This window comes from Haliotis rufescens, unplaced genomic scaffold (assembly GCF_023055435.1).
Source record: "Haliotis rufescens isolate VD_foot unplaced genomic scaffold, xgHalRufe1.0.p SCAF_24, whole genome shotgun sequence".
Taxonomy (NCBI): Eukaryota; Metazoa; Mollusca; class Gastropoda; order Lepetellida; family Haliotidae; genus Haliotis; species Haliotis rufescens.
In genome coordinates, this window is record NW_025963935.1 from 10,368,246 (window position 1) to 10,440,334 (window position 72,089).

Here is a 72,089-nt window from a genome sequence, read left to right on the forward strand (position 1 = left end):
CCGTTGGTTGCAGAAGAAGCTCCAGAGATCGACCTTCTGCCATTTGTAAGATGAACGCCACCTTAGATGAATTTCAAGATTGGGATATTAGGAATATGTAAAGATCAATTAAAATAGAAACTGGAAATACACTTCATCCATAATGCACACCTACGTTTGTGAAAAGAGCTATATCTTGCCATAATTTTTAGCAATCCAGTGATTTTAATGTTAACTTGTGTTTTTGGCAGAGTTGTGTTTAAAATGAAACATTAACACGGTCAGTATAGATATCATGTGTGCCCATTAAGCACATATTGTTTTTACTGATCCAACCAGTGCATATGATATCTTCAGTGAAAGTAGTTTATCAGTGTTGTGCTCCAACCGAGTAGAGTCGTTCAAAGAGTCCTGCGGACTATTTTGTCTTGAAACCTGGAATAGTCGTGAAGATGGCCCTTCTGTTTCTGCTGCTCATTCACACATGCCTCCCCCGTGGACATTGGGCAGACGAGGAAGTAGTGTATGGAATTGGAATCAAGCTTTGTAACCTAAAATGTCTCCAAAGAGGCTCATGCAAAAGTTTTTCATATGACATTGACAGACTGGCGTGCCATCTGTCTCATGAGGATGTAAAGAATGGGAAAATGAAAGAGGGGTCAGTTATTTACCCAAAGATGAAAAACCAAGTAAGTCTATTTTTCAAGTTTTACCCCTGGTCATATTAAAAAGACAAATGTTAGAGTGTCCTCATATTAGGAATTTCAGGGCACAGAGAGCAAACGCATAACCCAAATGTGGAGGCATGTACAAGTTGTCCTTGTTGTGAAAGTAGTAAATGCTTTGATCAAGTTGTTTGATCAAGGTTACACCATTTAAGGCCCCAGTAAAACTTTCAAAAATTTATGGATTACATGTGAAGGACATTACCACGTTTGACTCATCAGTGACAAAAATTGTGTTCTACGCAATTCCCTATTTTGACTTGTACCATATGTCCCCGTGTTGTTTCATGTGAACATTTGACTAGCCTTTGCATGTGTTTGTGCCGAGTGCCATCGATGGAGCAGGATACACTAACCTTTTCGCTAATTTCTGGTATTATTACTATTTGATAGCGATTCATAAACACATGTTCATTTATGCAGATATTTCAGTTGGATATGCAAAGGGTTTTGTCACTTGATAATTTACATTCATGTTTGTTATCGTAAAGACGTTCTTTAAAATATAGACTGTCCCCTGTCATCAAACCAATCGCATTAGATCATTTTAATGTATCATCTAGTAAGGACTTGATAATGATCATGACTTCATTTAATAACAATCTGGAGACTCGTCTAAGCCAAAACATGTAAACACTGTACATTACACGTGTGTGAGTAAAAGGACTGTTTCCAATTGTCTGTTACCATATTTCTAAAAAATACCCCTAAAGAAAAGTACCTCACATACAAGTACGACTACATACAATTATTCAAACTACTTACAAGTGCCCGTATATTCAAGTACCTACACACGAGTACCCCTACATACAAGTCCCCGTACATACACGTGCGCCTACACACGAGAACCCCTACATACAAATAACCGTACATACAAGTGCCCTACACACGAGTACCCCTACATACAAGTACCCGTACATACATGTGCCCTACACACGAGTACCCCTACATACAAATACCCGTACATACAAGTGCCCTACACACGAGTACCCCTACATACAAATACCCGTACATACAAGTGCCCTACACACGAGTACCCCTACATACATGTACCCATACATACATGTGCCCCTTCATACCAGTACCCGTACATACATGTGCCCCTACATACAAGTACCCGTACATACATGTGCCCCTACATACAAGTACCCGTACATACACGTGCCTCTACATACATGTACCCGTACATACATGTGCCCCTACATACAAGTACCCGTACATACATGTGCCCCTACATACATGTACCCATACATACATGTGCCCCTACATACAAGTACCTCTACATACAAGTACCCGTACATACACGTACCCCTACATACATGTACCCCTACATACATGTGCCCATACATACATCTACCCGTACATACACGTGCCCCTACATACAAGTACTTGTACATACACGTGCCCCTACATACATCTACCAGTACATACATGTGCCCCTACATACAAGTACCCATACATACATGTGCCCCTGCATACATAAACCCGTACATACACGTGCCCCTACATACAAGAACCCGTACATACACGTGCCCCTACATTCCTGTACCCGTACATACACGTGTCCCTACATACAAGTACCCCTACATACAAGTACCCCTACATACACGTGCCCCTACATACAAGTACCCGTACATACACGTGCCCCTACATTCCTGTACCCGTACATACATGTGCCCCTACATACAAGTACCCGTACATACATGTGACCCTACATACAAGTACCCATACATACATGTGCCCCTACATACAAGTACCCGTACATACACGTGCCCCTGCATACATCTACCCGTACATACACGTGCCCCTACATACAAGTACTTGTACATACACGTGCCCCTACATACATCTACCCGTACATACACGTGCCCCTACATACAAGTACCCATACATACATGTGCCCCTGCATACATAAACCCGTACATACACGTGCCCGTACATACAAGAACCCGTACATACACGTGCCCCTACATTCCTGTACCCGTACATACACGTGCCCCTACATACAAGTGCCCGTACATACATGTGCCCCTACATACAAGTACCCGTACATACACGTGCCCCTACATACAAGTACCCATACATACATGTGCCCCTACATACATGTACCCATACATACATGTGCCCCTACATACAAGTAACCGTACATACACATGCCCCTACATACAAGTAACCGTACATACACGTGCCCCTACATACATCTACCCGTACATACACGTGCCCCTACATACATCTACCCGTACATACACGTGCCCCTACATACATGTATCCGTTCATACATGTGCCTCTACATACAAGTACCCGTACATGCATGTGCCACCACATACATGAACCCGTACATACATGTGCCCCTACATACAAGTACCCGTACATACATGTGCCCCTACATACAAGTACCCGTACATACATGTGCCCCTACATACAAGTACCCGTACATACACGTGCGCCTACACACGAGAACCCCTACATACAAATACCCGTACATACAAGTGCCCTACACACGAGTACCCCTACATACAAGTACCCGTACATACACGTGCCCCTACATACATGTACCCGTACATACAAGTACCCGTACATACAAGTACCCGTACATACAAGTACCCGTACATACAATTACCCGTACACACGAGTACCCCTACAAACAAGTATCCGTACATACATGTGCCCCTACATACAAGTACCCGTACATACATGTGCCCCTACATACATGTACCCATACATACATGTGCCCCTACATACAAGTACCTCTACATACAAGTACCCGTACATACACGTACCCCTACATACAAGTACCCATAGATACATGTGCCCCTACATACATGTACCCGTACATACACGTGTCCCTACATACAAGTACCCGTACATACACGTGTCCCTACATACAAGTACCCATACATACATGTGCCCCTACATACATGTACCCATACATACACGTGCCCCTACATACATGTACCCATACATACATGTGCCCCTTCGTACAAGTGCCCGTACATACATGTGCCCCTATACAAGTGCCCGTACATACAAGTGCCCCTACATACAAGTGCCCGTACATACATGTGCCCCTACATACAAGTACCCGTACATACACGTGCCCCTACATACATGTACCTGTACATACATGTGCCCCTACATACAAGTGCCCGTACATACACGTGCCCCTACATACATGTACCCGTACATACATGTGCCCCTACATACAAGTGCCCGTACATACACGTGCCCCTACATACATGTACCCGTACATACATGTGCCCCTACATACAAGTGCCCGTACATACACGTGCCCCTACATACAAGTACCCATACATACATGTGCCCCTACATACATGTACCCATACATACATGTGCCCCTACATACAAGTAACCCTACATACATGTGCCTCTACATACATCATCTGGTACATACACGTGCCCCTACATACATGTACCCATACATACATGTGCCCCTACATACATGTACCCGTTCATACATGTGCCTCTACATACATGTACTCGTACAAACATCTACCCGTACATTCATGTACTAGTAAAAACATGTGCCACCACATACATGAACCCGTACATACATGTGCCCCTAAATACAAGTACCCGTACATACATGTGCCCCTACATACAAGTACCCGTACATACATGTGCCCCTACATACAAGTACCCGTACATACACGTGCCCCTACATACAAGTACCTGTACATACATGTGCCCCTACATACAAGTACCCGTACATACATGTGCCCCTTCATTCAAGTACCCGTACATACATGTGCCCCTACATACAAGTACCCTACATACACGTGCCCCTACATACATGTTCCCGTATATACGCGTGCCCCTACATACAAGTACTTGTACATACACGTGACCCTACATACATCTACCCGTACATACACGTGCCCCTACATACATGTACCCATACATACATGTGCCCCTACATACAAGTAACCGTACATACACGTGCCCCTACATACATCTACCCGTACATACACGTGCCCCTACATACATGTATCCGTTCATACATGTGCCTCTACATACAAGTACCCATACATACATGTGCCCCTACATACAAGTACCCGTACATACACGTGCCCCTACATACAAGTGCCCTACACACGAGTACCCCTACATACAAGTACCCGTACATACATGTGCCCCTACATACAAGTACCCATACATACATGTGCCCCTGCATACATGTACCCGTACATACACGTGCCCCTTCATTCAAGTACCCGTACATACATGTGCCCCTACATACAAGTACCCTACATACACGTGCCCCTACATACAAGTACCCGTACATACACGTGCCCCTACATACAAGTACCCGTACATACATGTGCCCCTACATACAAGTACCCGTACATACACGTGCCCCTACATACGTGTACCCGTACATACATGTGCCCCTACATACAAGTACCCGTACATACACGCACCCCTACATACAAGTACCCGTACATACACCTGCCCCTACATACAAGTATCCGTACATACATGTGCCCCTACATACAAGTACCCCTACATACACATGCCCCTACATACAAGTACCCCTACATACACTGTACATTACACGTGTGTGAGTAAAAGAACTGTTTCCAATTGGCAGTTGCCATATGTATAAAACATACCCCTAAGTAAAAGTACCGCTACATACAATTACCTAAACATACAACTACCCCTACTTACAGGTTCCTGTATATTCAAGTACCTACATACAAGTACCCCTACATACAAGTACCCCTATTTACACATACAACTTCATTCAAGTACACTACTGCCTGGAGGTTCATTCTCCTTATGTACTCTTCAATTATTGGAGGACATAAAGAATGTCTGTCTGTCATACAAGTACCTCTACTTACACGTATACCTACATTCAAGTATCCCTACATACAAGTACCTCAACTTACACATACAACTACATTCAAGTACCCCTTCATACAAGTACACTTTTGCCTAGAAGTTCATTCCCCCCCTTAAACGCATGGGCAACGCGTTACGCACCCGTGCGCCACGCGTGTGATACCTGTGTGCAACGCGTTGAACACGGGCGTGCACCTCGTTCGCCACTCGTGTGCAACGCGCGACACACTCATTACAGGGGGAACAAACGTTTGACCACAGGAGGACCCGTGTTTAGCTGAACTTGGAGGAAGTAACAAGGAGATATTTTTTTATTTCCTGACTAAAAATGTTAATACACATATTATTATATGTACTTGCTGATGTCTCATATTTAGATGTGATATGAGTACTATTGTGGCTTCTACATTATGTTTTGCGACGGTGTTAAGAGAATACATGATCCTGTTAAATGTAATTGTGGTGTCTTTGTCTCAGCTCCATAGCCACGGCGCTGGGAAAGGGCGGCATTTAATTAATGAGAATAGGGTATATCATGGAGGATACACTTTGGGGAGAGGGTTCTACTATTTTCCGTACCACGGGAAGAGACCTGTAGACGTGAGCGCGGGGTTGTGTATCAGATGGCCGTTGCATAATGGCCGCCAGGAGAGGTAAACATGGAGTGTTTTTTTCACGGGCTTGTTGAATAAAATCTCAGTGCTACTGTCAATATATCTTCTACTTACGATTTGCAATATATATTGTTTCAACGTACATTGATGGTTTACTGGTCGTATCTTTTAGAGTATTTGTCTATTGTGTTGAGCTTACAAGCAATAATTGTATTTTGTGGTGACATGTCAAATTAAAACATGAAGTAAGTACGATAGTAAATAATTATATATATTTAAATCACATTAAAATACAATGATACATATGTAACCCTTAAGCCTGTGTTCCACACTCAGAGCCAAGAGGAAAATGATAAAACAAAGGGAAGAAACTTGTCCTTACTTATATGCAGATCATCGGAATGTGACTTCATATAGAGAATGTCACCAGAGTGTCTTTTGATATCAAATATATCAACACGAGTTGATAATTTGGAAAACTCCGAGGCTTGCCGATGATTTTTCCAACTTTTATCAACGAGTGTTGATATATGTGATTTCAAAAGACACGAGGGTGAGATTTTATTTATCATCCAACATCATTCTTCCAACTTTTTCAGTTTGTAGGCATTAATATGTAGTGTCTTAAGTGTAAAAAGTACTGCTAGCAGCTTCGGTAGCAGAGCCATTAGAGATGTCATTTGATTGTGACGCCACAGTAACCAATGACGTCACAATGGTCTGCAAAGCATTGTGATGCAATTTCATTGCAGCAATATCTACAGTGTAGATATCGATTGATCTCACCAAAGCAGTATCTCCTGTGAGAACCAGATTTGGATGATAAATAGAGATTACTACACGAGTGTCTATCAGATACCATTGATCTTCCAACGAGTTGTTTCAAAACGTATCTAACGAGCGAAAGCGAGTTAGATATGCTTTCTTACAACGAGTTGTAAGATCAATGGTATCTGACAGGCACGAGTACAGTAATCAGTTTCTTACACACGCTAAAATCGCACCTTTTTAGCATCGAACCGATGAATTTTGTCTATTCTCATGATTGCAGTAGCGCATTAATACATAACAACTCTGTCATAAGTGACGTCATCCTATGTGCTGCTTACTACTCATAAATAATGTGACCCTACACAAAAAGGTTTCCGTCATATATGTGGATTATCAAGGCGATGATGAAAATGCAAACTAGACAAAAACCAAGAACACACTGTGTGCCAAGTTGAAAGTTTACACCTCAAAGAAATTACCAAATATGTACAACAATGTTTACTTCCGTATGACATCAAAACCGGTGACCGACTTTTACAAAATGGGGTGTTCACTGACAACAGTACGCGTGATTTCGTGAGGAGGTTTTCGTTGATTGAGGGATCGTATACACATAAATGTGGCACGTAAGTAATCAGAAACATTCTGACAATCTGCGTACTGTTTTTTGTTTACCATGTTTTCCAATGTAACAAAGAACATTAGTCAGAATGTAGACAACTACCGTCATCGTTGTGCGTGATTTAGCGTCAGTCATGGCGTCACACAGGACGGAAACTTTTACGGTTTCTGTTGAATTTACCACATCATTGTAATGTATATATGTGTAATTCCATAGTTAGTGCAACGATACTCTTCCCATGAATATTCTCAAACGGGTGTTCGAGCGAATGCATGCAACAAGTAGTCGAAAGTACCTCTAAAAATGCTACACAGTGTAAAATCTGAATTTTGCTTTGTTTACATTTCAGCAAGTACAGTTTTCCGAGCACAGTTTTCGTTTCCATACCTAATTTATTTCGCATGATAATTTGCATTGGTGACAAAGACAATTTATCCATTGTTTCGAAAATGTATGAGGAATTGAGGGATGCATGTATAGCAGCTGAGTTTGAAATATACCTCATCGAATAGGCTTCTCATAACCGGCATTTTGTAAACACAATCCAATATGGCGGATCGTACGCTTCGGCGTTCGTGTATGCATATTTTCCAAACCATTCTAAACGATTCTAGGCTTATCAGCGACGTTTCAGAATTATCATTAGTGATGTGATACCCGTGATCACTAATAGGCTATGTTTCTACCTTAATTATTCGAGTAAATATCCGATATTTAGATTTCTAAACACACAGTAAATATTTATATAACGCCTTGAATTGTGATTTGGCGAGTTTTGCAATGTACCTAACTTTAAGTCTCTTTCAGTAATTTTGAATTGCCTAAAATGACAGTAAATGATAAACAGAAGGGGGAATTCAAAACTGTTGAGATTCTGTGTGTTGTATTTTGAATTGTATTCGATTTCGAAGTGAGGGTTTGAAGAGAAGGGACATATGTGTCGCTATGGCATCCAGGGGGTTTACACTCTGAAAAAATTATTATTATTATTATTAATTACATGGTCTTGCTGTTCAATACAGACGTAGGTGAACATTCGACTGAAGCATGAGCTACTTATGAATAACTTACACTCAGGAAAGTAGTCCGTCATCATCTGACCCCAGGTCATCACCATAGAGTAGCCAATCGCGGGCCTGGAATTTGATCTCACACATATGTTTGATACCAGTTATCTCAAATGGGTTATTCACCCACAGGTGTGTAAGAAATAGTAATTATGTGATAATAAATTCTGTTATTGATATCTAGAAACCGATTTGCTAAATTTGTGATATAAATTCATTCTTTGGTGTCCATAAATGAATAATTGATATCACATAATGAATAAATAGTAATTATTTGATAACAAATTCGGTTATTGATATCTAAAAACCGATTTGTTATATTAATAAACATTTCATGATAAAAGTCAAATCAAGTTTGTGATATAAATTCATTCCTTGGTATCCATAAATTAATTATTGATAGCACATAATGAATAAATGGTAAAAAGGCAAATAGAGATAGTTAGTAACAAAAATATACGATATACAAAGAATATTTGCACAACTATCACACAACCACACTGACACCGCATCAACCCCCGCGGTAAACTGGACACAGTTATGTGCACACTGATTACATAACCCCTACCGACAGGGTGGGGATGGTGGTTCAAATGAAACTTACAACCCTGTTTGTTGTCTAATAAATGCTGGGCGGCGCCTTTGATCTTGCCTCTAACCATGCATGTAGGAGTAAACGATGATCAGGATGGCCTGGAAATAACCAAGAATCTTTTTTGTTGCATATCAAGGTACTAATTCATCGGTCACGGGGTTTTGTTATGTATGTGTGCCCAGTGTATCAACAATTAACTAGAAAGGTTCATATCTACAAAAATGTGTATGCGTCAGTATGGTTTATCAACACATGCATAACACTTATTCACGCTTGGTGTGGCAGACTGAAAATAGAACATTATGATAGCGTCAGCAGGGATAATAGAAGTCATAAGACACAACTTTATTTGCTTTTCTGGCCATGGACCGTGGCATATGAAGATGATACATACATGTTTAAGCTACTAGATTATTTACGACAATACAGTTCAAATATTGTGTTCAATATGTTATGATAGAAAACGTTGATATATTTTTAACAAACTAATTTTGTACTATTCAACAAGCTGTGACTTTAAAGACATTTTCGCTTATTGTAATAACTTCAAGGTAAAACATCATATCTATCTCTGAAATCCACGAGCATAGTTGCTGCCAAACATTAGATCATAAGGGCGGCCATTTTTGGAGTGTAGAGCATAGCTCAATTTGATTAAAGTTTTATTTACAATTTGATTAACTATAATAATATGAATATTAAAATTTATTGCCCAGTTAACAAGTTATCAGTGAGATAGAATATAAATACTGGGAACGCTGAACAACTTCATTGTAAATAGACAAATGCACCTGTGAATGGCCAAGGTTTTAAATACCGAGTGAAACAAAGACGAGGTGCCAGCCTACACTGGAAATGCTGTATGCTGCATGCCCAGCCACCATCAACACCTCTAGTGATCTTTTCGCGACCCCAAGCCTTGCGCATAACCATTGTAAAGACCTGATTGAGTTACCTCCTTCCATCAACGTGAAAGGATTACCCACAGAGAAAGAAAGGATTAAAATCCTAAAGATATCCTATCCACATGGTATAAGCACTCACAACCAGTTTCCTCTAATAGTAAACTATCACCTTTGGTATCCCCAAAAATACTCACCATGGTCATTGGGCAAATGTAAAAATCACAAACCCTAACGAGATTCTGTCTACATGGTCACACCCAGTGATTGTGAAGATCTCAAATTCTATCAACAGTGAGACAATATGTTAATATTCGTTTCAAATATCTTCTTAGAGTAAGTGATAAATGTCCCATACATTCAAGTACCTACAGCCAAGTGCCCATACATGCACCTACCTGCATATACTTGTACTCCTTAAAACATGTACTCCTCCATACAAGTACCTCTACAAACAAGTACCGCTACATTCAAGTACCCGTACATACACATATCCACATATACATGTACTCCTACATACAAGTACCTCTACAAACAAGTACCGCTACATTCAAGTACCCGTACATACACATATCCACATATACATGTACTCCTACATACAAGTACCTCTACAAACAAGTTCCCCTACAACCAAGTACAGCTTCATTCAAGTACCACTACATACAAGTACGGCAACATTCAAGTACCCTTACAAACACATATCCACATATACATGTACTACTACATAAAAATACCTCTACATACAAGTACCTCTACATACAAGTACCTCTACATACAAGTACCCTATCAAACATGTACAGTCAGGAATTGGTTAATGAGCATAACGAGTTATGGTGGTAAACCTGTTCTTCACAAACATTGTCTTCCTTAACATCACACACTTAAAGAAAGGAACATTGCACTAGTGGAGTGGTTCTAGGATGTTTTGTTTTAGTTTTCAGCAGGTGCGTGCTCCTTTGCGAACTGTACTTCAAACACTCGCTGTGTGGAGAGACGTCGAGGTGGTGCAGTCTGTGTTGAGGGTAAGACTCCTTTAATGACCAAGACATGACAAGACAAGACCTCATGTTATATTTGCAGTGTGAAACATTCACTCGATCACTATTACATGTAATATATAGGATGAGGGTGTCGGTGTGGATGTCGATGAGAGTGAGGCTGTAGATAAGGGTGAGGGTGCCGATGAGGGTGTCCATGAGGGTGTCCATGAGGGTGAGGGTGAGGCTGCACGAGGGTGAGAGTGCAGATGTGGGTGTAGACGAGAGTGAGGGTGCAGATGAGGGTGAGCGTGTAGATATGTTTGAATGTGTAGATGAGTGTGGGGGTGTAGATGAGTGTGTGGGTGTAGACGAGGGTGAGGGTAAGGGTGTAGACGTGGGTGAGGAAGAGAGTGAGTTAATATTTAACGTCACATCGGCAATATTGCAGCCATGTCTTGACGAGATAAAATTTGTCTTCAACAATATATATGTAAACTGTATAAAATTCGGTCGACGAAGGACAGTAAAACAACTAGATTATCACAGATATATGTCTAAAACTAGTACAAAATCATAAAATATGACAATTCATAACATTACAATAGATACATTGGGTTAGATATCACCAGCAATTAAAGTGAGGTCACCATACTGAGGACCATTGGGACTTAACCTTTGCTACCTGCATGGACCCCAGCAGGATTTACACCATCCCTTTAGTCACTGGCGACCATTGACAGAGTTTAGCTGGAGATTTAAAACCAACAAATATAATACGATGAAAACACTGGCAGATATAAAATTACTTTGATTTATGTGGGCTTACATGTCCTATCAGGGGACAATAATTAAATTTCACGCTACTTCGAGGATAAAGCCACTAACAGTCTCAGTTAATGATCATATACTACTAATTTTTAAATTTATATCTTTGTACATCAAAATTTATTAAGTAATTCTATTTCCTTTAAAAAACCTATGATAAAATGAGCATGTATTTGATTAAAAGATACTTTATAGATGACACTTTAAAATATTTATCCCTTGAGATGGAAAAATGTAGACGTGGGTGAGGGGATAGATGAGGGTAAGGAGGTAGAAGAGGGTGAGGGTGTAGATTAGGGTGACTGTGTAGATGAGGGTGACGGTATAGATGAGTATAGTATTGATGATATAATCATTTTCAACATGATCTAAGTCTGGGGCTTCATTTAAGGTCCCTTGCAGCATTTATAATTTCTTTAATTGTTATACTCTCATTTAATAAAATGGCAATCTCACACGTGTTATCTGTTAAAGTTATGGCTTAGTTATAAGGTAGTGTGTTAAAGATGTTTTTATTGATAAACTTCCAGGTTTTCTCTTGGTGAATGTTTAAGATTTTCCCGAAGTATCTTATTTAATTCATATACTGATGTATATATGTTTTCCACACTTTTTTATTGGATTAAGAATCTTGCTGATATATAGCCTCATTTAGTATACTATTATATTTCGATGATTGTGTTAATTTCTGTTCGTGTCGGATATCTATCTTGATTCTTTTTGCTTACATCATTTTGGCTTTTGACATTCTTTGATATTATGAGCAATTTGTTTCAACACCCATGTGACTACAGATGATATCCTAGCTATTAATTCAATTCAAACAACTTTGATATTTATTGTGTGGGTCATATAACATCATCAAATCTGGACTAACATCCCATAACAAGGATATAACGTTGATTTGATGTCAAGAAGTTTGTTAATACCCACATAAACAATGTGTTTAGCTCCTTATTACGGAAGCCTTTAGTGGCACTTGCTTTTTCTTTTGTTTCTTGAAATGTCAAGATACCAGCTTGAAATTTCAAGTTTATTATCTGAAAATGTCACCTTATATGTATGTATCTTGAAATTGGAAGATCTTAAGTTGAAATGTGAAGATAATAAGTTAAATCTTAAAATTTCAGCTTATCAAATTTCAAGAAACTACATACACTTAGTATGTATCTTGAAATTTCAATCAACTTAGTAACTTGAAATTTCAAAATAATAAGTTGAACTTTCAAGATAAAATCGCAAAATTTCAACTTATTATATTGAAATTTCAAGATAATTATCTTGTAATTCAGCTAAGGACATCTATGTATCTTTACTTTTCAAGTTTGTGTCTTGCCATTTCAAGAAAAAAAACATAAAAACAAGTTGCCCTTAAGAGCATCTGTAGTTATTGCTGTATTGTGACACAGATCTGTTGTGTGATGCCTTTGATCCAGCTTTAGGTATTATTAATGATGTCAACATTCCTGGCTATTACAGATAATAAATATAAACCTTTTGACACTTTTTTTCATTTTGGATTCGTGGGTCAAAGTTTTATTTAAATATGGACTTCTGACATGCTGCGAGTGGCGATGTCAGACCATCATATTTGACCCTTGATGTTAACTCGTCTATTCTATCAAATTTCACTTTTCATCAGAAGCCACTACCACCACTATATCGACACCAACTACCACAACTCCCACATCTACGAATAGAACGTTATCTTAAAATTTCAAATTATAAATATGTATCTTGAAATTTCAGCTTAGTAATTTGAAATTGATCACAGTATCTTAACATTTCAAAATATTAAGTTGAAATTTCAAGATAAAACATTACAATTTCAAGATAATTATCTTGTAATTTCAGCTCAGTATACATCTTCAATTTTCAAGTTAGTATCTAGAAATTTCAAGAAAAAAATATAAAAACAAGTGGCCCTAAAGAGGCGAGTGGCGATGTTAGACCATCATATGTTACACTCTTGATGTTACCTCGTCTGTTCACTTTTCCATCAGAAGCCACTACCACTACTATGACAACTCCAACTACCACAGCTGCCACATCTACGACTACGACTACAACGTGTTCTGCCACAACAAAGCAGTCAAAGGGTAGGTGGAACTTGACAAGCCTCGTGTTTGCCACTGTCATTATGTCGGTTTCTATTACTGTAATAATTTTACAAAGTGCTAACTATACACATCCAACAAAAATAGCAACTGAAAGCCATGATAGTAATTTAATATGTTCTGTGTCACATTCTGGAAGCTGTGTAAATAACAGTAAACTTGCTCAAACAGTATGTGTTATTGGGACAAAGTTTAATATATAGATTTACTTCTGCTATGATGCGATGTGCCAGATCATAATATTCTACCACTGTTATACATTTTAACTTTCGATTTTTTTTTACCATGTTCAGTGGTAAGCTGCACTTTATTTTATTTACATTTTAACAATCAATTTTCACATATTTCCTAAACATTTACTCAAGTTTGCTAACTATATCAAATATATAGAGAATCTCACCGGAGTGTCTTTTGGTATCAAATATATCAACAAATGTTGATATATTTGATATCAAAAGACACTCGGGTGAGATTTTATTTACCACCCAATATCATTCTTCTAACCTTTTCAGTCTTTAGAAAGTAATAAGCAGTCTCTTAAAAGTAAAAGGTACTGCTAACAACTTCAGTAGCAGAGCCATTAGTTATGTCATTTGATTGTGACGTCATGGTAACCAAGCGATATCTTTTGTAGGAGCCAGTTCTGGATGATAAATGTTTATGACATCCAGTGATCACCGTTATTAGTCTACTCTTGCAGTTCCACACACCTACGTCGGGTGTTACCGAGATCAAGTGATCCGTTTACTTCCACATAACCTGAACATGGACCGTAGATACATGACAATTGAAGCCTGCAAACTACGCTGCTACAGACGACACCACACCTATTTCGGAATCGAGGTAGACAAAGATACAATTGAAAAGATTAAAATATTCACCAATTCACGTACCATTAATCGTGTATTACATTATTGTTACATTTTTCAAATCAGTTGAAATAGCGATTATCACTTATTAATTTTGAAATCAAGCAGGTTTACTTCCCAGGCTCAATGCAATAGTTGACCAAGGCAATGAGTATTACACCAGCAAATGTACCTAGCAAGATACCGAGACGAGCATGTGAAAGCTTTTTTATACCTCAAATTAAAGTTTATTCGCTGAAAAAAAACTATTTCTATTTATCATCTATTTTCAACTAAGAAACATCCATGTGGTCCTACAATACTATAACATGAGAAATTGAAAATGTCCACATATTCAATATTGAACAGTTCGAATGGTAACCGATTCAATATAATGTCAATTTAAGGCAAGATCCTGGTTAGCTACGTTATGGAACATGGTTACCAGTGGCAAGCACAGTATGTATCAGTACAGATACACATGGTATTAAGGAAAGGATGTTTTATCTATTCAGTAGTAACGATGCAAACACTATTGAGGAATATACATAATTAACAGTAGCCTCATCACTACGCTATCTCTAAGAATATTTGTTTGCCACAGTTCCAACTTTGTCATGTGTGGATACCAAATGGACAGGATGGAAGGCTGTAATGACTTAGTAGATTTCTTTTCATGGACCAGTACATCAGACCAGTAGATCAGATTAGTACATCAGAGAAGTACATCTGACCAGTACATCAGATCAGTAGATCAGATTAGTACATCAGAGAAGTACATCTGACCAGTACATCAGATCAGTAGATCAGATTAGTACATCAAAGAAGTACATCTGACCAGTACATCAGATCAGTAGATCAGATTAATACATCAGAGAAGTACATCTGACCAGTACATCAGATCAGTAGATCAGATTAGTACATCAGAGAAGTACATCTGACCAGTACATATGGCCACTACGTCAGACCATTGCGTAATAACAGTACATCAGAAAATGCCGGATAGTAACCACGAGATATTCAGATTTCTGCTTTTGGCAACCTGCAGAATTATAACATGAGTTTTTTTCTGACTTGGACGAGCACCACACTTCCAGTGTGTCTATTCCTCCTTCAGTTAACATCAGGTTATCGAGGCGTTGGTGTTGGTTCCTCAAAATGAGCACTGGGATACAGTAATGCACATGCTGCTATTGATTACAGGATGGACAAGAATGCTACTGTGGTGATCTCATCATATATTGGTACAGCAAAGAACCTGACTCTGAATGCCGCAGGCCATGTTCTGGTGACAAATCTAAATTCACGATGTGTGGAGGACACTGGAGGATATCCATCTTTAAGATAGGCTAGTGGAAAACGGAGTTATCTTTGTTGCCTGATATCGCTGAGGTGCCATTGAGGTTTTTTTGTGTCTAATATTGTTTCGATTGAATTCCATAAATTCCATTATCACCTCAGGTTTCTGAATATAAATTGTGAACTGCCCCAACCTTCCTGTGTTACTGTCACGTAAGCACCAGCGTTCATTATTTCCGACTATACTCTCATACATGTACATATGTCAGAAAACAATGTCTTGATGTAAGTCGCGATTGACGATACGTCACTAGGTAAGGATGCTGTGTTATAACATAATTATATCTTGTGTGGCGATGCAACTGTGACAGCTGGACAACAAAATTCACGGAGCTCGATGGGTTTGATGGATGTGTACGTCACAATAGCCTGCTGTGTATAGGTGTCATTGTTCAGTCTGACATGTAAACGTCTGCTGTTAGATTTGCCTGTTGATATACTGTAGATAATGATAACTTTATGAATAAATTGACTGCGCTGATATCTAGTTTTGAAATATATCATAGAAACGCTAAAATTATAGAAAATGTTGGAACAATATTCGAAGTATTTTGCACTAGAACGTATTGACAGAAAGGAGAATTTCCTGTGGATACATGTCCTACACTCCGCCAGAGTGCGAGTATAAATCTTGTGTCACACCAGCAACTATTCACCTGTATTGGTCTCTATAATCACAGCTGGTGCTATCATAATTTTTCCGTTCCAATCCTCCCACCAGGCTGAATAAGCAGTATACCCGTGTTGATAGCCGCACTGACGCAAATAAAGGGACTTTGATCTCTGACAATTATCCGGGGCGGGATGCTGCCTATGCTCTTTGATATAGGCAAATACGTAGCATGTAAAAATATTTATTTAAAATAAAACTTTCTCGATGATGGTAGATACACTTGGCACGTAAACGTAAAACAAACTTGTGACAGAGTCACTGGTGCCATGATATGCAACAAGAAAGAATATTGTTTAATTCCACACGATCCCGATAATCACTTTCCTCTACATACGAACAGGTAATATCTTTGGAATGCTTAAGGGGGCGGTCGGGTAGCCTAGTGGTTAAAGCGTTCGCTCGTCACGCCGAAGACCCGGGTTCGATTCCCGACATGGGTACAATGTGTGAAGCCCATTTCTGGTGTCCCCCGCCGTGATATTGCTGGAATATTGCTAAAAGCGGCGTAAAACCATACTCACTCACTCACTGGAATGCTTAATCATTTTTTTTAAAAATACAACGCTACTACTGGCTGTTACATTCCTTAACCAGTTGAGGGTTCTTTTTGTTGAAATATGTAGCAGACATAACATTAAAAGTCTAATACTGTCAACTGTAACACAGTATTGGCAGTGGAACTGGAACATGATATGGCCAGGAGACATCTGTTGTGTGTATAATGAGGGGTGCGCCCTAAAGTGTTTGTCGTAGAATGTGAAAAGGTGTCCTTGCTTAATCTTCTCGAAAATACATCCCTGTGTATTGAATGTGCAATGTGTGACTGTAATCAGGGGGTTATACGAACGCTCGCTAAACATCCTTCAGAAAATCTATAGAATTCATGCAGCCGATAACAGGAGTGACAGGTTTGCTGGTAGGACATGGCCAGTCTTGTCAACAACTACTGATCGACAAAACGTCATCAACATTATCGTCACAACATCATCATCATTATCGCCAAAACATCATCATCATTATCGTCAAAACATCATCATTATCGTCAAAACATCTTCATCATTATCGTCAAAACATCATCATCTACAATAATGAATGCAGTTAAAGCATGAACTGCACGTGCACCGCATGACACTCCACCACAATTCCCTGTTCAGAGGAAATCAATTCCTCCAGTTGTTCACGGAATGCCTACAATCGACAATTGTGAAAGGTTTGTTCAGCAGCAGGCATCAATATTGACACCAAATGTAAATTGAAAGTTTTATTACACCATAAAAACCATTCGTGTGTCATTCACTGATTGGATTGGGCTATCTACTCATTGTTCAGTGGAACATAAGTGATATCAGTTGACACATTAACTCTGTCGTGTTGAAGAAGTGAAGTAAAACATTGTACTTCTCGTCAATATAACATTTGCCCAAACAGGCAGTTAAAAATAAGACACATAAACCTAAATATTTCATACGCCTCAAGAGACTGATAGCAATTGTGATTTGAACGACTTCATAAGTGTTCAAACAGTTATACGAAATGTTTAATCACAATTATATTGGATCCTTCAGGCAAAAGTAAGTCTCCATTTCAAAATGGGTAAGTAAACAAGAATAACTGCAGTACCATCTTTAATAATTGACTGCCACCTTGGATGTAATTTTATGGCAGGTGTCACAAAAATACAACAGCACAATCGGGTGATCCTGGTGATCCAGGGTAGAACATTAAAATATTCTGATAAATACCCTGGATCCATTCGCCATTCGTGTCGGAAGTGACGTCACAGTCTCCGTTACTCACACATTGTATCACTGATATCGGATAGAATGCGTCTCACTCACGAGGGTTATTTTTAGCGTCATGCATGACGCCAAATAGGTAATGGTAATGTATCGTAACAGAGTGGAGATGTAATACAGGGGCTAAGTGTAGGAGTGTACTGACACATAAACATTTGAACAATCTTATCCCGAACCTCTTCCATTCAAGAAATGGTACAAGTGTCATCAGATTTGAAGGTGTTTATTCTGTAGAATCCTGATGAGGTAGAACTACATTGTGTATACATAGAGACGGGTTATAACAGGGGCCACTTAGAAGTACACTGTGTAAACACAGATACACGTGAAAACAGGGATGAGTTAAAACAACATTGTGTATACATAGAGACGGGTTATAACACGGGCCACTTAGAAGTACACTGTGTAAACACAGATACGCGTGAAAACAGGGATGAGTTAAAACAACATTGTGTATACATAGAGACGGGTTATAACACGGGCCAGTTAGAAGTGCACTGTGTGTAAACATATACACGTGGAAACAGGGATGAGTTAGAACGGCATTGTGTATACACAGAGGTTCACGTTCAAAAGGCATCAGTTTGAACTACATTGTGTATATGTAGAGATTCGTTATAACAGTGTCGAGCTAGAACTACAATATGTATACACAGAGACGGGTTATAACAGGTGCAAGTTAGAACTACAATGTGTCTACACAGAGACGGGTTATAAAAGGGGCCACTTAGAACTACAATGTGTAAACACAGATACGCACGAAAACAGGGATGAGTTAGAACAACATTGTGTATACATAGAGACAGGTTATAACAGGGGCCATTTAGAAGTACACTGTGTAAACACAGATAGACGTAAAAACAGGGATGAGTTAGAACTACATTGTGTATCCATAGAGACGGGGTTTAACAGTCGCCAGTTAGAACTACATTGTGTATACACAGAGACGGTTTATAAAAAGGTCCACTTAGAACTACACTGTGCAAACACAGATGCACGTAAATACAAGGATGAGTTAGAATAACATTCTGTATGCATATTAACGGGTTATAACAGGGTCCAGTTAGAAATACAATGTGCATACACAGAGACGGGATATAACAGGGGCCAGTTAGAATTAAATTGTGGATACACAGGGACGGGTTATAAAAGGGGCCACTGAGAACTACACTGTGTAAACACAGATACAAGTGAAAACAGAGATGAGTTAGATCAGCATTGTGTATAGATAGGGACGGGTTATAACAGGAGCCACTTAGAACTACACTGTGTAAACTGTTAGAACAACATTGTGTGTACCTAGAGACGTGTTATAACAGGGGCCACTTAGAAGTGTACTGTGTATAATCATGTACACGTGAAAACAGGGATGAGTTAGAACTACACTGTGTAAACACAGATACAGGTTATAACGGGGGCCAGTTCGAACTACAATTCATATACACAGAGACGGGTTATAACAGGGATAAGTTAGAACTACATTGTGTATACATAGATACATGTTAAAACAGGGATCAGTTAGAACAACACTGTGTAAACACAGATGTACGTGAAAACAGGGAACAGTTGGAGCAACATTGTGTATACATAGAGACGGGTTATAACAGGGGCCAGTTAGAAGTACACGGTGTATACACAGATACACGTTAAAACAGGGATCAGTTAGAACTACATTGTGTATACAGAGAGACTGGTTTTAACCGGGGTCAGTTAGAAATAAAATGTGCAAACACAAAGACAGGTTATAACATGGCCCAGTTAGAACTACACTGTGTATACACAGAGACGGGTTATAACAGGGCCCACTTAGAACTACACTGTGTATACACAGAGACGGGTTATAACAGGGCCCACTTAGAACTACAATGTGCATACACAGAGACGGGTTATAACAGGGGCCAGTTAGAATTAAATTGTGTATACACAGGGACGGGTTATAAAAGGGGCCACTTAGAACTACACTGTGTAAACACAGATACAAGTGAAAACAGAGATGAGTTAGAACAACATTGTGTATAGATAGGGACGGGTTTTAACAGGAGCCACTTAGAACTACACTGTGTATAAACAGATAGACGTGAAAACAGAAATGAGTTAGAACTACATTGTGTATACACAGAGACAGGTTATAACAGGGGCCACTTTGAACTACACTGTGTAAACACAGGTACACGAGAATACAGGGATGAGTAAGAACAACATTGTGTATACATAGAGACGGGTTATAACAGGGGCCAGTTAGAAGTAGACTGTGTATGCACATATACACGTGAAAACAGAGATGAGGTAGAACTGCATCGTGTATACACAGAGACGGGTTATTACAGGAGCCACTTGGAACTACACTGTGTAAACACAGATACACGTGAAAACAGGGATAAGTTAGAACAGCATTGTGTATATATAGAGACGGGTTATAACAGGGGTCAGTTCGAACTACATTGTGTATACATAGATACATGTTAAAACAGGGATCAGTTAGAACTAAACTGTGTAAACACAGATATACGTGAAAACAGGGAACAGTTGGAGCAACATTGTGTATACACAGAGACGGGTTATAACAGGCGCAAGTTAGAACTACAATGTGTCTACACAGAGACGGGTTATAACAGGCGCAAGTTAAAACTACAATGTGTAAACACGAATACGCACGAAAACAGGGATGAGTTAGAACAACATTGTGTATACACAGAGACAGGTTATTACAGGAGCCACTTTGAACTACACTGTGTAAACACAGATACACGTGAAAACAGGGATGAGTTAGAACAGGATTGTGTATATATAGAGACGGGTTATAACAGGGGCTAGTTAGAATTACATTGTGTATACACAGGGACGGGTTATAACAGGGGCCAGTTAGAACTACACCGTGTAAACACAGTTACACGTGAAAACAGCGATGAGTTAGAACAACATTGTGTAGAGTGCACTAAACCGTGATGCACAGTTTTCGGTGGATACACTTTACATTGTTATTACGTGAACTGAATGTGTAGTGCCAGTGTCTCTAATAATAACAAGGAGAGCTACACTACCTGGTCGTCGACTTTTGCTGTGTTCTCCGGTTAAGCTGCAAGTATAATGAACTTCACCAACTATCGACACAAGAAACATATTTCTCACAACAATTGACATAGTTTATTAACAGTTTGCAATCCTTGAATTTGGTGGCTTGAGATTCTACAGCAATATGTGTTCCTTTCAACAGTATAATTTCCAAGAAGTCATGTTCCTCATAAAGCTAAAGCAAAACATTGCATACCATCCTGTTGCTGTTGGTGGAGTTTATCTTCCAGTTCCTCTATCTGTAACATTGATGTCACATAAAAATAAAGAAATTGTCCTTATAACATTTTATTACAGAATGGTGTATTCAGTATATTATATTTTGGTAAAGGTTAAATGTTCGATGACTATACATTAAGTCTCATGACAGTGTTCAAACAGTAAACAGTTAAATAGAATGGTTACAGTAAACTGAGTTTCTAGACATACTTTGACCTGCAACTCAGGATCGATATGAAGCTTCTACTCACCCGTAATTTCCTATCTGCAAAAACACACAAATATCATATAAATGATGATGACATAAAAATCATAATGGCAATCCTATTTGGTGTATATACTGAACCAAATTAAAAACTTCACAATCCTAAAATTTTAACATTTTGACCAGTTATCATTGTGGGCCCTTATTGTGTATTTAAACAGTAATGCCCACGTATTGTCTTCAGGTAACACCCGTTTTTGTGCAGGTGAATCGATCAAAATCATGTGCACAGCACTATAGTGGCAAAAGTGGTTTTTCACGTGTAACTGGTCACGTGGCCATAATACCGCACGTGTTTTCAGCCATACTTAATTGTTAGCAGTCATTAACAAAAAAAGAGAAACACAAGAAAACAAAAGTCTTTACGCCATTTGTCATGCCACGCCTTTCAAATGTGCAACGTGAACGTGCCATCGGCATGTTGCAGCCCTGAAGTCTCTCACCACTATCCTCTACCGCCAGAGACACAAGACCTTGCCCCGCCTCCCTGACAGCAGACCCCGGATCCAGCTGGAGGAGAAGTACTCCCAGACTGAGGGAGGCGACCAGTTCCTACACCGTGTTAGTGACGACATCCTCATCTTCACTACAGACAAGAACATTGAACATTTGTGTACTGCAGACATTGTATTTTGTGATGGTACATTTTATGCCTGTCCCAAGTTGTTTGATCAGATTTATTGTTTACATGCTGAGGTGTTTGGCCATATGTTTCCATTAGTTTACTGTTTGTTGTCCAATCGAACAAAAGAGTGTTATGTCAACATGTTTCAGTACCTATGCGATTTTGCTAGTAGAGGAGGTCTAGAGTTTGCCCCACTTACAATTCAGTTGGACTTTGAACGTGCAGCTCACAATGCCGTGACTGATGTATTTCCTGGGACATTAGTTAGAGGGTGTTTCTCATTTCACCCAATGTATCTGGAGGAGGGTGCAGAAAGAAGGTCTGGTGATGGACTATAACGAAGATGAGGAGGTGAAGAAACTGGTGAGAAGAGCTGCTGCCCTCCCTCTAGGTCCTCGTGACAAGGTGGATGATGTGTGGCTTGATGCCATTGCTGACTCTCCTGCTGGCCCTAAAGTGACTGCCTTCATGGACTATGTGACAACCAGTTGGGTTCAAGGAGGGGCCTTACAGCTAGAGATTTGGAACCATTTCGAAAACCAAGGCCACCGTACCAACAATCACCTGGAAGGGTGGCACAACAAGATAAAGAGACTTGTCAAGAAGTGCCACCAGAACATCTACGAGGTAGTGAAGCTAATTTAGCGAGAGCAGTCACTCAAAGAGGTTGCAGTCCTGAGACTCTCTCACCAGTGGTCAGAACCTTCACGAACGAAGAAGTACAAGGCAATCGATGCACGTATTGCGTCCCTCAAGATCCAGCTCCTGAACCAACACCTGAGTGAGATGGAATATGCTGACCACGTGGGCGACCTCCTTCATCTGCAGTAATGACATTAAATCCATTATCATATTTATATGCTATTCATATTCATCAATGTAAAGTTTTGATGAATATATTATCCTTGTTGAATAAAAAATGAGAAAACAAGACTTGTTTTGTTATATACGGTAACCTGTTAGAATCACAAAGCATTTTTTGACAGCATAGCCACGAGAGCCACATTATACAATCACGCAACCATAACCATTGCCGCAAGAGCCACATCAATTTGGGCTATCTATTTTCGAAATGTGGCTTTGCCGGCCTGTAACCGTGACGTCACATGCAGAGGTCCGTCAGATTTTCTTACGTCACCTCCGTAACCGATTATTGACGGCTACATCGACCAGAAATGAACTGTTTAGGGGTAGATTGAGTGCGCAAACTGTTCGAAACCGTCTGAGAACTGCTCACCTTCAAGCACGACGGCCATACTGCGGGCCTATTCTGACTCAATTACACAGACGTCAACGTCAATTGTGGGCCCAGCGACACTTACGATGGACTCAGAGGAACTGGAATCAAGTCGCCTTCAGTGATGAATCCCGATTTAATCTTCGATTTGCTGATGGTAGGGCGAGGGTGTGGAGGCGCCGTCATGAACGTTACGCCCAGTGTTATGTACAGGAAGTTGACAGATTTCGAGGCGGAAGTGTCATGGTGTGGGGTGCTTTCTGTGGCAATGCACGTTCCAGGCTTCTTGTCATCCGTGGCAACCTCAACGCTGCTGCTTATCGCGACCAGGTACTGGCACCAGAACTTCTGTCTTTTATGGCAGCACATGGACCCGGTTTGATCTTCCAACACGACAATGCCAGACCCCACACAGCAATTTTGACAAGGAATTTCCCTCAGAATGCGGGAGTCAATGCATGGACTGGCCGTCAAGGTCTCCCGACCTCAATCCCATCGAACACGCCTGATACTCTTGGCAAAAGTCTGCGCACTCTCCAGAACCAACCACAGAATTTGCAAGATCTTGGCACCATTTTGCAGCAACAATGGCCTCGTCTTCCCAAACATGTGTTCACAAGCATCCCAAGGTCCATGCGGAGGCGTTGTGTGGCAGTTGTCAACGCACATGGTGGCCATACATGCTACAGAACTTGTGTGCCATCAGTCTCGTGCTTGGGACTTATGATTTAAACTGTTGATGTTATTACCGAATACCGTAGGTGCTTGGAACAAATTATGGTTACCACCGTTAATTAAAATCCTTCTTTGGACATTAATGATTAAAAATGACCTTCTCTGATACATTTGTCCGTTGTATATCATATATGGGATTACTTTTAAAAATGTGAAGCTTTTAATTTGACTCAGTATATAGCATGCAGTTCAGTTACAGAAAATACAGAATATACTGAGGCCCACCTCTTTCACCCATGTCCTGAATGCTGTGCAGCTGTTGGGTGTGCAGGTCGAACTGGTTTCTGCTGAAGTGTCCCTTTTAGGAGTCCTGCACCAACAGCTACCATACAGGTCATTGTCGTCTCTGCCCACAATGACGCCCATGATATTACGAGGGTCACCTTGACCACGATCGACAAGCGGGATCGACATCTTGGATCTCTGGTGTGATTCTGGTGTTATTGTGTTTTAATCTTAACCGGTAATCGTCCTTTGACTTTCTAAGTAATCAACAAGGATCACACCCCTTTGCATCCCAGTGATCACCATCTTCCCGAGGCCAGGGAGTTAACTGACTATGAAAGTCCTGTTTCCACTCTTGCCGAACAAGGTTGGTATTATCGAGTTACATTTTGGCTGGACTAACGAGTCTATGCATAGTCGAATCAAAATCGCGCACCGAAATCGAAATCCGGTTTGTAAAATGTCGTGCAGATTTCTGTCGATTGCAGGATTTGCAAAGCATGTTGTCGTTGTCAACAGATATTTTCCAAGTCTTTTCATGTTTTTAATCAAGGTGCTCACGTGATTTGATGCACTTCGCTATGTAAGACCCGTTTTATTATTTATATAGATCTTGATTATCAATCAGAACGTTTTGACTGGGCGGCACCATTTTGTTTGAAGCAAACGCAAGTGATACGAGAGGTTGAATCTGATTGGTCAATAGGAGAGGCTTAGAAGGGACATAACTCGTAATAACCACTGGTGGCGCTACGGTCAAGCCCAGGAATTCCAGCCTAGTTCGGCAAGGGTGGAAACTGGACTTTTATAGTCAGTTAACTCTCTTGCCTCTGGAAGATGAGTGATAGACCCATGTTTCATCACCCATTACTCATTTCTTTTGAATTTGAAGAAATCCTCCTCAATTAGCTCTAAATTTTCAGGGGCGGTCGGGTAGCCTAGTGGTTAAAGCGTTCGCTCGTCACGCCGAAGACCCGGGTTCGAATCCCGACACGGGTGCAATGTGTAAAGCCCATTTCTGGTGTCCCCCACCTTGATATTGCTTGAATATTGCTAAAAGCGGCGTAAAACCAAACTCACTCACTCTCTCTCTCTCTTACTTTCTCTCTCACTCTCTCTCTCACTCACTCTTTCTCTCTCACTCACTCTGTCACTCTCTATCTTACTCACTCTCTCTCACTCTCTCTCTCTCTCTCACTCACTCTCTCTCTCTTTCTCTCTTACTCTATCACTCTCTCGCTAATGTTTATTGATTCCTTTGTTTTGTGCCCCAACTTTGTTGCTTAAGGTGGAGAAATGGCTTTTTGTTATTGGAAAACAGGTCACTGCGTGGGATAAGCATAGGAGATGATGGTTTCTCAAGAGATTGTTTAGCTTCAACATCGGTTGTTATGCTGCATTATTTTGAAACATGGCTGGGCAATCCAAAGATCATTATGTAGTTCAAACATCTCTGGAATCAACGCATCACTCACGGACATACTACCGAATGGCTGGATAAACTAAACACACGCATAGAGCAACATTTTCTCATAATCCAAACAAAACAAGGTCTTACAATGAATCCATATAATTCAAACTTTTTCAAAATTAAAGTACAATATAATACCATAAAGTACGTTTATAACGAACACGCTTATAACGAACTGACGGATATAACGAACTGATTTTTTGGTCCCGACTATTTGCTATTGTTATACTGTATATATGCTTATAACGAACTACGGTTATAACGAACAAAAGTTAGTGGTCCCTTTGAGTTCGTTATAACCGTAGTTTACTGTATGTGGAATAAATTTTGACCCAATACTGGAAATTGTTTCTTCTATTTACAAACATTTCTCCGAGACTCAAATACATTCAAATTGCAACGATAAATTACCATTGATCCTAAACGTTAAATAAATAAAGAGAAACAATATTAATGAATTCATATGCTTGTCGATGCTAAATGAAATAGATGCAGATGTTGGTTTACATTTCAATAAATTCCCATATTTGGGTTAAAATTTAACGTCGCACCGGCATTATTCCAGCAATTCAGCGACTACGAGAGTGAGCAAAGATGTTATTGGATATGCTGACTAAATATAACATAGCGAGAGCATTGATGTAGAATTTCGGGTATTCACACGTAGATGTATCTTTGTTTGTTTGTTTGTTTGTTTGTTGTTTAACGCCGCACTCAACAATATTGAGTAAATAATCGAGTCTGGACCAGACAATACAGTGATCGACATCATGAACATCGATCCATGTAATTTAGATATGATGACGTGCATCAACCAAGGCAAAGAGCCTGACCACCCGATCCCTTTGTCGCCTTTTCCACAATCACAGTCTTCTCTAACGACAAGCATAGTCTTCTCTAACAACAAGCATAGTCTTCTCTAACAACAAGCATAGTCTTCTCTAACGACAAGCACAGTCTTCTCTAACAACAAGCACAGTCTTCTCTAACGACAAGCACAGTCTTCTCTAACGACAAGCATAGTCTTCTGTTACGACAAGCACAGTCTTCTCTTACGACAAGCATAGTCTTCTCTAACAACAAGCATAGTCTTCTCTAACAACAAGCATAGTCTTCTCTAACGACAAGCACAGTCTTCTCTAACGACAAGCACAGTCTTCTCTAACAACAAGCACAGTCTTCTCTAACGACAAGCACAGTCTTCTCTAACGACAAGCATAGTCTTCTGTTACGACAAGCACAGTCTTCTCTTACGACAAGCATAGTCTTCTCTAACGACAAGCACAGTCTTCTCTAACGACAAGCATAGTCTTCTGTTACGACAAGCATAGTCTTCTCTAACGACAAGCATAGTCTTCTCTGACGACAAGCATAGTCTTCTGTTATGACAAGCATAGTCTTCTGTTACGACAAGCATAGTCTTCTCTAACGACAAGCACAGTCTTCTCTAACGACAAGCATAGTCTTCTGTTACGACAAGCATAGTCTTCTCAAACGACAAGCACAGTCTTCTCTAACGACAAGCATAGTCTTCTGTTACGACAAGCACAGTCTTCTCTTACGACAAGCATAGTCTTCTCTAACGACAAGCACAGTCTTCTGTAACGACAAGCATAGTCTTCTGTTACGACAAGCATAGTCTTCTCTAACGACAAGCATAGTCTTCTCTAACGACAAGCATAGTCTTCTGTTACGACAAGCATAGTCTTCTCTAACGACAAGCACAGTCTTCTCTAACGACAAGCATAGTCTTCTGTTACGACAAGCGTAGTCTTCTCTAACGACAAGCATAGTCTTCTCTTACGACAAGCATAGTCTTCTCTAACGACAAGCATAGTCTTCTCTTATTACAAGCATAGTTGGTTGGTTGGTTGGTTTGTTGTTTAACGCCGCACTCAGCAATATTCCAGCTATATGACGGCGGTCTGTAAATAATCGAGTCTGTAACAGACAATCCAGTGATTGATATCATGAGCATCGATCCACGCAATTGGGATCGATTACATGCATCAACCAAGTCAGCGAGCCTGACTACCGACCCCGTTAGTGGCCTCTTACGACAAGCATAGTCACCTTTTACGGCAAGCATGGGTTGCTGAAGACCTATTCTACCCCGGAATCTTCACGGGTCAACGAAGATGTAAATAGTCCGAGCATAAAGGATAAACGATACTGATTCAGAGATATGAGCGTGAGCATGACAAAGCATTATGGAGTGGCATCCAGGGGTACGAGCGGGCATCATTTTTGCAGGAGGGGAGCGCAGTACTTGTGTGTGAAGGTTGTGCAGAAAGGTGAAATTGGATTTAACGGCGCGTCCAAGATTATTGCACTTATATAGCGACGTGTGTGTGTGTGTGTGTGTGTGTGTGTGTGTCAGCTTGTACTAGACCGGACTGATGCCGATTTATAGTGCTAGCTCACTGAGATACCCCACTCCGAGCCGACCAGCCCTTGTCGAACGCCAGACAGGATAACAACAAGTACCATCTTGTAACGTCTTTTGGTAAACGCGGCCGGGATCGAACCCCGGACCTTCCGCTCTCCGAGTTGATGCTCTACCACTAGACCACGGAGGCGGTCGCAGAATTTAGGGCAATTTAGATGTGCATTATGTGATGCAGTGTATGTGTGCAGCATTGGACGCACCATGGGAAGGTAATATTGTGCACAGTGACGAGGTGAAAGACGTGCAGGGTCATAATACTACTTGGATTTCATAATAATAATAAGGTCATTCATGTTGCGCAGTTTCCACACACACAGAGGCATGGCCAAAGCGCACAAAAAAATCGCAGGACAGGCGATAGCGTTTCGCTATTAAAGTTCTTATCTGATTCTAACTGAAAAGCGCTGGTAGAGATAGCAGGATTGGCGCTGATTTCAGTGTGAGAGGGAGTGAATTCCACAAAGAAGCAACAACTACGCTGAAAGATCTAGAGCCGAATTTAATAATGACATGGATTTGAAACAAATAGAAATGTCGTCTGTAAAATAGAAAGAGTTTGTATTGTTCTAATACATTACCACCAAACGGTGTCGCCGTTTCATTTACAGTTTCTTGGAGGGGGACAAAGAACTAGTTCCATTGGCATTTTAATCATTCAGAAACCCCGATTCACTCGCAGTTTGCATTTAAACATTTGAATTTTAGATGGAAATTGGTAACATATATATTTAAAAAATCATCACATTTGGAGTGAGTGAGTGAATTGTGTGTTACGCCGCTTTTAACAGTATTCCAGTTATATCACCGCGTGTCAGCTAAATGTGGGAGGAAAGCCCGAAGAGATGCAGGTCTCAGACGTTTACCACTTCGGTGAAACCCACGAGCACGGGTATGGTGCTGACAAACCTAGAAACATAAGCGGGGCGAACCGGGATTCGAACATACAACTCTGCACAACGAATTGCGGCGCTTCAGGCGACCGGGCCATCCGTGCCCCTATATGTTGAGAGAAGTGGAATATGTGTTCTTGTACAGCACAGCAGCACAACGATACAGCACAACATAACACAACACAGCACATCTTCCAGAGACAAGAGCGTCCACTAGCCTTTACGATTACCTATGTTTTTGTGTCAGAGATGAAATCGCGAATGTTTTCGTTATCTGATCGACTAGGTCGTCGCCTATATTAGTCGCCATCTTTGTGAAGCTATACGAGATAAGAACAGCGATCTGATTGGATATCGCGTTTTCATGACAAGGGGCACAACTCGTGATCTACGCGAGGTGGCGCAGGGTCGAACCAAGAAATGTGGCCTTGGTGTGGCAAGGGTAGAAACTAGGCTTTGATATAATCTAGCGGACACGCTTGTCCCGAGAAGAGTGAGTGAGTGAGTATGGTTTTACGCCGCTTTTAGCAATATTCCAGCAATAACACGGCGGGGGACACCAGAAATGGGCTTCACACATTGTACCCATGTCGGGAATCGAACCCGGGTCTTCGGCGTGACGAGCGAACGTTTAAACCACTAGGCTACCCGACCGCCCCTGTCCCGAGAAGATGCGTCACAGTGTGTTGGCTTCATGTGAGAGAAAAGTGTGTGCGCGCCAGATATGCCTTGCGTGCGTGTGCATTTCAAAAGAATACCTAATTCCACATCCGTGCCAGACAAGGCTACATTGAATAATAAGAAAAAAAATAATGCATGTCACAACAAAAAAGCGAACCTGGCTCGATAGTATGGGCTGTTTACCCCCTGACTGGCTTGACTGAGACAACATGTGTTTTACTAACAAATGAAACGCCTTTTCTCAACCAATATTTGAAGTAGTAATTAACATCAATATTATTTATGCTTTTAGATCATTAGATGTTCATGTGTGCTGAAGATGTTTTAAGACAAACACATTATCAATTCGCTAATGAAATCTAGGGGAAGAGAGCCCCATTGAAGTACAGAAATATTTGTCAAGTCGTGTTTTGTCTGTGTTGCATAGTTACAGTATTGCTTGTTTGGGCCACACCAGGGCGTTCTCTTTACAATGAGAGGCGACTAGTGAGTGAGTGAGTGAGTTGGGTTTAACGCCACTTTTAACAGTATTCCAGTTATATCACCGCGTATCAGCTTAATGTGGGAGGAAAGCCCGAAGTGATGCAGGTCTCAGACGTTGACCACTTCGGTGAAACCAACGAGCACGGGTATGATGCTGACAAACCTAGAAACATAATCGGGGCGAACCGGGATTTGAACTCACAATCATAGGTTTCTGGTGTGCCCAAGGGACGCAACTCTGCACAGCGAATCGCGGCGCCCTAGAGGCGACTAAGGGATCGGGTGGTCGGGCTCGCTGTCATGCCATCGTATCCCAATTGCCTGGATCGATGCTCTTGTCTTACCAACAAACCAATATTTGAAGAGGTTGTTAACAACAATACTATGTATGCTTTTAGATCATTAGTTAGATGTTCATTAGTGCTGAAGATGTTTTACACAAATACCTTATCAAATCGCTACTGACACCTCGGGGAAGAGAGCCTGACTGAAGCAAACGCGTGTGTGATAACTAGGCTTTGATGTGGGCTAGTGGACACGCTTGCCTCGGGAAGATAAACACTACACAGCCACTTCAACGTCCGTATCCTTGCATCAGGTGATGACTATTTCACACAGGTACCCGTACGGATTTCTGCAGAATCGGCTTCTTATTTCCCCTCTGTACAGAAAGCCACAGGCGCTGTAGCCTATGAAGAACTTGTTAGGGCTCTTAGCCCCGTCACGGATGTGGGTTGAACCGTCAGTCCAGGCATGGTAGGTTTTGTTCTCCACAAGCAGGCCGATCCACGGTCCTGTGAAATACATGTTGATTGCAATATTTTTGTTTGTTTGTTTGTTTGTTTGCCGCACTCAGCAATATTCCAGCTATATGACGGCAGTCTGTAAATAATCGAATCTGGACCAGACAATCCAGTGATTGATATCATGAGCATCGATCCACGCAATTAAGATTGATGACATGCATCAACCAAGTCAGCGAGCTTGACCAAACAAAATCTATTAGTATTCATAACCAACATCTTCATATTACATACTGTACAAATACGATCACTTATTATCTTCCTGTTTCAGATGGGGCGGTCGGGTAGCCTAGTGGTTAAAGCGTTCGCTCGTCACGCCGAAGACCCGGGTTCGATTCCCGACATGGGTACAATGTGTGAAGCCCATTTCTGGTGTCCCCCGCCGAGATATTGCTGGAATATTGCTAAAAGCGGCGTAACACCATACTCACTCACTCACTCACTCCTGTTTCAGATAGAAGGCGGTGCGGGATGTCCAGAAGAGTAACTTAAGTGTGAAAGAGAAGAAAATATTTAATAAATATGCGTCAAGCTTATTGTCGATATTATTATTCTATATATGGAACTTGAACTACCTGATTTCAAAGCTTGAGTGACAGGATAACGTTTAAAGAGGACCTCATTCTAAAATCTCACGAATACTGTCAATGCCGTTAAATGGGGATACAGCTGATTAACATTTAGTCTATGAAATCTTGAATTACACAATATATTTCTCGCCTCTAAAATTAAACAAATAATTTTCCTGATGTTATAGGGCTAGATGGAGCTGGCTAGACTTGCTTTTGTATACATAACTAGAACGGTAAATCTCACGAATACTGTGAATGCCGTTAAATGGGGATATAGTTGATTAACATTTAGTCTATGATATGAAATCTTATCTTACACAAAACTATCAACAAATAATTTCCCTGATGCTATAGAGCTGACTACAGCTGGCAGGACTTGCTTTTGTATACATACATGGTTTTTTTCCCATAAAATATATATATTCCACAGCCATGGTGCAGAACTAGGGAAACATTCTCATAATTCCCTTTAGCATCTTCACGGCTGACATGCACCCAGTTCGTGTAGCATGGTCATAGATACCGCCTCCGTGGTCTAGCGCGGCCGCGTCATACCAAAAGACGTTAAAAGATGGCACTTGTTGTTGCCCTGTCTGGCGCCCGGCATTAAGGGGCTAAAACAAGGACTGCTCGGCTCGGAGTCAGTATACTGTGTCTGAGTGGGGTATTCATGTTAAACTGCGGCATGGTATCTCAGTGGGCTAGCACTATAAATCGGCATCAGTCCGGACTAGTACAAGCAGCTACACACACACACACACACACACGTGCATGCACGTCGCTATACAAGTGCAATACTCGTATAACCCAATTTCACAACACCGCATGGTCACAGGAGCCTGCGGTAACCGCATCTCTGTGCTGTTCCCTATAAACGATTTAATTTTGCCTTGTCGCTGCACAGAGCTTCGGTCTGTTCCATGAAGTTTTCCCTAACTGCACTAACAATAATTTCCATGGATCGTAATCCCACAACTCTGCCGTTCCATGAAGTTTTCCCTAACTGCACTAACAATAATTTCCATGGATCGTAATCCCACAACTCTGCCGTTCCATGAAGTTTTCCCTAACTGTTCTAACAATAATTTCCATGGATCGTAATCCCACAACTACGCCGTTCCATGAAGTTTTCCCTAACTGTTCTAAAAATAATTTCCATGGATCGTAATCCCACAACTACGCCGTTCCATGAAGTTTTCCCCAACTGCACTAACAATAATTTCCATGGATCGTAATCCCACAACTCTGCCGTTCCATGAAGTTTTCCCTAACTGTTCTAACAATAATTTCTATGGATCGTAATCCCACAACTACGCCGTTCCATGAAGTTTTCCCTAACTGCACTAACAATAATTTCCATGGATCGTAATCCCACAACTACGCCGTTCCATGAAGTTTTCCCTAACTGTTCTAACAATAATTTCCATGGATCGTAATCCCACAACTACGCCGTTCCATGAAGTTTTCCCTAACTGTACTAACAATAATTTCCATGGATCGTAATCCCACAACTCTGCCGTTCCATGAAGTTTTCCCTAACTGTACTAACAATAATTTCCATGGATCGTAATCCCACAACTACGCCGTTCAATGAAGTTTTCCCTAACTGCTCTAACAATAATTTCCATGAATCGTAATCCCACAACTACGCCGTTCCATGAAGTTTTCCCTAACTGCTCTAACAATAATTTCCATGAATCGTAATCCCACAACTACGCCGTTCCATGAAGTTTTCCCTAACTGCACTAACAATAATTTCCATGGATCGTAATCCCACAACTACGCCGTTCCATGAAGTTTTCCCTAACTGCTCTAACAATAATTTCCATGGATCGTAATCCCACAACTACGCCATTCCATGAAGTTTTCCCTAACTGCTCTAACAATAATTTCCATGGATCGTAATCCCACAACTACGCCGTTCCATGAAGTTTTCCCTAACTGCACTAATAGTAATTTCCATGGATCGTAATCCCACAACTACGCCGTTCCATGAAGTTTTCCCTAACTGCACTAACAATAATTTCCATGGATCGTAATCCCACAACTACGCCGTTCCATGAAGTTTTCCCTAACTGCACTAACAATAATTTCCATGGATCGTAATCCCACAACTACGCCGTTCCATGAAGTTTTCCCCAACTGCACTAACAGTAATTTCCATGGATCGTAATCCCACAACTACGCCGTTCCATGAAGTTTTCCCCAACTGCTCTAACAATAATTTCCATGGATCGTAATCCCACAACTACGCCGTTCCATGAAGTTTTCCCCAACTGCACTAACAGTAATTTCCATGGATCGTAATCCCACAACTACGCCGTTCAATGAAGTTTTCCCTAACTGCACTAACAATAATTTCCATGGATCGTAATCCCACAACTACGCCGTTCCATGAAGTTTTCCCTAACTGCACTATCAATAATTTCCATGGATCGTAATCCCACAACTATGCCGTTCCATGAAGTTTTCCCCAACTGCACTAACAGTAATTTCCATGGATCGTAATCCCACAACTATGCCGTTCCATGAAGTTTTCCCTAACTGCACTAACAGTAATTTCCATGGATCGTAATCCCACAACTACGCCGTTCCATGAAGTTTTCCCTAACTGCACTAACAATAATTTCCATGGATCGTAATCCCACAACTACGACGTTCCATGAAGTTTTCCCTAACTGCACTAACAGTAATGTCCATGGATCGTAATCCCACAACTACGCCGTTCCATGAAGTTTTCCCTAACTGTTCTAACAATAATTTCCATGGATCGTAATCCCACAACTACGCCGTTCCATGAAGTTTTCCCTAACTGCACTAACAATAATTTCCATGGATCGTTATCCCACAACTATGCCGTTCCATGAAGTTTTCCCTAACTGCACTAACAATAATTTCCATGGATCGTAATCCCACACTACAACACGATTCGCTTTACAAAAAACTTTTGTTCTTGTGTACAATAGGTGTACTTATATCGTCCATCATACACTTGTCGAAGCACTTATCGGGTTGGAGTCATCGAGTTGGTGCGGAGTTGTGGCCGCCATCGCCGAGAGCAATGGCTGATGAGAACATCTTTACCGGTCCAGTTTCCATTCTATTAGTAAATATATTGTTGGACGATCTTAAATATAAGTACACGCTGAAACATAAGTGCAGATTTGGATCAGAGATCTATTACAGTAGCTTTGTTTGTTTGTTTGTTGTTTTACGCCGCACTCAGCAATATTCCGCTATATGACGGCGGTCTGTAAATAATCGAGTCTGGACCAGACAATCCAGAGATTGATATCATGAGCATTGATCGATGACATGCTTCAATCAAGTCAGCGAGCCTGACAACCCGATCCCGTTATTCGCCTCGTACGACAAGCATCGTCGCCTTTTACGACAAGCATAGTCGCCTTTTACGGCAAGCATGGGTTGCTGAAGACCTATTCTACCCCGGAATCTTCACTAGTCCAGTCGCCCTGTGTTGCTTGTCAATATCAACATCGTTAAAAAAGAGCAGCAAAGGTAATGTTCCCGCAGCAAGGTTAGACCCGTGAAGATACAAAGAATAGGTCTTTAGCAACCATTCTAGATATGTATACAAAAGCAAGTCCAGCCAGCTGTAGCCAGCTCTACAGCATCAGGAAAATTATTTGTTGATAGTATTGTGTAAGATAAGATTTCATAGACTAAATGTTAATCTATTATTTCCCCATTTAACGGCATTGACTGTATTCGCGAGATTTACCATTCTAGATATGTATACAAAAGCACGTCTAGCCAGCTCTATCTAGTTCTATATAGCATCAGGAAATTTAATTGTTTGATTTTTGAGGCGAGAAGAGTATTGTGTAATTTATGATTTCATAGACTAAATGTTAATCAACTATATCCCCATTTAACGGCATTGACTGTATTCGCGAGATTTACCATTCTAGATATGTATACAAAAGCACGTCTAGCCAGCTCTATCTAGTTCTATATAGCATCAGGAAAATTAATTGTTTGATTTTTGAGGCGAGAAGAGTATTGTGTAATTTATGATTTCATAGACTAAATGTTTATCAACTATATCCCCATTTAACGGCATTGACTGTATTCGCGAGATTTACCATTCTAGACATGTTTACAAAAGCAAGTCTAGCCAGCTCCATCTAGCTCTATAGCATCAGGAAAATTATTTGTTTAATTTTAGAGGCGAGAAAAGTATTGGGTAATTCAACAGATATTTTCCAAATCTTTTCATGTTTTAATCATGTGCTCATCTGATTTGATGCACTTGGCTAAGTAAGACCCGTTTTATCATACTATAGATTTTTATTATCGACCAAATCGCCTTGACTGGGCGCCACCATTTTGTTTGAAGCAAGTTAGTTAGTTAACATTTAACGTCGCATCGGCATCATTTCAGCCATATAGCGACTCAAACGCAAGTGATATGAGAGGTGAAAAGTGATTATTCAATAGGGGGGACATAGAAGGGGCTTTACTCGTAATAGTCACTGGTGGCGCTCCGATCGAGTCAAGAAATTCCACCCTTTCGGCAAGGGTGGAAACTGGACTTTTCCAGTCAGTTAACTCCCTTGCCTCGGGAAGATGCTCTAAACAATGAATTGCAGTGAGTTAGAACACTTGGCCTTCCCTGCTTCCAAATCGGATAGAGTTCATTTATAAAATAAACGTCCTCTAAATTCCCATCTTTTTCAGCAAATCTGACAGATAAGTATTTTGTGGCTAAGAACAGATAAACAAGGCAAGAAATATGAGCCTCGTATTTGAAAATCGTGTAGGCTTTACGTACGAAAGTCGATTCTCTTTGTGTAAGCGGCCAGGTAGTCATATTTCTCATCTTCATTCAGGATGATAAGTCGGCCGCCTTCAGCCGCACATAGAGACTGCGTCTGTGGCCATTTCTTCCCACCCTTGTGGAGCCTGTAGCACAGACGTGGGGACAGGACTGACGTGTAGCCCCCAGACACGGGGCATGGGTCTGGGCTGGGCAGGGCTGAAAACAGACACACAAATTGTTTGTTTTGTTTTGTTTTGTTTGTTGTTTAACGCCGCTCTCAGCAACATTCCAGCTATAGGACGGCGGTCTGTAGATAATCGAGTCTGGATCCGACAATCCAGTCATTGATATCATAAGCATCGATCCACGCAATTGGGATACGTTTACATGTATCAACCAAGTCAGCGAGCCTGACCACCTGATCCCGTTAGTCGCCTCTTACGACAAGCATAGTCGCCTTTTACGGCAAGCATGAGACCTATTCTACCCCGGATCTTCACGGGATGTATGAACGAATAAAGGAATGTATGAGACACACAATCTCATTTAAATTAGATCTAAGTTCTCGCTGCCGCTAAACAAAGATCTAAGGACATCCCATTACGGGTCACGTCAGAACCACCTTTCGCGAACTTTGACAGACCACTGAAACGACTAACAAGAAGTCGACATTAGCCAGTTTGAAAGCAGCTTTCTATAGCTTTACGGCACTCGTTTCAACCTGGCGACTTCCATTTCAGACTATGATTGAAAAATATGTAGACACAAATCTCGATTAAAATTTTGAAAACTGAACAAACGAACATTCCGGAATGTCTAATATATGGTTGAGATTGTATAGCAGTGCTTCCCACATACTGTGCAACGCCTCTTCGTTCAAATGTTTATCCCAAGGAAGCGTGAGATAGACGATAATTTTGACGGAATCAGTCGTACGGGCCGTAACTGTCGTTCGGAATACCCCGTGTTAACGTTTTCGAGGTTGCATGATAAGAAAAAACATTACGACTGTCACTTTCATGACCTGGTAAGCGACGTTTCGATTGGTCGGATGAAAGGTCGTTCTGACGTGACCCTTAATGGGATGTCCTCAAATCTTTGTTTAGTGGTAGCAAGAACTAAGATCTGATTTAATGAGATTGTGAGAGACACAACTAAGTCCAGACTTCAAAAAGTGATGAATTTCGAAAAGTGAACAAGAACAACAAGTCGGGTGTGATCATTGTAATGGTTTTTGTATTTATATTGCGGTTGGATTCCGCATGAAACTATTTTTGACAGAAACCACGTGAATTTGTGTGATTATGTGTCATGTTACACTGACGGCGTGGAGCGTTGTTCATGATATCAATCACTGGTTTGTCATGTTCAGAATCAGAGACTACCTTACTGAGTGTAGCGTTAGAGATGACCGGGTTGCCCTTTGGTTAAGGTTTTGTTAGAAACAGACTATGATTGGTGTGGTCAACACATATAACTCTGACATATAACCATCACTTCTCTGAAAGGTTGTGCATAACATTTGGTTCACAACACATGGTTCTCAAGACAAATATACCTACAGAATAACCAGTCTAGCTTATCCGCCGAAACAAATTTCACTGGATGTAAAAAAGTGGTGAAAATTATATCAATGGATCAAAGGTGTTCGCGAAAAGGGTAAGCATGTCCTGCCTTACAAGAAGCATCAGCCACTAAGAAAAAATGCATAAATATGTCAAGTAAACAATTAAGGGACTTTGTATCAACAATGCTTTCAGCTACAGGTAATTTTGTTTTAAAACTGTGAGCCTGAATTAAGTTGAAAAAAAAAAATTGGATTTTGTTGTTGCTTTTTAACAATCCGATCTTATGCACAACTATTATCTTTTCAGAATTTTCGGGAACAATTATTTTTTTTCTCGATAAAATACCCCCCCCCCCCCCCCCCCCCCCACACACACACACACACCTCCAGAATATCAGGGCGGTCGGGTAGCCTAGTGGTTAAAGCGTTCGCTCGTCACGCCGAAGACCCGAGTTCGATTCCCGACATGGGCAAAATGTTTGAAACCCATTTCTGGTGTCCCCCGCAGTGTTATTGCTTGAATATTGCTAAAAGCGGCGTTAAACCATACTCACTCACTCCAGAATATCAAATGGTCGTCCCCTTAGCAAGGGAGAACAGGTAGAACTGGTAATTGCGATGTGAATTTGATACTATGATATCAGTAAATCCAAGGTTTTTACGACAAGGCGCGTTCTAATTCGTTCTATCTCACCTCCTTGCTTGACGTATGTTGTGGCTTCTGAGAGTAATATCCCGGATGAGGACACAGATGATCTGTAGATGGAGCACTTGTTTTGGCGATAAGTCACAGCAACACATACTTCATCCCGTGCACAGATGCGCACACAGTCGTCCACACGCGCACATGTAGCGACACTGGCGACAAGCTCCTCAACCTTGTAACCATCCAGAGCGACTTGTCTGGCAAACTGGTATATGTAAAAACTGTCTTTTGCAAATGCAACGATGACAAAGAGGACAAGCAACAACGCCAGATACATCCTTCTCCGTGTATGCCAGCTACCTGCAGTATGTGTGTGGATGTTTGTATCTCAAAGACTGGGTAAAATTAAAGACAATGCGAGAATGCTCGAGGTACGTCAATGATTGCCCGGATCAATATATTAGAGTAAGTAGTGCTTGTTTGCCGATGACAAATTCAGTTATTAGCTCACGTGCTACCCTTGCGTCGTGGCGTTGTAACATAAACCGGATTCTAACCCATTTGATCAAGAGGATCGAATGTGTATTTCAATATGGCCGCAAAATGGAAAAAAACCAAAAACATTTATTTATTACGGTGGCCCATAAGGGACATGGAGTCTGTTTTTCAATATTTTGATATTTCACTTACTTTTATCGTAACATTTTGCAAATTAACACGATTTGTCATACAAATGTGCGATAAATCATAAATAAAGAAGATATTGAATCGCTGAAAGGTGAAGCGAAAAAGTCAAAAACTAAAATGAAAATACAGAAAACTATTTCCACCGCCGTGATAAAAGTAAGTGAAATATCAAAATATTGAAAAACAGACTCCATGTCCCTTATGGGTCACCGTAATTTATGGACATTACTTGTAAAAATGTAAGTGGGCTTATACACATTTTCCGTTTAACGCGATTGTACCTTAACATGAAATAAGTATTAGGTCATGCTCTCAAATTCTCTCTAAATACTTTTATTTCTTTTGCATGGTCAAAATCGTCTCAAACGGTCACCATGGATCAATAAAACTGAAATTCCACCAATGATGACACCATAACTCATTCAAGAGACCCGTGAAGATCCGGGGTAGAATAGGTCTTCAGCAACCCATGCTTGCAGTGAAAGGCGACTATGCTTGTCGTAAGAGGCGACTAACGGGATCGGGTGGTCAGGCTCGCTGACTTGGTTGGTGCATGTCATCGATCCCAATTGTGTGGAGCGATGCTCATGATATCAATCACTGGATTGTCTGGTCCACACTCGATTATTTACAGACCGCCGTCCTATAGTTGGAATATTGTTGAATGTGGCGTTAAACAACAAACCAACAAGCCAACCCATTCAAGAAACTCGAATCTGATCTTCAATGCGTCTTTTCAGTGGGGGAGTGATTTGGTGTGGTTTTACGCCGCGTTTAGCAATATTCCAGCAATATCACGGCGGGGGACACCAGAAATGAGCTTCACACATTGTACCTATTCAGATAATCGAACCCGGGTTTCGACGTGACGAGCGAACGCTTTAACCACTAGGCTACCCCACCCGCGTATACCAAAAGACGTTAAAAGATGGTACTTGTTGTTACCCTGTCTGGCGTTCGACATTAAGGGGTCAAACAAGGACTGGTCGGCTCGGAGTCAGTACACTGTGTCTGAGTGGGGTATTCATGCTAAACTGCGGCATGGTATCTCAGTGGAATAGCACTATAAATGGGCATCAATCTGGACTAGAAGATGCAGCCACACACACACGTACACGCACGTCGCTATATAAGTGCAATAATCCTCGACGCGACGTTAAACCCCATTTCACCTCACCCCACCTTATTAACACTTTACACTGTTGACTATATGTACAGGTGAGCTGCAGTGATGTTGATGAGAACACCGTCCATCAATTTGCACGGTTCTTCAGCAACATTTTAAAATGTTAGGTCTTTAAATGTACTAGTATTGATTAGTTTGTGTTTGCAACACTTCCATTTTCAGTGAACCATTTACCGGTAATTTCCGTCATAATCGACATCAATATTGTCAAAAGCGGCTTTTAAGGCATACCCGATAATGCCGACAGAGATAATGTAGACTCATTGATTATATGTTTTCCCCTTCCAAGCTCTCCTTTGTGTTGTCCTGAACTGAATATAGAAGAACTCAATGTCATGATAATTTTTAAATGTGCGATGTCCTTGCCGTGATATTATTGCTGAAAGAGCTCATTTTAAGCCATATGTAACATTCAATGTTTATGCCATCAACTGATGTGGACTAAGTATCATATTGTTACCGTCACTGTACTTATCTTCAAAATATATATATATACTGGCGGGAAAAAGTAACTGCGCTTACAAAGTGGTGTAAATATTATGTTGTTAAAGGTAGAAACATAATATTTGGTCTTTCGTCTGATCAATGCTTTATCATAACAAATTCATCGGCAAAAAACATACCTGGCAAAAGGAGACTGAGATAGAGGGGCTTTGTATAACAACTCGGTGACCACCACTTGCGTTGATACAGGCGTGGCAGCGGCACGCCTTGAAAACACCACATGAATGATTTGTTCGTTTTTTGTAGAACACCGCACTTAGCAATATTCCAGCTAAATGACGGAGGTCCGTAAAAAATCTGGACCATACAATCCAGTGATTGACATCATGAGCATCGATGTAAGAAAATGGGATACGAATAGCAATTGGGGTGACATGCATCAACCAAGTCAGCGAGCCTGACCGCCTGGTCCTGTTAGTCGCCTCTTACGACAAACATGGTGAGGGGAGGTGAATGGGGTTTAACGTCACGTCCAAGATTATTGCACTTAGAGATCAACTCATTATATGAAGTGGTGCTCAGAACTGGACCTGAAATAATAAAGACCAGTTCATTATATGAAGTGGTGCTCACAACTGGTCCTTAAACACTAGAGACCAACTAATATGAAGTGGTGCTCACAACCAGACCTGAAACACTAGAGACCAACTAATATGAAGTGGTGCTCACAACCAGACCTGAAACACTAGAGACCAACTAATATGAAGTGGTGCTCACAACCAGACCTGAAACAATAGAAACCAACTAATATGAAGGGGTGCTCACAACTGGAGCTGAAAGAATAGAAACCAAATCATTATATGAAGGGGTGCTCAGAACTGGACCTGAAACATTAGAGACCAACTAATATGAAGTGGTGCTCACAACTGGACCTGAAATAATAAAGACCAAATTAATTATATGAAAGTGTGCTCACAACTGGACCTGAAACATTAGAGTCAAACTAATATGAAGTGGTGGTCACAACTGGACCTGAAATAATAAAGACCAAATCATTACATGAAGTGGTGCTCACAACTGGACCTGAAACATAACAGTCCAACTAATATGAAGCGGTGGTTACAACAGGAGCTGAAACATAAGAGACCAACTCATTTTCCAAGAAGTGGCGCTTCTCAAATTGATCTGAAACATTGAAAGACCAACTCATTAAAATAGGATTTTGCATGTCTGAAGTGGATCTAAAACATTAAAAGACATTAACATGACTAAATCATCGTTACTGGGAGTGGTACATTTCAATATAGACTTTAGATAGTTGATTTGGTTTTCACAATGATCCTTTGGCAGGGATACTTTAATTGTTACAACCCTCTACAAAAGTTACTTGCCGGAACGGGTACACACCACAGAGGTTGATAACTCCAAATCTTTGCACTGACTATTGTGCTAAATTAATGGTCAAACAGAGACAGCATATTTCTTCATTTTAACCTGAAGCTTACAGCTTTTTAATATCTATCAGTATGTGTGCTCTAGAGATCAGACATCCAGACGACCTCAGCTGACACTACAACTGCCTTTCTACGGTAACTGGGGTATCATTGGGTGTGGACAGCACCCGCAACTCATTCTTACACTTCACCATGAATGCGGAAGGTTATACTTTCCCTACTACTCGGAACATTCGGACCAGCAAAATACACCCCTATATCTACTGACCACATTCTTCACAGGGAAAGTCCAGCATAGCATGGCTTTCTCAGAATGGAGCCCACATGACCACGGACAGTTGCAATGTGTAACCCATGTCCAGGCACCTTGGTCGTCTAGGTATAACGTTCAATTCTAAAAGGACATGCTTTCATTCACACAAAGTCACCGAGTCTATAGAAACTATATGGAGTTACAGTAGCACCGAGTTTACACCATAATATTGAAAAGATGATTCTGTCTGGAAAAGTAATCTGCTTCGCCTTAGAAATGTGTCTCAAACTGGACATAAACTATAAAAAAACCCAGCTCATACCAGTAAGAAGTGATGCTCACAACTGGACCTCAAACATTTGAGAACAACTCATTATATGAAGTGGTGCTCACAACTGGATCTGAAACACATGAGAACAACTAATTATCTGAAGTGGTGCTCACAACTGGATCTGAAACATTAGAGACCAACTCATTATCTAAAGTGGTGCTCACAACTGGATCTGAAACATTAGAGACCAACTCATTACATGAAGTGGTGCTCACAACTGGACCTGAAACATTAGAGACCAACTCATTATATGAAGTAGTGCTCACAACTGGACCTGAAACTTTTGAGAACAACTCATATGAAGTGGTGCTCACAACTGGATCTGAAACACATGAGAACAACTCATTATCTGAAGTGGTGCTCACAACTGGACCTGAAACATTAGAGACCATCTCATTACATGAAGTGGTGCTCACAACCGGACCTGAAACATTAGAGACCAACTCATTATCTGAAGTGGTGCTCACAACTGGACCTGAAACATTAGAGACCATCTCATTACATGAAGTGGTGCTCACAACCGGACCTGAAACATTAGAGACCAACTAACATGAAGTGGTGCTCACAACTGGACCTGAAACTTTATAGACCAACTTACATGAAGTGGTGCTCACAACCGGACCTGAAACATTAGAGACCAACTAATATGAAGTAGTGCTCACAACTGGAGCTGAAACATAAGAGACCAACTCATTTTCCAAGATTTGGTGCTTCCCAAATTGATCTGAAACATTGAAAGACCAACTCATTAAAATAGGATTTTGCATGTCTGAACTGGATCTTAAACATTAAAAGACATTAACATGACTAAATCATCGTTACTGGAGGTGGTACATTTCAATATAGACTATAGAGTGTTGATTTGGTTTTCACAATGACCCTTTGGCAGGGATACTTTAATTGTTACAACCCTCTACAAAAGTTACTTGCCGGAACGGGTACACACCACAGAGGTTGATAACTCCAAATCTTTGCACTGACTATTGTGCTAAATTAATGGTCAAACAGAGACAGCATATTTCTTCATTTTAACCTGAAGCTTACAGCTTTTTAATATCTATCAGTATGTGTGCTCTAGAGATCAGACATCCAGACGACCTCAGCTGACACTACAACTGCCTTTCTACGGTAACTGGGGTATCATTGGGTGTGGACAGCACCCGCAACTCATTCTTACACTTCACCATGAATGCGGAAGGTTATACTTTCCCTACTACTCGGAACATTCGGACCAGCAAAATACACCCCTATATCTACTGACCACATTCTTCACAGGGAAAGTCCAGCATAGCATGGCTTTCTCAGAATGGAGCCCACATGACCACGGACAGTTGCAATGTGTAACCCATGTCCAGGCACCTTGGTCGTCTAGGTATAACGTTCAATTCTAAAAGGACATGCTTTCATTCACACAAAGTCACCGAGTCTATAGAAACTATATGGAGTTACAGTAGCACCGAGTTTACACCATAATATTGAAAAGATGATTCTGTCTGGAAAAGTAATCTGCTTCGCCTTAGAAATGTGTCTCAAACTGGACATAAACTATAAAAAAACCCAGCTCATACCAGTAAGAAGTGATGCTCACAACTGGACCTCAAACATTTGAGAACAACTCATTATATGAAGTGGTGCTCACAACTGGATCTGAAACACATGAGAACAACTAATTATCTGAAGTGGTGCTCACAACTGGATCTGAAACATTAGAGACCAACTCATTATCTAAAGTGGTGCTCACAACTGGATCTGAAACATTAGAGACCAACTCATTACATGAAGTGGTGCTCACAACTGGACCTGAAACATTAGAGACCAACTCATTATATGAAGTAGTGCTCACAACTGGACCTGAAACTTTTGAGAACAACTCATATGAAGTGGTGCTCACAACTGGATCTGAAACACATGAGAACAACTCATTATCTGAAGTGGTGCTCACAACTGGACCTGAAACATTAGAGACCATCTCATTACATGAAGTGGTGCTCACAACCGGACCTGAAACATTAGAGACCAACTCATTATCTGAAGTGGTGCTCACAACTGGACCTGAAACATTAGAGACCATCTCATTACATGAAGTGGTGCTCACAACCGGACCTGAAACATTAGAGACCAACTAACATGAAGTGGTGCTCACAACTGGACCTGAAACTTTATAGACCAACTTACATGAAGTGGTGCTCACAACCGGACCTGAAACATTAGAGACCAACTAATATTAAGTGGTGCTCACAACTGGAGCTGAAACATTAGAGACCAGTTAATATGAAAGGGTGCTCACAACTGGACCTGAAACATTAGAGACCAGTTAATATAAAGTGGTGCTCATAACTGGACCTGAAACATTAGAGACCAGCTTATATGAAAGGGTGCTCACAACTGGACCTGAAACATTAGAGACCAGTTAATATAAAGTGGTGCTCATAACTGGACCTGAAACATTAGAGACCAGCTAATATGAAAGGGTGCTCACAACTGGACCTGAAACATTACAGACCAACCAATATGAAGTAGTGCTCACAATTGGAGCTGAAACATAAGAGACCAACTCGTTTTCCAAGAAATGGCGCTTCTAAAATGGATCTGAAACATTGAAAGACAACTCATCAAAATAGGATTTTGCACGTCTGAACTGGATCTAAAACATTAAAAGACGTTAACATGACTAAATCATCGTTTCTGGAGGTGGTACATTTCAATATAGACTATAGAGTGTTGATTTGGTTTTCACAATGATCCTTTGGCAGGGATACGTAAATTGTTACAACTCTCTACAAAAGTTACTTGCCGGAATGGGGACACACCACAGAGGTTGATAACTCCAAATCTTTGCACTGACTATTGAGCTAAATTAATGGTCACACTGAGACAGCATATTTCTTCATGTTAACCTGAAGCTTTGAGCTTCTTAATGCCTATCAGTATGTGTGCTTTAGAGATCAGACATCCAGACGACCTCAGCTGACACTACAACTGCCTTTCTACGGTAACTGGGGTATCATTGGGTGTGGACAGCACCCGCAACTCATTCTTACACTTCACCATGAATGCGGAAGGTTATACTTTCCCTACTACTCAGAACATTCGGACCAGCAAAATACACCCCTATATCTACTGACCACATTCTTCACAGGGAAAGTCCAGCATAGCACAGCTTTCTCAAAATGGAGCCCACATGACCACGGACAGTTGCAATGTGTAACCCATGTCCAGGCACCTTGGTCGTCTAGGTATAATGCACAATTGTAGAAGGACATGCTTTCATTCACTCAAAGTCACTGAGTCTATAGAAACTATATGGCATTACAGTAGCACCGAGTTTACACCATAATATTGAAAAGATGATTCTGTCTGGAAAAATAATCTGCTTCGCCTAAGTGACGCGTCTCAACTGGACATAAATCATAAAAAAAACAGCTCATACCAGTAGGCAGTGGCGCGTCACAACTGGATCTGAAACATATGAGAACAACTCATTATCTCAAGGGGTGCTCACAACTGGACCTGAAACATAAGAGACCAACTTATATGAAGTGGTGTTCACAACTGGACCTGAAACATTAGAGACCAACGAATATGAAGTGATCCTAACAACTGGACCTGAAACATAAGAGACTAACTAATATGAAGTGGTGGTCACAACTGGACCTGAAATATTAGAGACCAACTCATTATATGAAATGATGCTCACAATTGAAGCTAAAACATTAAAAATAAGCTTATTATATGAAGTGGTGCCCACGACTGGACCTGAAACATTAGAGACCAACTAATATGAAGTGGTGTCTGAAACATATGAGAACAGCTCATTATATGAAGTGGTGCTCACAACTAGGCCCGAAACAATAGAGACCAACTAATATGAAGTAGTGCTCACAAATGGAGCTGAAACATTAGAGACCAACTCATTATATGAAGGGGTGCTCGCAACTGGACCTGAAACAATAGAGACCAACTAATATGAAGTAGTGCTCACAACTGGATCTGAAACATTAGATACCAACTCATTATATGAAGTGGTGCTCACAACTGGACCTTAAACAATAGTGACCAACTAATATGAAGGGGTGCTCACAACTGGACCTGAAACATTACAGACCAACTCATTTTCCAAGAAGTGTTGCTTCTCAAATTGATCTGAAACATTGAAAGACCAACTCATTAAAATAGGATTTTGCACGTCTGAAGTGGATCTAAAACATTAAAAGACATTAACATGACTAAATCATCGTTACTGGGGGAGGTACATTTCAATATAGACTTTAGATTGTTGGTTTGGTTTTCACAATGATCCTTTGGCAGGGATACGTAAATTGTTACAACCCTCTACAAAAGTTACTTGCCGGAATGGGGACACACCACAGAGGTTGATAACTCCAAATCTTTGGACTGACTATTGTGCTAAATTAATGGTCAAACAGAGCGTATTTCTGGAATTTTAACCTGAAGCTTACAGCTTTTTAATATCTATCAGTATGTGTGCTCTAGAGATCAGACATCCAGACGACCTCAGCTGACACTACAACTGCCTTTCTACGGTAACTGGGGTATCATTGGGTGTGGACAGCACCCGCAACTCATTCTTACACTTCACCATGAATGCGGAAGGTTATACTTTCCCTGCTACTCGGAACATTCGGACAAGCAAAATACACCCCTATATCTACTGACCACATTCTTCACAGGGAAAGTCCAGCATAGCATGGCTTTCTCAGAATGGAGCCCACATGACCACGGACAGTTGCAATGTGTAACCCATGTCCAGGCACCTTGGTCGTCTAGGTATAATGCACAATTGTAGAAGGACATGCTTACATTCACTCAAAGTCACTGAGTCTATAGAAACTATATGGAGTTACAGTAGCACCGAGTTTACACCATAATATTGAAAAGATGATTCTGTCTGGAATAATTATCTGCATCGCCTAAGTGACGCGTCTCAACAGGACATAAATCATAAAAAACAGCTCATACCAGTAAGAAGTGGCGCGTCACAACTGGATCTGAAACATATGAGAACAACTCATTATCTGAAGGGGTGCTAAGAACTGCACCTGAAACATTAGAGAGCAACTAATATGAAGTGGTGTTCACAACGCGACCTGAAATATTAGAGACCAACTAATATGAAGTGGTCCTAACAACTGGACCTGAAACATTGGAGACCAACTCATTATATGAAGTGGTGCTCACAACTGGAGCTGAAATATTAGAGACAAACTCATTATATGAAGTGGTGCTCACAACTGGACCTGAAATATTAGAGACCAACTCATTATATGAAGTGGTGCTTACAACTGGACTTGAAACATGAGAACAACTCATTATATGAAGTGGTGCTTACAACTGCACCTGAAACATTAGAGAGCAACTAATATGAAGTGGTGTTCACAACGCGACCTGAAATATTAGAGACCAACTAATATGAAGTGGTGCTCACAACTGGACCTGAAACATTAGAGACCAACTCATTATATGAAGCGGTGCTCACAATTGAAGCTAAAACATTAGAGACCAACTCATTATATGAGGTGTTGCTCACAACTGGACCTGAAACATTAGAGACCAACTCATTATATGAAGCGGTGCTCACAACTAGACCTGAAACAATAGAGACCAACTAATATGAAGTAGTGCTCACAACTGGACCTGAAATATTAGAGACCAACTAATATGAAGTGGTGTTCACAACTGGACCTGAAACATTAGAGACCAACGAATATGAAGTGGTCCTAACAACTGGACCTGAAACATTGGAGACCAACTCATTATATGAAGTGGTGCTCACAATTGAAGCTAAAACATTAATGTTTCAGCTACAGTTGTGAGCACAACTTCATATAATAAGTTGATTTTTAGGGACCAACTCATTATATGAAGTGGTGCTCACAACTCGATCTAAAACATTAGAGACAAACTCATTATATGAAGTGGTGCTCACAACTGGACCTGAAACATTAGAGACTAACTCATTATATGAAGGTGACGATCTATAGCCCGTTTTATATTGTGTCGTCTGTTATAATCTGATTATTTTATTGTTCTGAAACTAGTTATACAATTAGAATCTGTGATATTTTGCTATTTGTTATACTGTCCTTCGACGACAGGTCTTAAGATATTATATAAATGCATAACTTGCTCAAGTCACGATATGACTGAAACAATGCCGATGTGACTTTAAATATTAACTCACTCACTCACTCATTATATGAAGGGGTGCTCACAACCAGACCTGAAACAATAGAGACCAACTAATATGAAGTGGTCCTAACAACTGGACCTGAAACATTGGAGACCAACTCATTATATGAAGTGGTGCTCACAACTGGACCTGAAACATTAGAGACAAACTCATTATATGAAGCGGTGCTCACTACTGGACCTGAAAAAAATAAAAACCAATTCATTATACGAAAGGGTGCCCACAACTAGACCTAGACCTGTTATATATATAACAAGCGTATAGTCGACGAAGTCATCTATATCCCCTGCCATTTTAACACAATATGGTCTCAAACCAGGTAACTGACCCAACATTTCTCTTAGGCCATGTCAAAATAGCTGCAATGAAAATTCTAAAATAAACATTTATAAAACTCCTTAATATCAAATGGCACCAGTTCAATATGTGTCTGGTAAACATGCAAAGTTTTGTAAGAAATTATTTAACGGTTTTTGAGTTACGCTCCGGAAACGAACAGCACCCTTATAGAACCTAAGTCCAACTTGTTGCCATGGAAACGTAAAAAATAAAAATTTATAAAATTCCTAAGTAGCAAAAGGCACCAGTTCAGCATGAGTCTGATAGACATGCAAAGTGTTGTAGAGAAATATTTAACGGTTTCTGAGTTATGCTCCGGAAACGATTTCGGGACGCACACACGCACACACACACGCACACACGGACGGAACCCATTTCTATATCCCCCGCCAACTTCGTTGAGGCGGGGGATAAAAATATAAAGATTAGCATAATGGGTTATAAATGCATTACAGATGTAATTAGATATGGTGCCTACTAAAGAATGAAAAAGGGAATAAGAGCCTAGCCTAAGTCTATAATCGCTGGGGTTGGGAGTCCTGGTGGCGAGGTAGGGGGCCGATTGATGGCAGTGAGCGGTGTTGTTGTGCATTTGAAATTGACAGCTGGCTGGGTAATTGATGTTCTACGTTAGTGATATGGATAAGTGGAATTTCGCGAGCGGACGTCGTAGAAATGTTCACGCTGGATATTTCGATCCCGATCCTCAATGGGAAAAAGTTTGTTTACATAATTATAATTTGAAGCAGAGTTTGTTTGGGATGTTCTATAATTTGTCCGTGAGTTTAGCATTAAGTATGAAATTGATAGTGGAGTTGTATATTGCTGGAGGGTTGAATAGACTGAATAGTAAGGACATATTGTGCCGATAGTGGGATGGGATAGAGGGATGTAGTTGAGAGTGGAAAGCGCTATAAAGTGGACAGTGGTAAAAAATGTGATCAAGATGTTCGGAAATGAGGCAGTTTGTACAGTTACCATTTAGATGTCTTTTTTGTATAAATAAATTATAGTTTAGATTTGTATTGCCACTGATAATACGGGATATCATTTTATCAAAAATGCCCGAATTGTTAAAATTGTGGCATTTATAGATAGGTTTATGAAATATAGTCTTAATCCAGGTTAATACAGTAGAAATTTAGAATTTTGATGGATTGTTTTATTTTAGATTTAAGCTCGGCTTTTGAAGTGTGAGATTAACGAATGGGGATGGATGAGTTATGGCTCTTTTAGCTGCTCTTTCTGCAATGGTGTTACCAGGTGTGTTGGATTGCCTAGGTACTCGTAGCAGACTAATAGATTTATTTTCTGATTTTTATTCTGAAATGAAATGGATGATTTTGTTTATTAAGTTGGGACGGGTTTTGGAATATTTGTTTTGAATTTGTTTTAATGAGCCAAGAGAGTCTGAAATAATTAGAAAGTTATTTTGTTTAAGGGTTTTTACTAGATAGTGAGCTGTAAGCATGGCTAATAGTTCAGCAGTATTAGTAATAGTATAATTTTTATAATAATAAATCGGGGTCATTGGATTGTATCTACGTGGATACCTAGTCCTGTATTATCGTTCTTATCTTGTGAGGCGTCAGAGTATATGTGTTGGGGATGGCCAGTTGGTATGTATGTGGTACACTGGGTAGCGCCAAATAAATGCTACGTCACGTCACTTTAATTTTCTCACATAACGGATGTCGTTCACAGGGCATGGGCAGCTTTGAATGTTAGTTAGAAAAACAGAACCCCAATGTTCTGATAATGGAACACATGGAGAGAACGCATATGTTTCAGCAAATAGACCGTACGAGGGGCGTTCAATAAGTTTTGCAACTTCAACATAAGACCAAGTCGGAGAATATATTTTGCACTTTTATTTTTCAATGTAATCTCCATTCACCTCAATACACTTATTCCATTTGTCCTTCCAGCGTTTAATGCCACTTTTTTGTATAGAAATCCGCAGATTGGCCCTCTAACCACGCCTCTGTGGCAGCCTTCACCCTCCTCATCCTGGAAGCGTCTTCCACGTGGGGCAGATTTTATTTGCCGGAACAGGAAATACTCACTGGGGGCTAAGTCTGGGCTGTACAGTTAAATCACCCACCCTACAGCCCAGACGTGGAAGACGCTTCCAGGATGACAAGGTCGGGTCACGAGCCATTTTTTCGCGAAAACGATAGTCACACAACGCCCAGCAGTCACCACCATACCTGATCGCCGATCCCCGGACAGTTTCAACATAGGACTGTACCCGTTCCGGATGCTTGGTTACGTGAAAAACCGTCGTCCACTCACTTACGCTGAGATATTTTGGTGCTTGTGATTGGAATGGTTCCAATGTAACCTGGCCTGAACTGTCCGATACTAACCTCAACGGTATTTGATCATCATGCAAGCGGTTGGTTGTCTGACGGCAACAGTGAACGGAAATCGACATGCTCACCGTCAAAGATATTTTATCGAAGGGCCACGGGACCATATATTGTCCCGTCTAAATGTCCCTTTTCAACTGTACATTAAGACGTCAAAGACTGAGTGCGCGCAATCAAGACCCGTGAAGATCCCGGGAAGAATAGGTCTTCAGCAACCCATGCTTGCCGTAAAAGGTGACTATGCTTGTCGTAAGAGGCGACTAACGGGATCGGGTGGTCAGGCTCGCTGACTTGGTTGATGCATGTCATCGATCCCAATTGCGCGAAACGATGCTCATGATTATCAATCACTGGATTGTCTGGTCCATACTCGATTATTTACAGACCGCCGTCATATAGCTGGAATTTTGCTGAGTGCGGCGTTAAACAACAAACCAACTGCGCGCAATCAAAATTATAACCATCATCACCCTAATCATCTCAGCTTTAACATCGTGTAACTCATATTTTATGCTACGGATTGCGAAATATTTGCATATGAAATAGTCAAGTGTTATTGTTCTAACTACCTGACCGTGTGAATGAATTGCCCTAACCGTTTCACAGGAGATTTCAAAAGTGTGGCCACGACATCTAACGTTAGTCGACGCCATATTGTAAACAAATTGTGTCAAGGTCGGTTTCACATGTGGTAGCTCGGCCCTCGTTTCTGTCGTCGGTACAAACATAAAACAACTATTGAATAAATCGACATAACTTCTAAAATGATGTTTGTTTGTTGTCTAACGCGCACTCAGCAATATTCCAGCTATATAACGGCGGTCTGTAAACAAGTGCTGTATCGCTCACCTGGATATTTACGCAATGATGACAAACTGACAGTATTGAATACTGGAAATATTTCGTAATTTTGACTCTGTCAGCCTTTAAAGTTGGTGATTGCAAATCTGACAGCATGAACGTGTATTTCTCTAGATACAAATGAGGCATAAAGATCTGAACCGTTTCCATGTTATGATCCAGGATCTAAGTTTCCAGAGGCAAGGCTGGATCACAGGGCGAATCCTATTGGCATAAATGTATAATTCGCTTCATAACAAACAAATGCACACAATGTCTCTGTTTATTATAGGGTGGGGATAATACCGGTTTACATGGTATGGTCAAGGTTCTCACTCCTTTGGGAGTGCCAGACAGATGATCGGAAGGGCCAGTTCTGGTAGCATGCATGTATGTGCATTCCTCTCATTATACTCAGCAATTGTACATATGGTCATACGGTAGGGATCTTAACTGTGTCCACCTAGGGATGCTTTCAACCAAATATGATTGATATATCTATCTCTTAGTTCCAGAGAAGAAGTCTTTAAAGGCAATATAGCCAAATTATGTCTATTTGGCCCCGCCCATCAGCCCCTTGGGGGGGTCAGCACCACCATTTGTACAATTTGGAATCCCCACCACGTAGGGATGCTCCCAACCAAATATGGTTGATATCTATCGCTTAGTTCCAGAGAAGAAGTATTTTAAAGCAATATAGCCAATATTATGTCTATTTGGCCCCGCCCATCAGCCCCGCCATTTGTACAATTTGGAATCCTCACCACCGGAGAATGCTTCCAACCAAATATGGCTGATATCTATCTCTTAGTTCCAGACAAGAGGTTGCTAAAGCAATAAAGACAAATTGAGCTAATAATCGAGCATGGACCAGCCAATCCAGTGATTAACATCATGAGCATCGATCCACACAATTGGGATACGATGACGTTTCCGTGAGTCATGGTTCATGCTGTGATGGCACAAAATAACTGATAATCAATTATGTATGTATATACAGCATCAAATACACATTATAAATCTCCTCAGACAATGGAATGGATTGTCATAAGACGACTGCTCGTATTTCCAACATTCATCACGGATATTAGATCCAATTAGAAGATTCATCTCGAGACCCGAAAGCGTTAGCTTGAGGGGCTCGAATGAAAATTTCCAAGATGCAAATACTCGATAAAATCCCGGAAATAGACACACACATAGTATTTATCGATATTGTAAACCTATTGTTTTATTTAGAAAAAAATATGCGCACTCTTTACACCTCGTACCTACTCGGTTGTGAGGCGTCAACATCGAAAGTTCTGTTGTTGCTATGGTGATTTTGATTTTGGTAATGCTGACGGACTACTTTCCTGAGTGTAAGTCATTCATAAGTTGCTGGTGCTTCAGTCGAATGTTCACCGTATAATTAATAATAAAAATAAACAAACTCGAAATCGTCTGTGAGTTTGTTTGTTATTATTACCAGTTACATTATCTGTTGTTATGTCAACATAATCGTTTTTTCAGAGTGTAAACCCCCTGGATGCCACAGCGACACATATGTCCCTCCTCTTCAACCCTCACTTCGAAATCGAATAAAATTCAAAATACATCACGCAGATTAATACACTTCACAGTTTTGAATTCCTTTCTGTTTATCATTTACTGTCATTTTAGGCAATTCAAAATTACTGAAAGTGACTTCTGAAAATTAGGTACATTGTAAATCTCGCCAAATCACAATTCACGGCGTTATATAAATATTCACTGTGTGTTTAGAAATCTAAATATCGGATATTTACTCGAATAATTAAAGTAGAAAATTAGCATATTAGCGATCACGGGTATCAAATCACTACTGATAATTCTGAAACGTCGCTGATAAGCCTAGAATCGTTTAGAATGTTTTGGAAAATACGCATACACGAACGCCGAAGTGTACGTTCCGCCATATATTGGATTGTGTTTACAAAATGCCGGTTATGAGACGCCTTTTCGATCAGTATATGTCAATGTTTAATGCCAAACATGCATCCCTGAATTCCTCATACATTTTCGAAACAATGGATAAATGGTCTTTGTCACCGATGCAAATTATCTAGATGAAATCATGCGAAATAAGTTAGGTATGGAAACGAAAACTATGTTCGGAAAACTGTACTTGCTAAAATGTAAACAAAGCAAAATTCAGATTTTACACTGTGTAGCCTTTTTAGGGGTACTTTCGTCTAATTGTTGCATGCATTGGCTCGATCACGCGTTTGAGAATATTCATGGGAAGAGTATCGTTGCACTAATTATGGAAATACACATATATACATGTGTACATTACAATGATGTGGTAAATTCAACAGAAGCCGTTTACAAAAGTTTCTGTCCTGTGTGGCGCCATGACTGACGCTAAATCACGCACAACGATGACGGTAGTTATCTGCATTTCTGACTAATTCTCTTTCTTACATTGGAAAACATGGTAAACAAATAACAGTACGCAGATTGTCAGAATGCTTCTGATTACTTACGTGACCCATTTATGTGTATACGATCCCTCTATCAACGAAAATCCTCCTCTGGAAATCCCGCGTAATGTTGTCAGTGAACACGCCATTTTGTAAAAGTCGGTCACCGGTAGTGATGTCATACGGAAGTAAACATTGTTGTACATATTTGGTAATTTCTTTGAGGTGTAAACTTTCAACTTGGCACCCAGGGTGTTCTTTGTTATTATCTAGTTTGCATTTTCATCATCGCCTTGATATCCAGATATGACGGAAACCTTTTTGTGTCGGGTCACATTATTTATGAGTAGTAGGTAGCACATAGGATGACGTCACTTATGACAGTGGTTTCTTACACACCCGTGGGTGAGAAACCCATTTGAGATAACTGGTATCAAACATATGTGTGAGATCGAATTCCAGGCCCGTGATTGGCTACTCCATGGTGATGACCTGGGGTCAGATGATGACGGACTACTTTCCTGAGTGTAAGTCATTCATAAGTTGCTCGTGCTTCAGTCGAATGTTCACCTACGTCTGTATTGAACAACAGGACCGTGTAATTAATAATAAAAAATAAAAAAACTCGTCCTCGTCTGCGAGTTTGTTTGTTATTATTATTATCAGTTACATTATATCTGTTGTTATGTCAACATTATCGTTTTTTTCAGAGCGTAAACCCCCTGGCTGCCACAGCGACACATGTCCCTTCTCTTCAACCCTCACTTCGAAATCGAATAAAGTTCAAAATACATCACGCAGACACTTCACAGGTTTGAATTCCCCCTTCTGTTTATCATTTACTGTCATTTTAGGCAATTCAAAATTACTGAAAGTGACTGAAAGTTAGGTACATTGTAAATCTCGCCAAATCACAATTCACGGCGTTATATAAATATTTACTGTGTGTTTAGAAATCTAAATATCGGATATTTACTCGAATAATTAAAGTAGAAAAATAGCATATTAGCGATCACGGGTATCAAATCACTAATGATAACTCTGAAACTTCGCTGATAAGCCTAGAATAGTTTAGAATGTTTTGGAAAATATGCACACACGAACGCCGAAGTGTACGTTCCGCCATATTGGATTGTGTTTACAAAATGTCGATTATGAGACGCCTATATTCGATCAGGTATATTTCAAACTCAGCTGCTATACATGCATCCCTGAATTCCTCATACATTTTCGAAACAATGGATAAATGGTCTTTGTCACCAATGCAAATTATCTAGATGAAATCATGCGAAATAAATTAGGTATGGACACGAAAACTGTGCTCGGAAAATTGTACTTGCTGAAATGTAAACAAAGCAAAATTCAGATTTTACACTGTAGCATTAAAAGAGGTACTTTCGTCTAATTGTTGCATACATTGGCTCGATCACGCGTTTGAGAATATTCATGGGAAGAGTATCGTTGCACTTATTATGGAATTACACATATTTACATTACAATGATGTGGTAAATTCAACAGAAGCCGTAAAAGTTTCCGTCCTGTGTGACGCCATGACTGACGCTAAATCACGCACAACGATGACGGTAGGCCTAGTTATCTGCATTTCTGACTAATTCTCTGTTACATTGGAAAACATGGTAAACAAATAACAGTACGCAGATTGTCAGAATGTTTCTGAATACTTACGTGACACATTTATGTGTATACGATCTCTTAATCAACGAAAACCTCCTCTGGAAATCCCGCGTACTGTTGTCAGTGAACACGCCATTTTGTAAAAGTCGGTCACCGGTAGTGATGTCATACGGAAGTAAACATTGTTGTACATATTTGGTAATTTCTTTGCGGTGTAAACTTTCAACTTGGCACCCAGCGTGTTCTTGGTTTTTGTCTAGTTTGCATTTTCATCATCGCCTTGATAATCCACAGATAGGACGGAAACCTTTTTGTGTAGGGTCACATTATTTATGAGTAGTAAGCAGCACATAGGATGACGTCACTTATGACAATGGTGTTACATGTATTAATGCGCTACTGCAATCATGAGAATAGACAAAATTCATCGGTTCGATGTTAAAAAGGTGCGATTTTAGGGTGTGTAAGAAACAGATTACTGCACTCGTGTCTGTCAGATACCATTGATCTTACAACTCGTTGTTACAAAGCGTATCTAACTCGCTTTCGCTCGTTAGATACGTTTTGAAACAACTCGTTGTAAGATCAATGGTATCTGACAGACACTCGTGTAGTAATCTCTATGTCATGTATAATGCGCTACTGCAATCATGACAAATTCATCGGTTCGATGCTAAAAAGGTGCTATTTTGGGGTGTTAAAAAAACAGATTACCGCACTCGTGCCTGTCAGATAACATTGATCTTACAACTCGTTGTTACAAAGCGTATCTAACTCGCTTTCGCTCGTTAGATACGTTTTGAAACAACTCGTAAGATCAATGGTATCTGACAGACACTAGTGTAGTAATCTCTGTTTCCTACACAGTGATTCGGTCGCTTGCTTCAGGGAATTCAAATCATATTTTCACCCTTTGACATTTGGTCATGTGACCCAAATTAGCCAGTCACAACACAGAACACACTTTCTATAGGTTTACAATAAAAAATAAATTTACAAATTATTGATGTAGACTGTACTCTCGATTAAGGTATGATAATCTATTGCAACTATTCAACAACTATTTGATATCTTATCTGAAAAGTCAGCAGTGAGTAAACGCATTATTCTTTTTCGTTCAATGACGTTACATTCTTCAGCTAAGATTACCCGCCGCTGTGATTTTGTCGTCTGCGCGTGATTTGACCTCGCGTGTTGTGACGAGGATGACGTCACGTCTAACAGCTGATCTAATATTGTGGTCGTAAGATCTAATGGATACACGTGGTTTCAGTTTCCAAATAATAATATATTCTCTTTGACAGAACTAGAAAGTAGACTAGTACATCACGAATGGGAAGATTACCACGGCGACCGACGAGTGAATGAGACTAACACTATTAGAATATATGGGGCCGTTTTCTAATTTTGGTATGTTAACGAATTTGCTTTTCATATCTGTTTAAAGGTTTGATATTCCTAGAAAGTAATGTTCATTTACTTGAGTAAGGGAATGGAATGTTTTACAATGAGAAAGCTGTCAAAATGGACCCAATGTTAAACAACCTTTTTATAGCCACATACACGTATATTTGAATCTCGCATGGTTCAATTCATGACATAAACAGCAAATATAATTAGATCTACACGCTATATATAGGTAAATGCTTCTTGAGCTTTCAAATTCAAGTATCAAAATTGTCAATTACATCTCGTTTCAAGCTTTTTTCAACACATCATAACACCCGATGTATAATTAGGCGGTCTGTGTGATTGTACAACGAAGCAATATGCTTGTAAGACATATACAGCGCCCAAGTTACGAGTGATCGAAAATAGGTTTGTTGAATAGATTTCACCCCATGAACACGCTTTAACGATTTTGATTGAATCTGCATGTACTTACTCTTGGGTGGTAGTGCGTTATATTCTTGTTAATTATTAAGAAATAATAATGATGTCATACTGAGCGATGTCGATTTCAGTATTGTTAGGGCTGTTTTAGCGATCTTTCACATTTTGTTCTTTGAAAATATCCGATGTTAATTACACCGAAATTGTTTTTATCACTAATGAAAGAGAACGGACACGGAAACCTACTTGGACGTAATCGGGATTTCTTCAAGATATACATTCCAAAATGTCATTGGTATTGTAACATTCTCTTTGACAGTCTGCGTACGAACTAATCACGACCGCTTCCGTCAATTTTGTTTTGTAACAAAAACACTGACAATTTCATCGGGATTTTACATTGGAACAGACCAGTTATCGCTGAGGACCAATTATCGCCAGCTCCCCGTTATAGTGCGCACGTGATCGCATCTCATTTTACTTTTGCTCGTTTTCATTAGAAGAGACAAATATTTATCCGAAAATGATGACTAAAATGGACTCTTGTGAGGAAATAATTAGAAAAAAACCACCATAGTCACCTTGCTGAAATACAACTTTAGAAAAGACGCGTGGGCTGTGTAACGTGCACGTGAGTATTTCATGCGAAAATATAAATCAAACAACACGATAATGCATTTTCAGTACTTTCATTGTCTATCTGTCTGTTATTTCTTCCCCAAAATACTCTTCTGACACCTATTTGGGCACACATGCATTATACGGGACACCAATCCGCTATGTTTGTTTGATGCTACTAATAAAGTAGATGGCATTTGGGGAATATTGGTTGTTGTCAGTTTGCAGACAACAAATTGATACGAGCATTTCTTATTATTTATTGAGTGCGATACCCGAGATACTAAAAAATGCAATTTTCTACAACTGAAGTCGTGTGCGTGGTCACGTGGCACGTGCTGTGAAGACGATGGAGATAACTGGTAGAGTAAGTCGACGGGAAAGTCCTATTTCCACTGTTTGATTCCCTATCTTAGCGTTATAACAGAAATCAACTGAGTCTGATTCCACGGACGGAAATGAGCGCATTTGCTCATAGTTTCACAAAAATAAAAGTTATTGGTACAGTCAACTTTCTACACGGAATATGTCAAAAACAAAATAACTGATCGGTGACCAGTAAACATTAACCACGGAAAATTCTCAATGAATGTGTGCTGCGACACAAATGTCACATGTATATCACCGTCAGGATATGTACTTTCCAATTATATGAATTATTGGACAATTAGATTTCAAACAAGAGCGCTTACCTGACTTTACTTGCCACATTCGGGTGCTTCCATATTACGATTAATGTAGAAAAGTAGGAACCTTACAATTCCGGCACTTTTATCGATGCGCAGGCAGTGCATATAGACCAGTAGAAATATTGAAACACCTAGACATTGTTGATAACCGACATATTTTATAGTAAAATGAATCATGTACATATTCTGTCACACCATACAAAACCCAACCAAAATGAACCTCTGGCAAATACATTTTTAACCATTTTATTTATTGTAAAGTCAGTTAACGCTCTTGCCTCGGGAAGATGAACAAAACATGACTTTTTTATATTTTTAAATCATATTTTGATATCATTAATCGAATTTAAGATATCAGCAATTCTGTTCAAGATATCAGTAATATCCTTTACTCATTTTCGTGATATAATAAAGTTTGTTGCAATTATCTGTATTTAAGATATCTCCAATTCAATTCACGATATCTTCAATTCAATTCACGGTATCTTTTATTCAATTCCAGATATCCTCAAAACGATTGAAGATATCAGTAATTCGGTTATAAATGTGAAAACGGCTTGCCATACGGTCAGGCACCATGAGACTCTACAGCGTTGTTCGAGCCGTTGCCGTTGTGGTTTTCTTTGCTGCAGCTGCTGTCTAACTAACTTGTGAGCTAACGATGCTTTCCTTTTTGGTGACTAGGCCTAATAACTGTTATGAAAGTATAATCGCGTACCGTAGCAGTTATAAGATGGCGAAGTGAGTGTCTTTGAAATGACGTAATATACTATATGACGTCACTTGATAAACAAAACAAAGACGATAACAAGCGGAAGAATATTTGACAACAAGGCCACGTGTTATCGTTGTGGTTGTGGCGTCATAAAGTGAAGGTGTTAAAATATTCAGTCACAGTCACGGTGTTTGATTAATATATTATGTTGTTGGTTTGTTGTTTAACGCCGCACTCAGCAATATTACAGCTATATGACGGCGGTCTGTAAATAATCGAGTCTGGACCAGACATTCCAGTGATTGATATCATGAGCATCGATCCACGCAATTGGGATCGATGACATGCATCAACCAAGTCAGCGAGCCTGACCACCCGATCCCGTTAGTCGCCTTTTACGACAAGCATAGTCGTCTTTTACGGCAAACATGGGTTGCTGAAGACCTATTCTACCCCGGAATCTTCACGGGTCGATTAATATTATGATTGTAACTTAGTGTGACTATGTAATGTTGAATGCAGGTGTGTGTATGAATGGATGAAAGTGAACACATGATGTAGATCTACATCGGATACTTTGATATGTTTGGAATTAAAATTAGGATTGCAAGTTCAGGTAGATTTATCAGGCGGGCCATTATAAGAACTAAGTGCCACACACCTGGAGCTACAGTATTAGAGACCAGCCCATTATATAAACTAGTGCCACATACCTGGAACTAAAGTACAGTAAACTACGGTTATAACGAACTCAAAGGGACCAATAATTTTAGTTCGTTGTAACCGTAGTTCGTTATAGGCATATATACAGCATAACTACAGCAAATTTTAGGGAAAAAAAAAGTAAGTTCGTTATATCCGTCAGTTCGTTATAAGCGTGTTCGTTATAACCGTAGTTTACTGTATTAGAGACCAGCCCATTATATGAACTAGTGCCACACACCTGGAGCTAAAGTGTTAGATAACCGCCCATTATATGAACTATAGTGTTACACACCTGGAACTAAAGTATTAGAGACCAGCCCATTATATGAACTAGTGCCACACACCTAGAGCTAAAGTGTTAGATAACCGCCCATTATATGAACTATAGTGTTACACACCTGGAACTAAAGTATTAGAGACCAGCCCATTATATGAACTAGTGCCACACACCTGGAGCTAAAGTATTAGAGACCAGCCCATTATATGAACTAGTGCCACACACCTGGAGCTAAAGTATTAGAAACTAGCCCATTATATGAACTAGTGCCACACACCTGGAGCTAAAGTATAAGAGGCCAGCCCATTATATGAACTAGTGACACACACCTGGAGCTAAAGTATAAGAGGCCAGCCCATTATATGAACTAGTGACACACACCTGGAGCTAAAGTATAAGAGGCCAGCCCATTATATGAACTAGTGCCACACACCTGGAGCTAAAGTATCAGAGACAAGCCCATTATATGAACTATATTGTTACACACCTGGAACTAAAGTATAAGAGACCAGCCCATTATGACATTATGATATTTCAACTGGAGCTAAAGAGAACTTCACATAATAACAGATGTCTCAACAGGAGCTGAAACATTATAGACTAACTCATTATAAGAATTGGCGCGTCACAACTGGAGCTGAAACATTAGAGACCACGGTCTAGATTTTCGAAGCGATCTTAGAAACTGATATCTTAACAACTTACCTTCAAAGATAAGATACCGCAAGTTTAAGATCAGATACAATTTCGAAACTATCTTAAATATGTCGCAGATCCTATAAAGTTACGATCCCTATAAGAGAACTCATTTGTGTTAGAGATTGAAAAAGCGGGGTGTTTTCCAGTGATGTCACGTGTATGTCCCAGCTGCTGACAATAACAACATGGAGAAGTGACACGGAATTCATGATCACATTGTCAGGTCACACTGTTTAACACGCAACTATTTGAGTGACAGTCCGTTCAATGCTACATATGTCCAATATCTAGACGTTTTGCTCTTATGATAAATGACACCATGACTAATCGAACACAAATAGCATTCGTGTGTCATGCAAAGTGAGTGAATCAGTATGGTTTTACGCCGCTTTTACCAATATTCCAGCAATATCACAGCGGGGGACACCAGAAATGGACTTCACACATTGTACCTTCGGCGTGACGAGCGAACGCTGTGCTATGCAAAGGCATTTTTCAAACCCATTAAATGTTATAATCAATAAGTGTAGTGTTACCACATTTTAGTTATTAGAATTGAAATAATTTGCCAAGAATTCACTATTTTCCATTCTAATGATCCGCTCGCGAGAGAGCAGAGCTTAATGTAAACGCATCGGGTACAAAGTCAAGGACGAAAGTGATTAAGGGACGTAATTCTAAATGACAATGAAGAAACCTATGATCGAATAGCAGGCGTTCAGCATTTAGGATGCGTGTTCAGGTCTGATGTAACGTGATGTATGCTGGGTCAGTTTCACAATACTGCTTCTTTTTGTGTTTATGTCAAAAGTCAAGTTTATACAGAAATCACTTACATTATACCTGGAAACACTCAGAACAGAAGTTGTTAAGGAAGCAGCACACCCACGAGCGAGTTACAATGACAATGTAAGTTTCTTTTGTTATTTACATATCCAACATATTTCACAAATAAACCAAGGATTCGAATACAATATCAAGTTATTTGTATTTAGATGATGTTATTGTGTTTAAACCCATCTAGATCCATAATTCTTATCAAAATTTGAAAGTGACACTTTTGTTCACAAAGGGAAATAATTAAGGAATTATCAAGTTATGTTGTCTCATGGAACAGGTCACAAAGTTGACGTAAATTAAACTATATAGAGCTAACAAACTGATTTGTCTGATATGATTTAAATCTGGCCGAGGAGCGAAATATCTACATTGTCAGTGTGTCAATTTATAGTATTTGTCCGGTGACCCCATCCTTAACAATGATATTATTGTTTGAATGGTCTCAAGTATCTATATTTTGTGAATATAAAACGGGTAAATGTACACTTAAATTTTAAAAAGACCATCATCAATTATTATTTTCAAATCGGTCCATTGAATGCAAAATATTAAAGATTATTGTGGTGAAAATGTCTATTTTATATCGATAAGTAAATTTCATTCAATAAACATTTTCTGCGAAAATATATTGGAAAGTGAATTTTGGACAATGTTCAAAATATGTTACTTCTTTACGACATTTTAAACCCAAATGAGCATGTAAACTCATTTTTTACTTGATTTTTAAATCGCCATTCTCGAAAATACGATACGAAAATATGTGCTTAACTGTTGCTCTCAAAATATCAATAAATTGCTATATTTAATATAATACGTCTATGTTTATAGAAAGCAATTATTCAATAGACAAGTTGTCTTTCAGTAATATAGATAACCTAGGTGTTGTTTTAAAGTTTTAAAATGACACCAAACACAATAACCTTTGCTAGAAAAACATAAAATATACTATTTATACAAATATACTATATATATATTTCCTTGTTAAATCAAAAAGATTACCTGCCTCTGAGTTATCAATAACGTCACGGTCATTACTATAGAGCCTGCCGACACCTTCCGTTTTAATCCTACCGAAATTATCGAAAAGGTACGTTGTTTCTCACTTCTTCAGCATGGACTCGGATAGAAATATATTGTAAGCTATCGACTCCATAGTTATGTTGATCGCTGTCGCGATTAAGAACATTTCTAACGTGATATCTTCGATGCGTTCTTGTTGTTTTTACGAAGTGTCAATTTGAATCACACAGTTTAACTAAATGAAATGTCAATCTTTGAACGTAAAGCAGATTATTTGTGTGAAAAATATCAATGGCAAAGTATACCGCCATCTTGTATGAAGATAATATAAACTTACGACAGGTATGGGGCTATCTTAGATTTATGACAATCTAACAATATCTTAGGGCTACGATAGGTTCGAAAATAGGCTGCGATAGCCTACGATTTCCTCACGATAACTTTACGATAATTTTAGGGCTACGATAGTTTCGAAAATAGGCTGCGATAGCCTACGATTTCCTCACGATAACTTTACGATAATTTTAGGGCTACGATCGTTTCGCAAAAAAATCTAGCTCAATATTATGGAAGTAATGCGTCTTAGCTGGAGCTGAAGACGATACACTCATCTTGATAAAAAATGAGACACAACTGATACTGACACATTAAAAGACCAATTCATTTCAATAACCATAAAATTGAAAAGGATAATGTCTGTATCTGCATCGTCTAACAGATCAAGATGGATCTCAACTTGAACTAAAACATTAAAAGTACAACTCATTTTAATAGGAAGTGGTGCGTCTTAAATGGAACTAATAATAACTCGTTATTGTCGGAAGTGGGATGTCACAACTGAAGCTAAAACATACGAGACGAACTGGACGTGATAGGGTTTCGCGCATCTGAGCTGGAGCCAAAACATTAAAAGACGCACTCATTATGATTCATTCATTCACATTATTTCATAGAATTATCGGCCGTAGCAAGTACTGTCAGCGACAGCCACAGCAACATCCCGTCATCAACATCGGGCACAACGTCCGATTCGCCCACATCTTTCAACCTCCACCACTAAAATCTCCATCTAAAGACTCCGAACCTACCATAATGCAACAAAGTCCTGCCCCAATTATTCTTTAAATGAATAAAAGCGACAATACCCTTACCACCTTCAATAGAAATATCTGCTAAAAGCAGAGTCGATTGAACGATTCCGACCATGTCATGAGCATGCAGGCACCATACCAGCCGCCATTGCTGGCGCCAGTCGAGCCCCGACGTTCATTCAGTTTGGACCACACTCTATGAAAGTTCATACTTCAATGATCTCATACAAAGTGAAAGTCCATTCTTAAGTAATCCCTGAAGGTAGCCCTGAGGGCAAGAACTGGAACCACCCTCAACACATTACTTACATTATCTGAACTATCTACCCCCGCCAACTCTAAAACTCTTAAACTTAGCAACAGGAGCAAAACATTGATATAAAATAACATCTAATTTCAAAATTTCAAAATGTATATTCCAAATTATAAATCTATATGGTCATAAATCCCTTCACACTAAAAGTATTACTAAATGGCACATCTTTTTTTAACTCGACCCATTTAGTCAAAATAAGTTCAAGAATTCACAGAGCCATTGTACATCTAAACTTTGCAACTAAACACCACAGTGATCAGTGTACAAACTGCAAAACAACCGACGACCTTGACAACTGATCTTTATATCACGATCAGTAACAAACATCTGTTCGAGCTCTATACATCAAAATTGTTTACAAAACAATATAGCTTTACTCTTCAGGCCATTTAAAACATCGATTTATGTATTCTCGCAATTTCAAATTTCATTATAATATACAGCGAATGTTTTAGATTAATCTTTGACAAAACAAAATTCCAAACAAACCAATTACCATGTATATTGAATCTAGATTCGTTTAAAAAAAAATCTTTGTATGCATGTAGATGTCGGCGCAGGGGTTTAGCAAAGTCTCAGCTTGTGAAGATTTGTTGATAAAAATTCCGAAGGAAAACCTGACACCTAACCACACCCCGTCCTATTTAGACAATGGTACTACACAGCGGTTCAAACAACTACCCTCGTCGGAGTAAGGCTGCTAAATCGACGGATTTTATTGCAATTAATACTAAGTTTTATTGATAGTAAACCAACAGTTTGCAGGTTTCACAAGGAAAACAGCATGTATTGATGTTACTACACATTTCATAGCGGAGCTGGACAAGATAGAGCTGCAATGAATGGTTAAAACGGTCATTTCGCAGCAAATACTCTGTATGTATGCATATGTTGTTGGCCAATGCGTGGAGGCGTTGGACAAAATTCTCCTTGTGAAAATTTATTGACAAAAATAATTCGGTGTGTGTATAGTGTGTACGTTCGGGTTCGAATCCGCCATGGGTATAATGTGTGATGCCCATTTCTGGTGTCCCCCGCCGTGAAATTGCTGGAATATTGCTAAAAACGGCGTAAAAACCATACTCATTCTTTCATTATCTAAAAAATACTGATAAATGATATACCACTTGCGCGTAGGGGTGGAGTTTAGAAATGGTTTAATAACACTGCATAATTGTGTTGAGGAAGCCCTTATGACGGCAACGAAACTGTGTCTCTTGTTTAGATCACTGATGTTGTGTGGAGAAACCATGTTAAAACGTTCGCTCCTGTGACGAAAATCCGGGTCTTGTACCCGCATTGGGTAAAATGTGTGAAACCAATCCTTGGTCTTCCCGTCGTAATCCCGTTGAAATATGATTATAATTGTGTAATTGGTTAAGTTGAAAACACCAACGAGATGATAACGTAAGAACATAAACAGAATTTAGAATCAATATGTTTTATGTATATGCTGTATTAAACACACACTATGATAAAATACTATATTGATAGTGAGGTCACAGAATGATAAAATACTATATTGATAGTGAGGTCAAAGAATGATAAAATACTATATTGATAGTGAGGTCACAGAATGATAAAATACTATATTGATAGTGAGGTCACAGAATGATAAAATACTATATTGATAGTGAGGTCACAGTATGATATAATACTATATTGATAGTGAGGTCACAGTATGATATAATGCTATATTGATAGTGAGGTCACAGAATGATATTATACTAGTATGATTGTGAGGTCAGAGTATGATACATTACTATCATAATAGTGAGGTCACAGCATGATACAATACCTTTATGAAAGTGAGGTCACAGTATGATACAATACTGTTATGACAATGAGGTCGCAGTATGACAATACTATTATGACAGTGATGTCACAGTATGGTATTATACTATCATGACGGTGAGGTCACAGTATGACACAATACTATCATGATAGTGAGGTGAGAGTATGATACAATACTATCATGATAGTGAGGTGAGAGTATGATAAAATACTACCATGATAGTGAGGTGAGAGTATGATACCATACTATCATGATAGTGAGGTCGCAGTATGATACCATACTATTATGATAGTGAGGTGACAGTATGATACAAAAATGGCATGCCAGTGAGGTAACAGTATTATACAACACTATTATGAGAGTGAGGTCACAGTATGACATTATACTATCATAACGGTGAGGTCACAGTATGATATTATACTAAGATGACAGTAAGGTCACAGTATGATACATTACTATCATGATAGTGAGGTCACAGTATGATATAATACTATCATGATAGTGAGGTCACAGTATGATATAATACTATTATGATAGGGCGGTCACAGTATGAAGTAATTATATTATGATAGTGAGGTCACAGTATAGTATAATGTTATCATGATAGTGAGGTCACAGTATGATATAATACTATTATGATAGTGAGGTCACAGTATAGTATAATGTTATCATGATAGTGAGGTCACAGTATGATACATTACTATCATGATAGTGAGGTCACAGTATGATATAATACTATCATGATAGTGAGGTCACAGTATGATATAATACTATCATGATAGTGAGGTCACAGTATAGTATAATGTTATCATGATAGTGAGGTCACAGTATGATACATTACTATCATGATAGTGAGGTCACAGTATGATATAATACTATCATGATAGTGAGGTCACAGTATGATATGATACTATTATGATAGGGCGGTCACAGTATGAAGTAATTATATTATGATAGTGAGGTCACAGTATAGTATAATGTTATCATGATAGTGAGGTCACAGTATGATACATTACTATCATGATAGTGAGGTCACAGTATGATATAATACTATCATGATAGTGAGGTCACAGTATGATATAATACTATTATGATAGTAAGGTCCCAGTATGATATAATACTATTATGATAGTGAGGTCACAGTATGATATAATGCGATCATGATTGTGAGATCACAGTATGATACATGTATAAAATACTTTCATGATAGTGAGGTCACAGTATGATACAATACTATCAGGATAGTGAGGTCACAGTATGTTATAATACTATTATGATAGGGCGGTCACAGTATGATATAATACTATCATGATAGTGAGGTCACAGTATGGTATAATACTATCATGAAAGTGAGGTCACAGTATGATACAATACTATCAGGATAGTGAGGTCACAGTATGTTATAATACTATTATGATAGGGCGGTCACAGTATGATATAATACTATCATGATAGTGAGGTCACAGTATGGTATAATACTATCATGAAAGTGAGGTCACAGTATGATACAATACTATCAGGATAGTGAGGTCACAGTATGTTATAATACTATTATGATAGGGCGGTCACAGTATGATATAATACTATCATGATAGTGAGGTCACAGTATGGTATAATACTATTATGAAAGTGAGGTCACAGTATGATACAATACTATCAGGATAGTGAGGTCACAGTATGATATAATTCTATTATGATAGGGCGGTCACAGTATGATACCATACTATCAGGATAGTGAGGTCGCAGTATGATATAATACTATTATGATGGGGCAGTCACAGTATGATATAATACTATCATGATAGGGCGGTCACAGTATGATATACATGCAATATGCTTCATTCATGTGACAATCACCCCCATCCAACTCCCCCCCCCCCCCCCCCCCCCCACACACACACACACAGAGTGTGACAGAGAAACTGTTTTTTTATCGAACATAACATCATATTATCGTTACAGCCAATGCGATTATTTGTTTACATAATTATATGTTCACCAACAGATTGTTTAATTACATATTGCTGCACTTACCTTGTCGTTTTGTTCAACGTTCTTTCCAGAGTGAAAACATACGGCAGGGCAGGAAATCAAGCTGAAAAATGTTTCTTCGCGAAAAGTCTTCATAATGCACATGACATACCAAAGTTTTAAACGTAGCGTTCAAAGTAGCGCGTGAGTAATATAAACATAAGAAATAGGGGTCTAAGCACATTGTAATCCCGATTTTAAATGAATTCTAAACAGTTTGTTGAAATTAATTAAACATGCACCGGTGCATTTGATAAAGTAAGCGTCGTCTGCTTCGATTCAAAGAGTCGCGTGCAACGGAAGTGTTTCCCGATTGGCTAAACTCGTAACCATGACATCACGTGACTATTCTGGTGAACACCTGCATGAAATATACAACACTTCTAACCTGATTTGACATTTGTTTATATAGATAATCTTAACCGACAAAGCCACTGGGATTTGTCTAGCGAGGTTAAAGCCATAATACCAGTTCACCACATGGGTACACCACGTAGAGCCGATTTTGACGCCCCTCTTGATGCCGAGGTTTTTTTCTGACGCACATTTTTTTAAGATCGGAAAAGTAAAGGTTGTGCGAGAATTGCGCTCACGCGGCACTGGATCTACCTCTGGCTATAAACTTACGCAGAGGTGGAGAATATTAAATTTCCTATTTGATGGTGTTAAATTAACTGCAAATATCAAACCGGTTTTTAAGAAAGACACTCCTAAGTGTTGTCCGAGAATTTTTTCTGCGTTGAAAAACAGTAAATTATTCCGCTTTTTATCGTACACCGATAAAAGTACTGTGCGACAATTGTTTTTATTAAGAAGCTTTACGGAAACTGTGAGCGAACAAAATACTGCCTTATATCTGAACGACATAACTACATATCAAATGGAGTTATATGCGTATGTATAACGACATACATTCAATTCCAAAAATAGCATGCCGTAAATGACGAAAACTGATTTTTCTCTATGACGTCAAAAGGTGACAGAGAGGTTACACGCGTACAAAGAAAAGGGAGCATAACTCCGCTATGCTTAGCTCTAGTTTGTTGTAACTCAGGTCACTTGGTGAGAATTAGCTGTGGGTAAGGACAATATATTTTCGTGGTGTTTTGTTCAGGAGGAACCAAACTATTCCAACACAAATATCGATATTGAAACTGTACACGTTTAGTTATAAAATATACCCATAAGAAATGATGAAATCGTACTTCATAAAAAGGAGGTAATAGAGAAATGGATGGCCTTATCTAACCTATAACTTAGTCCTTAGATTCCAACAATCTCCTGATAGTGTAAGTGTAATTTGACTAATGTTGCATCATTATTAATGGAGCACAAGCCTTATCAATCATCAAATGTAATGAAACACCCCAAAAATAACACCATTCCTTTTGACGTCATGACTGGTTTTATGTCTTTGATAACGTCGGAAAAAGACGACACTGGTATTTTGATTAATATATATCTCCCCTAATTTTCGTTCATGGTATGGAAAATCTCGATGTGTGGAACGGAATTTGACGCTTTTTCGACACAACATAAAATGACTGCTCTCACCAAGTAAAAATTGTCTTGAATAGGTAAACAATTAGATAGTTTATCGTGTATCTTAATTGGACAAGACACGCACCTGTTTGGCATCAATTTACGTAATGAAATTCCCAAAAGAATATTTCAAAACAACCAAAATTATATTCAATATTGGACATATATTTGTTCATTATTATGTTATTATTTTTGACACAATAAAAGATGCAAAGAAAGCTCTATTGGTATAGAATTATCAGGATAATCGTATACGTTT

The 72,089-nt window shown here is 39.7% G+C and overlaps 1 protein-coding gene and 1 long non-coding RNA gene across 2 annotated transcripts; one reads left to right on the forward strand and one right to left on the reverse strand.

The window, feature by feature from the left end:
* The first annotated feature begins 14,010 nt into the window (after positions 1 to 14,010).
* On the forward strand, positions 14,011 to 16,515 carry LOC124111658. The gene is made up of 3 exons (XR_006857521.1): positions 14,011 to 14,045; positions 14,751 to 14,906; positions 16,115 to 16,515. It is a non-coding gene; the product is annotated as an uncharacterized LOC124111658 (long non-coding RNA).
* Positions 16,516 to 31,316: 14,801 nt separating this feature from the next.
* LOC124111656 lies at positions 31,317 to 40,106 on the reverse strand. Its single transcript, XM_048401903.1, has 3 exons — positions 39,511 to 40,106; positions 37,262 to 37,465; positions 31,317 to 31,885 (listed from the first exon to the last, which is right to left on the reverse strand). Exons 1-3 carry the CDS (start codon positions 39,797 to 39,799, stop codon positions 31,686 to 31,688), a joined length of 693 nt encoding a protein of 230 aa, XP_048257860.1. The 5' UTR covers positions 39,800 to 40,106; the 3' UTR covers positions 31,317 to 31,685.
* Positions 40,107 to 72,089: the final 31,983 nt, after the last annotated feature.

What these genes read in the sequence shown, in the direction of transcription:
- LOC124111656 (XM_048401903.1), bottom strand. Translation starts at nt 39,799, where the DNA reads ATGTATCTGGCGTTGTTGCTTGTCCTCTTTGTCATCGTTGCATTTGCA. An exon ending in AACATACGTCAAGCAAGGAG is followed by an intron (nt 37,466 to 39,510) that starts GTGAGATAGAAC and finishes GTCTGTTTTCAG; the next exon opens with CCCTGCCCAGCCCAGACCCA. An exon ending in CACAAAGAGAATCGACTTTC is followed by an intron (nt 31,886 to 37,261) that starts GTACGTAAAGCC and finishes TGTATTTCACAG; the next exon opens with GACCGTGGATCGGCCTGCTT.